This window comes from Camelus bactrianus, chromosome 2 (genome assembly GCF_048773025.1).
Source record: "Camelus bactrianus isolate YW-2024 breed Bactrian camel chromosome 2, ASM4877302v1, whole genome shotgun sequence".
NCBI lineage: Eukaryota > Metazoa > Chordata > Mammalia > Artiodactyla > Camelidae > Camelus > Camelus bactrianus.
The window spans coordinates 116,420,043-116,492,131 of NC_133540.1; positions in this window are offsets into that span (position 1 = coordinate 116,420,043).

Genomic DNA, 72,089 nt, shown 5'->3' on the forward strand with positions numbered 1-72,089 from the left:
GGCAGTGTAAGGAAAGAACTAGTACTCAAGAAAGCACAAAGTGGCAAGAGAGAGGAAGTGAGCCTTCTGGATAAACACACTAACTTTTCCTTTGGTCCCTGTCTTTGATGCTGCATTTCTCATAACTTTGATTATAAACCAATCCAAAAGTTCTTCCTTTAGTCCCCTTTCATTCAATGAAAAAAATTTAACATTCTTAGTCTTCTAACTACTTTGGTGTGCCTCCATCAGTATTTCCTTAAAACCTCTCACCAGTGTTCCCTGGGGCATACCGATAGGTACTGAAATTGGTAGGAGAGTCTGGTGTTTTTGTGCACGTGTATGATTTTGTGTATGCGGAGCAGAGGGAGAGGTGAGTGCGAATGTACACTAACGTAAGTCAGTAATTTGAAACCTGGCAAACTTAAAAACAGTCACTTCTCACAACTGTATCAACACAGACCCATAACCACTCCCTGCCACGATCTCATCTCCAAGATAAAATTACAGTATCAAAAAAGACTACCTTCAAATAAAAACATATTAAACTGTATGGATTTTGGAATAGTAGGCTCTCAATCTTTTTAACATATATATTGTTTTTCTCTATAAAATAATCAAAATTTTACAACCTTCTCTTTACAATGATTATGCTTTTACTTCCATTAATTTAGAAAATATCCACTGACCAAAAGCTCCATAAATAAATATGTTTTATTAAACACAATTTCATCTACCAACATTGGAAAAATATATTCTCATACATATACACACACACACACACACACACACATATATATGGTGGTGATTGTGTTAATCTGATAGTAACTAGAGTAACTAGAGTGAAGGGAGGAATCCCTTCACCATGTATATGTATATCAAATCACCTTGATATATGCTTTAGATATAATTTTATTTGTCAGTCATACCTCAATAAAGATGAAAAGTACATTACACATATGTAGATCACATAACTTTTCTTTTTAGTCTTTAGGCAATCCTCAGTGTGCGTATGGATTTAAAACTCCTAGGAATGAATTTTTGTTCCCAGGTGCCCCAGTGTACAGGGTGAGGACCACTGGTTTAAAATAGTGGTTTTAAAGCAAGTTTGAGGGGGGAGGGTATGGCTCAAGTGGTAGAGTGCAGGTCTAGCATGCATAATGTCCTGGGTTCAACTCCCAGTACCTCCACTGAAAAATCAAATAAATAAATAAATAAACCTAATTAAAAAAAAAAAAAAGAAATTGATTTCAGGTAAACTTCATAACAAACATTTAAAAAAAAAGCAATTATGGTACATAATTGTACATGGTACACACATAACATTTCTTCAAAGGAAATGCTCATTTGAGAGATCAACATACACAACAAGTGGAGCTAAGCTGCTCTGCCTGGATTTTTGGATTTCTGTCTAGTTCACCTGCCCCCCTCTTGCACACCACCCCTCCTGTCTCCTCCCCTGAGTTCCTCTTTGCACACTAAGGAAAGAGCATTGAATCAGCTTCAGTTATTTATAAGAGAATTTGTCCACGTAAGCATAGTCAGATCAAAGGACTCTTTTTAAAGCATAAATGTTTAAAGGACTAGATATGGAGGTACAACTTTAAACATAAAAGTTCAAAGAACTTGAATTTCTCTATTAAATCCCACTTGAATTATTTTTTTTCTTTTATTGAAGTATAAATGACCTATACTATGTGAGTTCCAGGTGCACAAACAGTGATTTGATATTTCTATATATCATTTCTATATATCATTCTATATATCATTACATGATCATCATGTAAGTCTAGTCACTATCTGTCACTATACAAAGTTATTACAATATTATTACCCATATTCCCCATGCTGTACATTTCATCCCAGTCCCTCATTTATTTTGCAACTGGAACTCTGTATCTCTTACTACTTAAAATTCTTAAACTAGAATTTTTCTTGACGTTATCCACAAGATTAGGAATTTATGGAAAAGAACTCGTGTATGTTTTGTTGAGCTACATTTCATGGTAGAACACACTGCAGTTGGTTATCTGACCTAGAATGGTGAAATCTGAGTTATTTTTAATTATTATTATTCCACTATTCATTTTTTTAACCAAGATGGATAATTAGATTTTCTAATAACACTGGCTCATTCACTTTTCTAAGTGTAAAATGTACGGAGTTACATGTTTGTTTTTCTTTAGGTTAAAAATTGGATTCAGGTAATTTATTTTTTTCATCCTGTTGAAGGCATAATTATGATTATTTATGAACATCATTGATTTATTGACCACTTTACTGCCAAGTTTTTTTCTGTTGAAGCAACTTAAAACTCTGTTCTGTGCTTTACATACATTATCTCATTTAGAACTTTCAATAATCCTGTATGTTAGATATTATTATTATAATGGAAATTTTTAGACGAGGAAACTAACATTCAGCAGGTAAAATAATTTACCCAAAGTCTTAGAGTGTTTGAAGTGAGAAGCCAGGTTCAAACTCATACCTCACATCAGAGCCCTGATTCTTACTCATTTATCAAAATGTCTAACAAAACATTTTTTAATCTGCATTTCTCCTAAGAGGGTAAAAGGTTGGATAACATTTAATGCACATTTTCCATAAAAGTATAATGAATACTTAGTGTAAAAATACAAAACAACAGAAAGAGAAATTACATCACCCACTTTAATAACGCCTACCTTAAACACTATTGCTTCTTCTCGGTTTCTTCCTAATCTCATACAGTATTTGTATAACTGTGAACATGGTATCTGCGAAATTTTATATGCTGCTTTCTTAATCTCACATATTGTAAGCATTTTTCATATTATTATACCATCTTTTAAAAATCATATTAAGACTTCATAATATTTTATTAAAACAGTAAGTATTCAAGGATAGCTAGGCCTTTAGGTTACTCTACATAGCCACCATTATAAATCTGTGTTGTTCATTTAGAACATGTTTTACTTTTCAAAATTGTAATTGTTTTCTTAAAAGACGTTTGTAACAGTGGACTTACCATTTCAAGTGGCTCTAAACACAGTGAGCTAAGTTTCTTTTTACATAATGCTAACAGCTTTCCAAAGGCTTCTACAAGTTAACCATTTCAACAGAAATGCATAAATGTGCACACTTTACTGCATGTCACAAGTCTGCATAACATTATACCAATTTGGAAGTGTCTACAGATGAAAGCTACATCTTATACCCACCCACCACTCCCCTTTTAAAGTATCAATGAAATACCTGACTCCTTGAGCTCGGACATCAGTCTTCTCCTGGACTCAGACTGGAAAGTACGCCACCGGCTCCCTTTGTTCGCAGGTCTTTGGACTCAGACTGGAACTATATGCCATCAGCTTTCCTGTTTGCCTCCAGTTGGTGTGATTCTTTAGTCTCTACCATCACATAGCCAACTTTCTATAATCTATAAAATGATCATCTCTCTCCCCCTCTCTCTTTCTCTTATGTACAGACAAGAATTGATCTATATCAGTACCTATATCTGTAACTGTAGTTATCCCTGCCATTGGTCTGTTTCTCTGGAGAACTTTTTTACTTATTCACAAACATCTGTGTTCATTTGTTTTCTCTTCTTACTGCCTGAATTTTGTTTTTATTATTTCTTCTCTATTAACTATTATTTTAATGGTCATCCTAAAGAACCCAACAGTATCCTTCACTTACCAAAAGTTTACCATAAATTAATCACTTGAATACTAAATATACATGTTGAAAATTATAAGAATTTTTCTCAGATTTATTTCATAATGTGTTTGATATGACCCAAAAGTGTCATTGACCACTGAGCAATGTGAATTTTTAATATTTATTTATTTTCACCCTTATGTTCTTATTTTGTTCATGATCAAGTCCTTGCAATACCGCTCCAAACCATTCGTGTAAAATCGAGAGTAAAACTTCAGGCACATAAGGTAATTTAAAATGATCCAATGAATTATTTTTAAATGATTTGCTGTGGACAAAAAACATTATCACAGAAATACAAAAGCCATGTGAAGATGTTCTGCCCTCAATAAGCATAAAATCTGACTGAGGTGGGCTAGGCATTCACAGGTGAAACAATGAATTGAACTGTTAAGTTTTATGGTTTGTATCCATAAATAGAGAAGGTGAAGATGTTCACCCTGATTTCCATGTGAAAAACTCTCTAACTAGATTTAACTAATTTGCATAAGAAAATAATGATGAATTTTTATTTCAGCAATGACAATGCCACTTTCACATTCATGTCAGTATTTTCTGTTACAAAATTTCCTTCCTAAATACAGATACCAGAAGTTAAACCAAATTTGTATTTGATTTGAAGCTTTAAAAAAAGTATGTAAGAACAATGTGTTGCCCTATACACCAAAGGCCCAGAGATATTACAGCAGAATTTTAAAAAAGAAAACTACAATTTGCTTATTAATGTTTAGATTTTTTTCTGTGATTTACATTAAACTTCCTTTATCCAAAGGAACATAAATGATCAATTATTGTCCACAGCAATGTGCATAATACTTAAAGCTCCCTTCTACATAAGTAAATTTGAACTTGAAGAAAAATTTACAAACAACTCATTCACCTAACACAATGTCAATTTCAGGCTGTCCTAATCTTTTTGCTTTCTAGAAAACATTAATTTATACACGCATAGGAAAAATCCTCTCGAAAATGAGTAAATTGAGTTGGAAGTGAGTAGAGTCCTTAGATGTATACCATGATTAGGAGAACACACACAAAAGGAAAGTGGCAGATAAAAACAAAAAACACATCAAATCTGTAAATTTGATATAAAAAATATATATTGAGACGATCCTTGTGAAACACTTTTCCAAGCTTATGCTTCCAAAACACCACGATGGAAAGCTAGTCAATTATATATTTAACTCAAAATATAGTTCAAAACACATTTTTTTCTAAAGATAGCCATTTTTGGTGGAAATGTGGCTCACTATTTACCAGAATCACTTAGGGAACTTAATAAATTTATTAAATAACACAGCCACTTTTTCAAGAGCTAATAATTGAAGTTTTTAAATATATGTTTGAACTAGATTCTATTTTATACAAGAGGAACTTGAGTCTCATCAGGGTTAAATAATTTTATAATCCATTTTCCATTACTGAAACACTTTCCCGTTTCTTATCTTTAAATTTTGAAGCAACTCAAGCTTGTTTCTATGACATTTCTTTACTTCTATCTCCACCACTACGATCTATGTGACCTCATCAGTACATACAGATTTTAATACCATGTACATGCTGGTCATTCTCAAATGTGGCCAAAAATCACACACAACTCTACAAATATCTCAATGGCCCCATTTTGATAAGAAATGGATAGGTTCTATAAACCAGCTACTATTCCTTTCTCAAAAATATACTACAAATTCAATCAATCATCTAAATAATAGGGAAGCCAAATCAAAAGATCTCTCAGTTACAAACCCTATCAAGTTTTCATAAAGATGATATATCCATAAGGTGGGTGTCTCTCCCACAATTTCAGGATCCATTCTGTCCACTGACATGGATTTTCTTTATTGAGTATCTTTATTTAAAACACCCTCCATCTTATCACTGTGGCATTAAGATTCCTTCTCTCAGAGACATTGCATAAGTGAATACATATTACCTTTGCTGGAGTATGTTTCCTTTACTTTGAAGAATCCTAAATCATCCCCAAGTATTCTCTTAAAAACAACCAAGTGCTTAAACTATTTCTGAACTGAATTCACTGTTCTCTGAATCCCATACAATTCTTTACCTCTTTGATAGTACTTAAATTGTTCTTCATGGTTCAGAAACGAATCCAAAATGCCAAGTGAATTTACTCTATTCTTTTGTATTTAAATCAAATCTACTCAAATCTTCTTGTTGGAATAATCATGCCTTTTCCACTTAGAACTACCACATACTTGATTTCACACACGCCTCAAATTCTACAGACGATCTTGTCTCTCCATTCAGTGCCATTTTAAAGGTGGGATATAGCCTACTTTCCCCTACTCAACAAAATTTTAAAAATAAAAGTGTGCAACCATGAAATTTGTGCACACAGAACTTAATTGCATCTTGAGGAAGTTGGAGGGAGGGCAAGTTTCTACCACAGCAAAAGAGTTTGAAATACAGTATTAGGAAATTTCCTGTTTATAAAGTCATTTGCTAATGGGAAATTTCTTTCTTGACCATGTTCTCCCACCACTCCAATCTCCAAAATCCAGTCATATTCTACAGTTCCAATTCTTCCAATCCAATTTACTTTCCTCCTTTCTCCATATCCTCCACCCTCAAATTCAAAGTCCTTAGGTCATCTTTGAATTTTACTATTACTTTCCAAATAATATCTCTGGATCTCAATGTCTAGATCCAACATGGGTTGGCAAGACATTTTACTTTAAAAAAGACTCTTATTTAAGAAAATTCTGATGCCAGGTGAGAAAGCAATATATTTTTTACCCTTTTAAGATTATTTGAGCTTCTCTCTTAAGTCCTTTATCAGGAATGACCAATGACTTCTTAATTGTAAGACTTGCTCTTTATATATCTCTTCAGTGAATAGCATACATTTATATAATATGAATGTACATATGTATATGAATATATGTGTGAACACACATAATTATATGGCAAGTTTCTTAACTGCCATCTTTTTAAAAACTCCCTAACTCAATGGGCTTTACTTTTTAGAATAAAAATTATTCTTAAAACACAGCCAACTGCCTTATTGCCAACATAGGTTATAATTTATAGATCACATTTGTTTCAATTCCAGGCAAGTGTCCAACTGCATTTGGAATTAACAATCTGTGCTTAGGGAGTGAAGTAAAAATAGAATAAATAAATGGAAAATTAAAGAGATGCTGGACAAAAATTATTGTGATTAGTTAATGAAATAATCTGAGAAATGGAAAGAAAATAAAACTATGGAAATAACAGTAAGTTAGAAATTTAAAATGATTTGAGGATGCTTTTGAGTTTCAAAACAGCAGTGGAAATGGAAATAAATCTATATTTTGGTACACAGAACTTGGATTTTAGTATCAGTCCCAATTTATGTAACCTTACATAAAAGATAATTACGCTACACACCAGAGATCGACACACTGTAACTAGCTACACTTCAATTTTTAAAAAAATATAATTTATATTACTTATTTGTATTTCTGACATGTAGAACAGATTTGTAACAATTTTATAGTGACAGTATGACCAATGAATAAGAGATAATTGAAAAATCAAGAACAGAGCTCATAAGAAAAAAATGAACGTGCTAAAAGTAAAGGTTAATCTTTCATCTGACTCTAAGCTTCCTGGAAACTAAGACCAAAACAGGAAAACTCTCTGTGATGTACTTCCAAGAGGGAACCTAATATGCTCGTTGCTTTCAAGAGACAAATCTGACAAATTCCCTAACACTAGACTCTGAACCTGTTTTCTCATTTACATGATGGACATAATAAAAATATTCTCCCACCACTTTCAAGACTCTTGGAAATTGTGAATGATACTGATTAAGCCAACTGGGTTGTGACCTGCTCATGGTAACTCTCCCAGTTGCGTCCTGTCTAGGAGAAAGAAATTTTCTTCTACCCTTCTGGGTTCTTCTGGCTGGTCTCAGAATTAAATTGACATTAACATATTAATAGGAGAAAATCAAACAAAGTTTAATAACATGGATACACAGGAGACCCAGGAAACTGAGTAACTTGCCAAAATGGCTGACACCTTCACTTTAAATATCATCTTCAGCTACAGACAAAAGAGAAAGTTAGGGGTAATGGTTTGGGACTTCAAAGGGGAGGAAGGTAATTCACATGAAGATGGAAAAGCAAATGTTTTGTAAATAAATGTTTGCTAGGTCACGCAGAGACCATGGGGACACAGGGTGGACCCTGATCTCGCCTGAGTTTCCCCCACCAACCTAGCACATATTCTTTGCAGATATCTCTGGTGATAGTTCTATTCCAGTAATAGGCACTTCTCTTGTAGGCAGTAAGGGAGAAGGTCAAAATTTCTTCCTGAGTCATTTGGGTCTTGATTGTTTTTCAGTTACCAAACAACCTGCTTACTAAAGAGACATTTCAGGGTGGCAAATTTTGCAGCTCTACAGTCCCCAACGACTAGGTGTGCATTACAATCCCAGTCCTGGGCATACATCCATACATACATTCAAAAAGATACATGCACCCCAGTGTTTATAGCAGCACTATTTACAATAGCCAAGACATGGGAACAACCTAAATGTCCATTGACAGATAACTGGATAAAGAAGTTGTGGTATATTTACACAATGGAATACTACTCAGTCACAAGACAAAATAAAATAATGCCATTTTTAACAACATGGATGGATCTGGAGAATGTCATTCTAAGTGAAGTAAACCAGAAAGAGAAAGAAAAATTCCACATGATATCACTTACAGATGGAATCTTAAAAAAAAAAAAGACAAACAAACTTATTAACAAAACAGACTCACAGACACAGAAGACACATGGTTACCTGAGGGGCAGGGTGTGGAAAGGCATAAATTGGGAGTTCAAGATTTGTAGATACTAACTACTATATATAAAATAGATAAACAACAAGTTTATATTGTATAGCACTAGGAACTATATTCAATATCTTGTAGTAGCCTAAGGTGAAAAAGAATATGAAAGCGAATTCCAGTGTTCAGCACTGGAATTTGACACAACATTGTAAAATGATTATAAATCAATAAAAAATGTTAAAAAAAAAAAAAGGCAGATGCTGAAGTGGAGCAATGCAAATCTACAGCAGGGAATGATGTTCAACAGGAAAATAAATTCATCTAACTTTGAAAAAAAAAAGAATATGAAAGCGAATATATCTATGTTACTATAAGATGAAGTATTACAATATACATCAGAAATTGACACATTATAAACTGATTATACTTTAATAAATAGATATATAAAATAAAATAAATTTTACCAAAGAGTAATTCAAGGCGTAAAAAAAAAATCTGTATTTGGATCACAACTAACTTAATTGAACACTTATTACTGGATATATGAAATTTAGACGGGGAAACAGCAAAAACTGGGAATCACTGGAACCAGTTGTATTAATGGCAGCTGCCTGAAGAGGTCAACAGACTTCTCCAAAATTGTTTGCTCAGCTCTTTCTTCACTTCCCTGAGTTACTCCAACTTTTTCTTACAAATTCAATTTGCTACTGAAGCCTAACTAATACAGAGATACCAATTAGACACAATGTAAGATTGGTGTGGAGGGGAAAATGATATAAATATGAGCCTTTCTTTTTCTTATTAGTGGATGATCAAGTAGGGTTCTCAATATTGTCAGCAAAGTGTTAGCTGATTCAATTTCCATATAATGTTTTTGAGATATCTCTTCTTTCAATGCACTTGAACATGCACTAGGAATTCTAAATAAATAGAGCTACTAGCAAAAATGCAATTAGCAGTGCAGAGCCAGAGCAGTTCCAAGGGCATAATAAGTTTGGTAGCCATGAGAGATAATCAGCATTAATGAACAGTAATCATGAAAATCTTATCAGCTGGAGCATTTAAAACAAAACAATTAAAAGGCTTTCATTTCATTAGGCGACCACAATTGCTCTTAATATCATTTTTGGGCTTTAAAGAAAAGAATTCTTTCTTTAACCTCAATTTAAATGAAAAGTTATAGATGACCTGAAAGCGTTAATAGTTTTAAAACGTTATTTCACTCATGAGAATCTATGCTAAGAAATTGAACTTAACTGGGAAAAAAAGATTTATGCTCCAAAATATGAATCACAGCCTGATTTATTGGCAGAAAAAAAAAAAAACTCTAATGTTAAAGACAGAAAGATGTAATAATGTAATACTTAGGTAAATGATGGTGACTGCATACAATGGACCACATGAAAATTTTAAAATTAGAGTGTCACAATATGGGGAAATACTAGTGATACAATGTTAAACAAAAAAGGCTCTTTATACATATTCATGTTCTATAATAGTTCTACTGTTTTAAAATTTAATTAGCATAGAAAAATTAAAGGGTTTTCTACCTAATGTCAGGGCCCCGGATGATCAGCAAACTACTGCTACTGGTATTAACAGAAGAGCTGCCCAAAGGTTCATTTCTTCTTTCTATCCTGTGAGTTACCTGGTCTTCCTCAAGGAATTGCTCCAACTCAAAATATTAAGTTAAAAAAACAAACTGCAGGAAATAAAAAATCAAAGCTTCATCCAATTTGAGTAAAAATTCTAAATCTATGAATGGATAGTATAGGCAAGACAATGAATAGAACAAGAAGTGGAAAAATTCACAGCAAGCCACAACCAACTAACATGGAGAATGAAGAGTATGAATAGGAGCTGAGAGCTTTCGTGTTTAACTTTGTACACATCATCTCTATAGCATGAGTATTTTGTAATGCAACTATGAAAATGCAAAGAACAAAAATTTTAAAAATAAGAAATTACAGCAAAATTTACAGTATGTCTATTTCCAAAAGGTGATAGATATTAATGTAATCTTAATTTCCCTTTTCTTCTGTGTATGTGTGTGTGTGTGTGTGTGTGTATTTTAAAGCTACAACGTACTTTGTTTCCTATAGGAACTATCAACTTTTATGTTATTATCAGTCTCAAAAGGCCAAAGGATGCTTGAAAATGCATTTGAATAGTTGAAATGTGCTGAGTGTTACAGTAGAATTTTTGGTTTAATTTATGTCTTAATAACACTCACTGGAGTTATCTGTCGAGCATCAAAATGTCATTGAAAAACTCTTCAATAAATTACTGCAGCAAGTAGCTTCTTAATGTTTTGACTGGCCTGCAATTCTTAGCAATTTCATCTGTATTTTTTGCAAGATACATGTGCGAGCTGAGATTTGAGATACTCTACGTTGTTTATTCAGGCCCTGGGAGGTAATCCCAGTTGGAATTTTATCAACAATATCCGTATGGCAATAATGATAATCCTTCAGCATCTAGATTAGTTCTCTGTTTTATTCCACTAATGAATACTCTGGAGGTATGGGTAATTTTACAGAACAAATTAACCCTAGAGCACAGCTACTTACAGTGTTCATTTTACTGGACACCTACGAAGCAGAATAAATTTAAATACAGTTTAATCGACCCTTCCAGTCCTGGTAGAGATCAAACAGCTAGGACATAAATATAATGGTAATTAACAAAAATTGATGCTAAGTTTGTTTTTTTTTTTTTACAGAAGTACTGATAAATATCACACTGGGGATCCTGATTTCAAGCAAATAGAGAGAATACAGGAATCAGCCAGCAGCATCGTCCTGTGTATCACTTGTGTCACAGCAGTTCAGAGGTGGCTTTTGCTGGCAGGGAAATCTGATTTTTAATTACTTTGTTGTTTCCAGCATATAATGGCTATGACTTGTTCAACACGAACACCGCCATGTGAGCTGCATTTTGTTTCCCTCCTGCCCTCCTTTCACCACAGAATTGACAAAATGTAATTCTCTGTCCTACTAATAGGACAGCATGAAAACTAATTGGTATTCTCCGTTTTCAAATATTTGTATCCTCAAGCCTCTCTGCCTCAAAAAGCCTGACGGAGTCTCTTCATTATCTCATTATGCTATAATTATTGCATACTCAATACGCCATAATTGCCAGGGCCTGAGAGTAATTCATTTACGCTGTGCATCAATATAAACTTGTGCCTCTGGACCTAGATTTAACCAACTTCAAAAAGTTCTAATTTAGGTTTCCAATGTTACTTGTCTCTTGGTGATTCAAGACATGAATAATCTTTTCTTTTTATAAAAGAAGAAAAATCTAAGTCAATATAGTAACTATTCTAGCTTTCAGACCGTTGTTGATACTTGTCCTTTTCTTACACTTTCTTACTCAAAACATTCTAATAGTTTTCCATCCTATGAGCATATAATTCTAACTCCATTTCCTGGCTTTTGAAGCCAGTATCCAGCACCGGCCTCCCTCTAAAGCTGTGTATCCCATCAGTTTCCTCTTTGCCCAGTGCACTGCAGCAATGCTGGCTTATTACCATTGTTTTAACATCCCCTCAATATTCCAACAACCTATTTAATTCTCAGAGTTGAATTTGTTTCTGGCTAATACCTTATTTATTTACTTAGTTATTTATTATCTTTGTTAACCTACTCAACTTAACCTTGCCTGGCACACTGTTGTCTCACAAAATGCCTAGAAAATTGCTAGGCAATCTATAAACAGTTGTTTAATGAAAATATGCATAGCTGATTGGTATACTACATTCTAACTGACAATACAGTAATAACTACAAGTACTTGATGATAAAAGGTTAAGACCAAGAATATTGGAAATACCGTCATTCATTTGTAACTAATGATATACAAATAGTTTATATTTAAGGACATTATAATATATGTTAGTCATTGTGTAAGTGCTAAATAATATATATTTGATGTAATCTTTAAAATCATCTAAGGATCAATGACTATTACAATGCCCATTTTTTGAAAGAGACTGAGCACACAGTGGAAAAGAGAATTTCCCAAAGTTCTGGAGTGAGAGCTGAGAATCTCACCCTTCAACTTGACGTCACAGCCCCTACATGTAACACTTTGCTTGATATCTTTGAATCTGAAAATCCTGAGAACCTGTAACGCGCATCACAAGCTATCGTACTGCCACTAATGTAATAACCAATCTGTTTCCTAACAGATTTGTAATGCCATCTTTATCACAAAGTCCTTACCTAAATATTGATACTTCCTGCTCTGTTCCATGCTCTGTCTCCATGTTTACAGCAGTACTACCATCACAGAACTTTTACCAATACGTTTTCAAAACTGATACAACAAATTAAATTTTAATTATCCTCTTTTTCAAAATATGCTTTGTCCATTTTATGCCTTTATTTTGTCAAATAAACATTTGTATTATTAAGTCAAATACCAAGCTAAAATCCTATTGAATTTTACATTTTAATTCCATTAATTATTTTTTTTAGTTTTGTATTTTACGTAACCTTTAGGATGTTGAGTATTTTCATTCATGAACTTAGGAAAAATTATTTTATGGAAGTCTAATTTGAAATTTTTAGTTGACTTTTCTGTATTTTTAAAAGGTTTCTGTACAGTTCTCTTTGATTTATTCTTAAATTTTGCCTTCTGTTTTTATGAAAGGAAACTGTTTTTCTATTGTATTATTGTATTTTCTATTTTGTCAAATATGTACATCATTCATATTTATAGTCTATATATTCCTGTGTGGAGTAACTGAGATGGCTTTAGCATTTCCTTCAATTCGACTAAACTTTAGACAGACTTTTTTCTGACTCTATAACCTGACCCGCCTTTTCTGAAAACATTTACTTTGGAAGACCTGTTAACTATTCTCCCTTCCCCTTTGAGATATTATGTTTTTAAAAACTTCTTGCCAGTGTTACAACCCAGGAATGTCTTTCTAAAGGACATGGGAACCATCTCTTTGAAATATAATCATCAAGCAAGATAGCCCACTGGCACCACCCGTATCTTCAAGTTTCCATGAGAAGGTAGGAGGCCAACTTCACCCACCATGTTAAGTTGTTCAACCTCCCACCAGAAAGATAAGAGAAAGTTTACTTTTCCTTTGGGTAAGGCCAATTCACAAACAAAGGTGGGCTATGAGTCCCCCACCCCAGCTCTTAAAAATTCTCCAGCCCTTTCTTTCGGCAAACTTGAGCACAGGCTGAATTCTGGCCTTTCTCCCCTTTTGCAGTAGTGAATAAAGTCTTCCTCGACTATTTTACTTTGTTCGGTGCAACTTTTCCTTTGACAGGGGTCAATAATGTTTTACTAAATGTTTGTGTTTTTCCAGATAAGTAAGAACTTTCAAAAAAATAATACTTCTGCTTTTTATTATGTAAGATAATAAAAAATGCTTTTTTATTATATGAGATAATAAAAAAGATTTAAAATAATTTAAAATAATTTAAAAGCTTTTGCTTTCCAATTGCCAAGAACTGCTTTTAAGTACAGTTGCCTCTTGAACAACATAGGTTTGAACTCCATGGGTCCACTTATGTGTGGATATTTTTTTCAATAAACACATACTAAAAAGCATACCATTCACTGTTGGTTGAAAGTGTAGATTTGGCCTGCGGATACAGAGGAGAACTGACTGTAAAGTTATATACAGATTTTCGATTGTATGGGGGGGGGGGCAGCACCCCTAACACCATGTTGTTCAGGGCTCAACTGTATTATTAATAACTTACAAAATAATCTTCAATATTAAATTCTCTCATACAGTATTAACTTTGGGGGTGATTAATAAATAGGGATTTTGTCATATTTCTGTATCAAAATCATGTTAGCTTTTATAAAGTGAACTTGGAAGATTTTCTTCCAAATAATTACTGTATATATATATATTGTATATATAATTATTGTAGCTATACCCCGTTTTATAGAATTTATCCACAAAATCTATTCAGTCCCCTACAGATTTTTACATCGAGGAATTTGGCTACCATAAAAATTAACTCACTGTTTCTTTTATTCTACCTGTTTCTTCTTATGTTACTTTATGTAAAATGTTTAAAATGTAATTATTTCTAAAAATACTTGAATTAATTAGTGCCACTTTATATCATTCTGTTGCATCTTTAAGTTATCTCATAATGAATATGCTTACCATACAGCATAACATTTGCCAATTTATGGTTGTATGTTTCTTTTTTCTTCTTGTTTTTGTCATATTTGGATCTACATCATTTCATAACACTGTCTTAGAAACATTAGTCAAAGTAATAATACATGATAAGAAAATTAAGCTATAACTTTTGAGAAAGGGGAGATAAGGTGTTAAGACTATATAGAAAATCTAATTGATTTAGGATTGGAAATTTATTAAGAAATATACAAAAGTTAAGTTTTCTTTTATTTCCCTTTAAAACCAGCTAGAAGATATGATGAATATTTCTAATGACAGGGACAAAACATAAAATGTATAAAATATGAATATGTCTATCTTTAAAATATCATGACATCTAAAAGTCTTATGGGCATAGTAATTTTAGTTATTACAATTGTATACATTTAATAAAATGCCTTCAAAATGTCAGTTACATGATCAACTTTTTTATAATAATTTGTTTAATCCTCTTTAAAATCATGTAATTGCGGCACTATTACTTGCCCCATTTGATGGATAAAAAGCTGAGATTGAAGAGATGAAGCTGCTTGCACAAAAAGATACAGCTGGTAAACGCCAGGGCTGAGACATGAACTTGCTTTGTCTAGTGGCGATGCAATACTGACCTCCACAGCAGACACTGTGACTTGCTAACTCAAGGTTCAGTCTTCTTTTTCCTTTATGAACAGAAATAGAATGCTGCTGGGGATGAGAAGGTATCTACTGGAAAAAATATATATACACTATGGGCAGACTCAGCTAATACATATATTTTCTCTTTAACTTTATCCTTCCAACTGCCCAAAACATAAATAGGATTTTAGAAGTGGAGCAGCTTTCCTGCAGCCATCAAACATGAGGATCAAAGCCAGCTGCAATGACAATATTCAATACTAGAGGCAAGGATATAGTGAGATAAGAATTCTCATAGACTTCATTCAGGAGGATAAGTCATTACAAACTTTATTGGAAAGCAATTTGAGAATGAATATACAATATTCAAAATATTTTGCTTACTACTAATGTCTTTCCAAAATTTCCAGTGATGTTATCCTTAATAAAATCACCATAATCCACACTATGGGATATTTTACCCATCATATTTTTGAAAACTAATAAGCTGCTTAGGAGAATATTTATGATATATTATCTAGTGAAAAAAATGCAAGACTATTAATTAAGATTTCAAATATGTGTGTTTATTATGTGAGCATTCTAATGTAATTATTTTAATGGTGAGGAGATAAATTTTTATCTTTATATTTCTGAATATTTCAAATGATTGCTAATAATCATACAGAACTTTTATAATAGGTAAATTTTTTTAAAAACCTAGCCTCTAAACTCATTAGATATTCAATCAAAACATCTTTTGAAAGTTGTTAGAGAAAATAAGTCTAATGTTAAAGCAGCCAGTTCACCATGCATCCGAGAAGGGAATAAAAAAGGATGCCATTAAAATTACCAGTTGTACAAGGGTGCAAGGTGGCACTTGGCAGAGTGTTCTAAGTGATTGGCAGATATTTTCCACTTGAGTGTGGGGCCCAGAATTAAGCATGTCTTATGGGACTGACATCTTGTGTTCTGAAGTCAAGAGCTATCAGAACCAGGGTGGATAGAGGTTGTTTTTTATCCACCTGGTTTAGACAGGATTGTTAATGCTATCTTCCATTAAACTCATGACAATATGGAGAAATTGTTATTCTTCTTATTCATGCAGATGCTTTTATATTGGAAAAAAAGATAAAGCTGAAGCTCAACAAAGTTCCATCAGTCTCAACAGCTGCTAACTCAGTGCATGAGAATTTCCAGAAAGCAAAGCTTTCAAAGAGTAAGTTAACTAAACAAGAAAGTCCTTAAACTGAGGAGTCTCTAATGCCATGGTGACCTGCTTAAGCGAACCAAAATATAAGCTTATAAATGCCTCAACGTTATGAAATTGAAACCTAAGGACAACCAACTACAAATAGCCAACTAGACGTTAAGCTATCGCCAATCAATAATTTCCTTTCTTTGCTTCTCCCTTTTCTCTATAGAGCTGTCTCCCCCAGCTCCTGTTGGTGGAGCACTCCTCACCACTTCTGGTTTGGCACTGGCCAAGTGGAATCAATTTCTGCTCAAATATATTCTCAAAAATTTCAGTATGCCTCAGTTTATCTCTTAGCAAATATATGAGTCAAAAATAAAATAAAAATTTACTTACTTCCAAAACAGTAAAAATAAAGGTAGAATGATACCCACACTGAAAAGACAAATATGGCAGCAGGGCATGGTGGAAATTCCTTCTGGAGCAGGAGGCCACCATTTGGGTCTGTGTCCCAGCTCTGCTATTAATAAGCTGGTTAATTTTTTTATAAGCAGCATATGTTTACTGAGCTTCATCTCCTCCCTTATAAAAAAAGAGAATGATATCTGCCTTATCTATATATTTCAGCCTTTATCATGAACACTAAATGAAACAACATACATAACAGAGTACTGTTATGGTGAGTAAATTATTTCATATACCATTTTTAATGTTATTTACCATAGTATGGCAGATCCTCTTTTCAAGTTCCTCCAACTCTCTACACTCATCCCAATGATTTACCATTTTATAGGAAAGGGTAAACTTATAACCATGTCCTAAAAGCCCTATTCAATCTGATTTACATCTCTGACCACGTCTCCTATTATGGAACCTCTAGCTCATTCCTCCCTGCTCACCTCCACCCCATGATGACCACTGCACTTACTCTGGACACTCTGTCTCAGAATTCTGATTTATCATTTCCTTTAACTACCTCAGAAATCCATCCAGAGAAAAATTTAATTCAAAAAGACACATGCATCCCAATATTCATGGTTGCCCTATTTACAACAGCCAAGACATGGAAACAACCCAAATGTCCACTGACAAATGACTGGATAAAGAAGTTGTGGTATATTTATACAATGGAATACTACTCAGCCATAAAAATGCCATTTGCAGCAACATTAATGGACTTGGAGATTGTCATTCTAAGTGAAGTAAGCCAGAAAGAGAAAGAAAAATGCCATATGGTATCACTTACATGTGGAATCTAAAAAAGGACACAAATGAACTTATCTACAGAACAGAAACAGATTCACAGACACACAGAACAAACATGGTTACCAGCGGGTAGAGGGAGTGAGAAAGGATACATTGGGAATTCGAAAATTGCACCTCTTGGGGAGTGATAGAAATGTTAGCTAGCTATCTTGATTGTGGTGGTGGTTTCACTGGTGTATATACATCTATCAAAATTCATCAAATTGTATATTTGAAATATGTGTAGTTTACTGTACAGGAACTATACAACAATAAAGGTGTAAAAAAAATATCCAAATGGTTTCATCTTTCAACACTTCCAACTCTCCATCCAAATGTTTTATTATTATTGAGGTCCACTCTCACCATAGTCTTTAAAATGGCACCCTTCCTCTTTGGCATCTCAATCCCATTTTAACTATTTTACTTGTTTGTTTAACAGTCTGCCTCACAGAACTACAATGTAAGCTTTCTTCACCTGGAATGAGAATGGGAAATGTGAAGGCTAAGGAGCCATCTTGTGATTTTAGGAATAAAAGTCACACACCAAGGATGTAGGGAAAGTAACATAAACAGAGTCAAATGTTTGATGATATCTCTGAATTCATAAAATTAAATTATGACCAATAATTATTAACCCTTTCAAACCCAACCTCATGGATGGATGTATTTTAATGGGAAAACACTCCCACTGTCAGGGATTGATATCCAGGGGTGGCTCTGGAAGCCTATGGATCCAGTCACAAAGGAAGATATTTTGAGGAAGAGTGGCACTGAAATCAGACTAAAGGATATAACCATGGATTCTCTTTCTTCAAATACATGGTCACTAATTTCAGGACCATGGAAAAGGGAGTTACCCAGTCTTTTGAACTGAGCAAAATACACCCCTATATCAGTGTCTTCTAAGGCAAGTGTTAGGAAGAGTCAGGATTTTGCAATAATCAGTCCTGTGGAAGATCAGAGATACAAGTAGAGATACTGATGATACTGCTTGTCAATAAAAAGAAGAAAACCTAACTTCCAACTTCCTTATGCATACGATACAACCAATGAACTAAAGTACGTATATTGAAGAATCTCTAAAAACTAAGGGTACAATATTTCTGTGCTCACCGAAGATAAATATTATTGTCCACAGTGTAGCCTAAGTATCCTTTTGAAAATAATACTGAAAACAACAGACAAATACTGAAAACAACAAACAACAACCATGATAAAAAGTATATAGGCAATGGAACTCTTAAATATTACATAAGAAAAGTAATATTCCAAAGTTAAACCACATCAAATGACAGTTGAAACTATTCCCTTCTCAATTCCCACCAGTCAACGCTGTTAATGAACTGAATTTCCCTTAGGATGGTACAGTGGAAAGAGCTTAGTCTTTGAAATCAAACGGACATAGTCCAAATCTCAGCGTCCTCTCACATCAATTGTGGTTTTAGACATGTTCCTCTGCGTGTCTCCGGTTTAGCAGTTAAAATCTAGGCCATTATCACATGCATCTTATTTATAGGGTAATGTGATTACTAAGTGATAACATGCATTTACATTTCTAAGAACATTGCTGTTCTCCTTTCTGAACTAGTTAATCAGGGGATAAGGTTCAAGGGAATCAGTCTATTGTTCTCTTTTGACTGTTTTCTACTCAGAAAAGTGGCCTAAAGCTCAGTGTGGTCCTAGGAGTCCTTGGGGGTCCTTTGGACTCTCTCAGGTTTCACATGGTTCTGCATTTTCCAATTGCATTATCTGCATGAAACCAGATTTTCTTCACATACTTCAACCAAAAGAGCACATACACTGCAGACTGAATGGAGGAGTACCTCTGAGAGTCCAGGTGACTTCTGTCAAGCCAGATACCCAAAAAGTTTGCAAAACTGTAGAGTGATGTCACTGTTCTCATTAATTTATTTTGTTTTGTGAAACACATTTTCCACAAAATACGTTCTAGGTATTAATATATAGGTTTATCATCATTTTAAAATAAATAAATATTTTTATTTTGTTCTCGGTTTTCATTTCTAACTCAAAAATATTAATATCTTTAACCTGCATAAACACAGACATTCTGGGGATGTTCAATAATTTTTAGGGCTATAAAGGGTAGAGACCAAAAAGCACTGCAGACTTAAACAGCTACTCCTTGGCATTTACCACAACCGTATAAAATAAGTTTAGGTTATCATCTCTTTTCTCAGGAAATAAAATTCAGGTTAGATATACACATCCAAAAGTATACATATTCAAAACTACATATTCAAAAAGACATTCATATTCAAAATATATTCAAAATCATACACATTCAACAACGTATTCTATGATAAATAAATCACTAATTTATTTGGAAAACAGTATTCCCTTAATTGCATTCTGTTTTTATGATCCAAAATTGGCTTTGCCATGGAATCCAAAGAAAAACTACGGCAATTTGGTCATCTTATAATACCATTAGAATTGTGCGAGATAACCATGAAAATATGTAGGTAGGCATTTGCTACCTGCTGCTCTATCTGTCCTGGACCTAAACATTGATAGTCCTGAGCCTCAATCCATATTGAAAATGTCTGCAGGCCTGAACAATAAAGAGCAATATTATACATAATTATAGCCTAAGCTTCTGTAATAAATACTACTGTGTTAAAAAGAAAAGACCAAGGAAGTGAACACACATCAGCAGAAGGGAAACATAAACACTCTAAGATGGTGGTATGCCAGGGTATTACGGAAAGTATGTTTAAAATCTTAATATGACTAGAAATACATTAAATACCATTTGCAAGGAGGTTTTGCTTATCAGGGAATAAAATTAATCCTGTGCTATTTTTTAGTCACCAAAGTTGTGCCGGACAAATTAAGTGTCATAAACATGTAGATACGTTTTCTTTCTATCCATGTTGATTGATTACACAAATTTTACTATAAGCAGAAAATTAACTGAATTCACTTAATATAAGATAAAGGCATCTTAAAGGCTGACTTACCTCCATTTCCCCATCAGATGCTTCCTCAAGGCTTCCTTCCACACCTTGTTCTGGGCTGCATGGGGCTGACTTACCTCCATTTCCCCATCAGATGCTTCCTCCAGGCTTCCTTCCACACCTTGCTCTGGGCTGCATGGGGCTGACTTACCTCCATTTCCCCATCAGATGCTTCCTCCAGGCTTCCTTCCACACCTTGCTCTGGGCTGCAGGGGGCTGACTTGCAGGGACTACATCATCTCAATATCCCAACTTCTCCATCCTCAGTTTTGGTTTGGGCCATAGAGGCAGCAGCAGAGAACTGGTGCACTGAAGAGACAGAGAGAGAGACAGAGAGAGAGAGTGAGAATTGAATCCTTCCTCTCTTTATTGCCTGCAGATTTTACAATGATTGCTTTCCTCTTCCTTGGGGATCAAACTCCCACAGCTGCCACTCTCACCAGGTGCTGGGTCCCACTCATTTTCCTCTATCATATTGTTCCTCTGGGCGAACAGTAGTAAAGGCATCCAGCATCTGCTGGCGCCAGGATGTTTCCCCTTTCCTTGTTGGATCTTTTCATCCTACCTCTGTCTCTGTAAGCAGCCTTTACGTTACACTTTTACTAGACCTTCCTGAATTGACATTTGGGATGCGTCCTGCTGATCGGTACAGCTGTTGTTTCAGAATCTTCCACAATCCAGAGTGATTTTCAGGTATCATGGGAAGATGCTGTCCATGTACTAGGATGCTGTTTGGTAGACCAAACTGTTACTGAAAGCTCATTGACTAACTTATTTCCACTATAAGGAATCAAGTTTAGTTTTTGTTGTACTAGCCAATAAAACCAACCAGACTATTTCATATAATTTTATCTACAATACGTAACAGGCAAAACTTTTGCTGAGTTTTAAGTTTCCCTGTATTTCAAGCAAATTAGATATGTGCAATGTTGAAACCACCATGAGCAAATTGATTACTAAAAAGTGAATGCCAACTCATTTAATATGTATTTTTACTAAATAGCAAGGTGAAATGACAAGATACATGGGTTCCTTGATGGTACCAGTGTCATATCTAAGAAATTGAAGAGGTATAGTGTCAAATTATAGGGTTTTTTTAAACTAACAACAATTATAATAATAGTCTAAGTACTTTACATGTATTGAATCATATTAACCTCCTAAAAACTCTATGAGGCAAGGGCTTGGTCACAGAGAGATTAATCACTTGCCCCAAATCGCACAGTAGATGGCTGAGGTGGAAATACAACAAAAGTGAAAAGTAATTAAATTGGCCTTTGAAGGTATCATTTTCTTTACTTCTTTTAATAAAAATAATAATAGAATTTCCAAAGAGATTAAGAAATTGACCTTTCCAGGTTAAACTAAAGTTTTATGACCCGTATCAGGAAACTCTATTTTACTTTTACTCAATTATATTTTAGTTGAAATAATTTTCACTTGAACATTGATTGCCTTAAAGCTTCTCTCTTATCACTTGGTTTTATTTTATGAGAAGAGAAAAATCATCTCAATGTAACTGTATCACAGAGATAAATGAAAGAACAAATGAAGGAATCACATGACACACAAGAAACAGCTCCATCCCTGGCATTCCTGGCTCACACTTTCTCCAGGTCTGCCTTTGGTGACTCATCAAATCTTCACAAAATGGCTGGGGTGTGTAGGTGGGACTGGCCCTGTGCTGGAAAATTCACCTTTATTTTACCTTAGGTCTCTGTGTCGTGATAGTGATGACAGATGTAATTATTTTGTTCATATTTATCCCCCTCATGATATGTCCATCATGAGGAGAGTTTGTATGTTTTCCAAATTAAGAAAATTAAGGAAGCATTTTTCTGAGTTGAACGTAGACCTGAAGGAAGAAGAGGTCTTGTCTAAACGGAGAAGGCTGTGGACAGAGGAAATATTCCAAGGAAGGGTTCAACTGGCAGAAAGTAAGTCCTGGACAGAAGGGATGTTTAGATTTTTCTGAGACGTAAGACTCAACATTGTGACTGGAATTCAGAATATTCTAGATACTGAGGTCTAGATCTTATGTTTTTAGAAAAAAATAGATTATTTTCTATATTCAGTTCAGGAGATAGAAATTTTAAGAAACTCTGCTTCAAGTTTCTAATATGAAGTCCATAGTTCCAGCCTGTGTAAAGTCACTGGCTCTCTTTTGTTTTCCATAGTCTCCCCTTCTGGAGGGAGAACACGACAAAGGGAACTGAGTGAAGAATGAAATGTCATGGGGGATTTACCTTGAAAACAGTCTATGAAGGAAGTGTCTCAATAATTGCTCTTAAGGGATTTTATCCATGGAAAAAACTTGAGTAACAAATGGAGAACAGGGTACATCATAACATGAAATTATAATAAAGTTATGAGAAGAACAATTTAATTAGTACCTATTAGGCATTTTGAATGTATTATATGTAATCCTTACAGATCCTTACAGTAGTGGTACATTTATCCACATTTTATAGAAAAGAAAACTGAGTCACACAACTTGCTCAAGTTTACATAGCAGTGCTGGAATTATAAGCATGGCTAATCTAACATCAAAGCCCTCGCTCTTTCTACTCTACCTCCCTTGAGAGGAAACACGGGTCTTCTCAAAACAAAGTTCAGTACTAACATGGGAAAGAACTAAGAAGGATGGGAGTTGTGGATTAAAGATTGAAAATATATAGAAATGTATCATTTTAAATGACTGAATTCTTCTTTCATTCACTGGACTTTTTTAAATGTAAGATTTATGGTTTTAAGAAAATGTTTTTCATAAAAATAGATGGATTTGTCTATAATGGGCTCATGGGGAGGATTCAGTGCAATGTAAGAGATGGGAGAAACAAGAATATATACCCACTGACTTTTAATCTCAGAGAATGCATGTTTCCTGGAAAGCTGACTCTACACAGCTTTGACCACTTGCTTTGTGAAAATATTTTTGACTCAATTTTGAATTCAACAAGTTGGACTCAATTTTATAGCTTGCACTATAGGTCAAGTAATTTTTAACTACCACATAATACACACATTATTCAATTTAATACTGTTGAAATCCTAGAAACAGGCATTGTAATCCACATTTTACGAATGGGGAATCTGAGACTTAGCGACATTATACAACTTTCACTTAAGACTCTATGAGGAATATTTGTTTGTGGTTACTGTATACCAGAGAGTGTGCTAAATAGCTTAAATTAGCTACCTCAATATAGCCAACACTACCAACAGGGATGATAATGATGACAGTGATGGTGATGATGAGGATAATCATGACGATGAAGACTATGATAATATCCATTTTAGAGGTGAGGAACTTGGGTCAACATCTCTACCCACTGTACCTTGCATACTGAACTTAACAAGTGAAATGTTTGAGGGCTCACTTTAAGACACAGAATTCCAGCATGAGAATATTTTTTTTGTTCCACTCTGGTGACCATTCATAGAATGTAAGGAATGTTAAATTTGTATTTAGAGTTTAAAAGCCAATTCTAAGTACCAGAGCCTTGAGACCTGATTATCATCCATCTGTGGCAATTAAACTAATGGCCTCCATTCTAAGAAGAACTATTGCTTTGGCATCTCATTTATTTCATTACTCAAGCTCCTTTTTCCAGCTGTGATCATATGCTGACTGGGATATGCATAAATGAAAATCAGAGAGTCCTAAATACCCTAATATAATGTATTGGCTTAAAATCCAACACCTTGGAGACTTCATGGGAAATTACTTCTTGTTTAGAAATATTTTAATAACCTTGGCTCTGAAATGCTCTTAGATGGCCAATTCAAGCAAGAGCTGATGGCATTAAATGAGAGAGCAAAAAATTAGTTGGTTTTGAGCATGAAGATGAGTAATTATAAATTTATAAATGGAATCTAAAGTGTTTGGGATGCTAAACCAAAATGTAATATAGAATGACAGTCCAGAAACCCTATTCTATTGCAACTTTTATGTGATCTGTATGTTTCATTTGATCTAATTGAACTGTATTTATCTCCTCCTCTCTCCTATTCTTTATGTCGCATGCACATAACATGGGCTCACTCTTCCACATGCCTGTCTACACTAGAAAACACTGTGGATAATACACTTGCTCCTCCTCATGCAGTCCACTGCTTTCACTTTACCACTCATTTAATATTATATTTGAAAACATGTAAAACGATGAAAGCAGTATAATTAAATTGATTGTACATACAGATAAACTGAATACACTGTTAAACTATATGATAAAAGTATGTACATATGTGTTAACAAATACTAACAGAATCAGCACCAAGAAAAAATTTTTATTCATTTCAGAAAAGAAATGAAAAATTTTTCCGTATTTGTCACTTCTAAATATTAAAAAAATATTATTTGAAATTCACAAATGTATCCAGGTCTGTAGATTAATTACTACATATATAGGAAGCTAGTTTAACTAAAATTTTTAAAGACAGTATCTTATAATTTATATAAAAACACAGTTAGCCCTGTATTTGAGGATGAATAAATGATTAAGTTAGGAAAATGTTAACTTTCTTCATATTTAACACATCAGAACAGCTATTCTCAATAAGGAACATGTACCCTGAAGGATTTATCAAAAACTTACGACGCATAAAGTAATCAAACAGCTCCCTGACCCTCCCCTATTGGAGACCACCGCTTCCACTGTCAGGAGTATGCCATGTATTCAGAAGACCATATTTGGAGAAGTGAGGGGATTAAGTATAGAACTGTTCGACCTAAGTCACATTTGAAAGAAACACTGTCAGCACCTCCCATAGGCTTTGGGGAATATTATTGGAGAAAATACTTTGAAACTGAAATGTACTGACGTACATAAGGAGCAGTAAAGATTCCGGCAGCATCCTCACTGCCACAGAGGGCCAGAGTAGCTAGTCTAATTACCATCCTAAAGGATGTATCTCTGTTTTGAGGGAAACAAAAAGGTTATAAACTTCATTGGGGAAAGGGGGTGCTGACCTCTATATGAACTTACGTTTAGTGTTTATGGGGATCCTGTTGTTCTACGGGTTATTTTTCCATTATTTAAATTATAATATAACAACTGCTGGTTGCAAAATATTCAAAAATAAAAAAGGTTATTCTAAATATTCCCTTTCTCCATATTATGTCCTAATTTTAGGGTAATTTTCTCTTTGTGTATATTCATACATAAAGGGATGAACAACACTGGACCACAAACATGTATGTGTCTATACATATATGTGCATACATGTGTATATGCTCATGAATTTTTAAAAATATCAGATATAGAACTTGTTCTCTGATTTTTTAAACTTAGTAATATGGCAGGGATGTCTCTTTGTATCTATTCACATAATGCCACCTTATTCTTTTTAATTTCAAAATAAATATTATCCTGTAACATTCATATACAATGGGAGGATTTGGGAGGACTGCAGTATGGTTCTCAAGAGTGCTAACTTGAGTACTTAATTGCTGATTCCAGAAGTAGGCTTTTTACATTCAAATTCAAGCTCAGTCACTTGCTAGCAGTATTAAACAGTTTTACACTCTTTGTGCCTAAGTTTTCTTACCTACAAAATGGTAATAATAATAATAATAATAATAATAATAATAATAATAATAATAATAATAATAATAATACATTGAAATCATAAGAATGTTTTAAGGATTGAATGGTTAATTCAGTCATTCAATTTATTCAACAAATATTTACTAAGCCCTTTCTAGAGGCCAGATAGATCAAGGCACTTTTGACTCTTCACTAAACAAAGCTGACACAGATTTTTTTCTCACGGAGCTTACATTCTAGCAAGGGGGATACAGAACACTTAGAAATGGAAATAAAATAAATACGTAAACTATACAGCATGTTGCAGTCAGTACAATGCACAACACGAAAAATAGAAAAAGGAGTGCAGTTGGCTAGAACACAGTGAGTGAGGGGTGAAGCAGCAGAAGATCAGTTTATAGAGACAAGGCGGACAGGGAGGACCAATAGGGTAAGTGTTTGTAGAACACTGAAAGAACTTGGGAACCATTGCAGGCCTCAGACTGGAGGAGTGGCATCAACATATTTATATTTGAAAAGATTCCTTTGGCTGCTAACTGGGTAAGAGTATGCAGGTGGGAAACAAGCATAGAAGCTACTGCAGTCAAACCTAGACATAACTGATGATGACTCAGGCCATGGTATCAGTAACTGAATTGGTTGGAAGCCACTGGATTGAGATAGAATTTAAAGGTTAAGGAAATAGGATATACTGATGAACAGAATTTGAGGCACTGGAGAAAGCAAGCATTCAGAGGTGGCTTCAAGCATTTTGCCCTTAATCCTGGAAGGATGGAACTGTCATCGAATGGAAATGGGGAAATTATGGAAGAAGGAGGCTGAGCAGAGAAAACCAGGAGGTACATTTTGGTTGTTAAGTCTGCAGTCTCCATAACGTCCCAATGGAGATATTGAGAAGCCAGTTGTTAAACTATGTAACTCACGCTTAGAAATGGCTCTCAGACATACTCTGATGAAAGCCAATTTTGTTGGATTATAACAAAAGGTTTCTTAAGGAGATGATTATGATGCCTCATGTACAATGAGTACTAGGTTAGTGGATGTAAAATTTGTTGCCACATTTCTAGCGTCTAGCAGTATGTGCATGGTTTAAACAATGGACAGACTACTGAGTGCTGGCTGTTGTAATGAGTCCCCACACAGAGGCCATACACAGTTAGAGCCACTAGATGCCTATAGTGTCAAAGTGCTGGGCCTAGTTCACCAGAAAAAGAAGAATTAGAAGGAATCACGCTCACCACTCAGTTTCTGGGAGAGCTCAGATGGTCTGATAGACTCCACACAGACCAAGAAAAAGGATCAGCTGGAGCCAGTAACAGCAAAGATGTCTCTCTGAGCTTAGTGACCTTGATGTGACAAAGCTGTAACACTGGAGTGTCTGTAAAAAGGTATTCAAGAAATGACAGGGGATTCTCAGACTGACCCCACCCTTCTGGGAAGAGTTTCATCCTCCCTACTCCAAGGTTACTGGAGATTTTGTGTTGCTTAATGGAAGGGTCGTGCCTTATCCTTCACCTTTCTTGATTTAACAGCATTATTTGGCGTAATTGGTATCATGCTAAGTATTTTTCTCATTTGGCATCTGGAACATCAGTCGCCCTTGGTTGCTGTTCCTTCTTAGTATCTTTTACTGATTCATCAGTCCCACCTCCGTTATTGCCAAATTGCTCTTCCCTCAATTTCCCCAAAAGCAGTTGAACTGTCTAAATGTCTCCATCCAAAGCACTTGCCACTTATTTCTCCCTTCTATGATGAAATCAATTCATAAACAAATCCTTGTATGAAAATACATTCAGAATCCAGTCCCTTCCCAATATTTCCACTCCTACCATGGCCAAGCAACTAGCAGCTTTTGCTTAAGTTTGCATAACAGATTTCTAAAGGTTTCCTCCCAGTGTCCTTACTTACCTTCCCAATAGTCATTCTTAACACAGCACCAGAATTCTCCCTCAAAAATGTAAGTCAGAAGATTTCTTTCTTTTCCTCAAAATCTGTCAGCAGGTTTTCATTTAATTCACGAAAGGTCCTACATACACTGACAGTATCTCCCATTGCTTTAAGATTTATACATTCAGCTTTACCCACACTGGTTTATTATTATTTCTGAAATATCCTAAAGTGTCAGCACATCTTAAGTGCCCCAGATCATTTGCACTGCTGCTGTCTCTCCTGCAATTCTCTTCTTGACAATGCTATGTGACTCGTGTCCCCTTTCCCCCAATTATCTGGTTGTCTGGTCTCTTTGTTACCTCAAGGAGGGGAAAATCCTCGGTCCTTGTCTTCCCCGAAAGAAAAGAATTCAGAAAGTAGTCTAAAGCATTGTGTAAATAAAGAGTCTTATTAGTAAAGCAAAAGTTAGCAAAGCAAAGTACACCTTCCAGAACTGAAGGCTGGCTGACCCAAGAGAGGACAATGGCCCCGCCCCTCCTTTGTTTCTCCTGTCTCATATCCTGGCTTAGGGGCTTCTCATGATGGCTCATGCCCCTTGAGTGCTTAGGTATGCCCATCTCCTTTGCCCATGTTCTTACCCACTATGCACACAGAAAAGCCCACGGAAGGGGGGTGCCTAAACTGTAATGCTAATTGATTATAATGAGCACTGTGTCCTGTCAGGTCAGGTCCTTCTCTCTACCATGCAGTCGTGGCATCCAGTTCTAACTGGCTTCTTTGTTGGCATTTACTTAGAGAAAGTAAAACTCTTTGACGTCTCCTATCCTGAGCGCAGGTGAACCATTAAATTCTGGATTGTACACTCCCCTTTCCTCTCCCCTTTGCCTAGTGCCCATTCCTATCTAACTGCCTAACATCTCAGTGATTCCTTCTTCAAGACCCAATAAAAGATGACAATCCCCATTTTTCTCAGTCCCACTTATCTCCTTGAGAAATACCATGTATGCAAAATTTCAGTAGTTTGTCATTTTCCTCCCACTAGAATGTACCTCCCATGAATGTAAGAACTTTGTTCCCAATAAATAATTATTAAACTAGTTAATAAAGTCTTCTTTGAAATGGTGCCTGTGTTTATTTTAATTACTCAACAGGGAAATACTCTCCCCTAATTTTCTCTTTAGAAAAATGTCCCTAGGCTTATTATTAGGTTGACCATCCAGATGGCCAGGTAAGCTATGTGATCTTTGCCCCCTCTGCCTATCTGCACAAGACCCAATGCAGTGTTATATCTACTTGAGGTGCCTTGAAGACTGTATTTTCTTCTCGGTTATTGAGGAGTTGAAAATTATATTTTAATGTGGAAAAAGTCTGATAGGGTTTTGAATTATTAGAAACCACCAGAGACCTGAACATTAAAGGTTATATAAAATATCTGTCATTGAATCACCCTCATCTTCTCCATCATCATTGTTTTTGCGGTCCTAGCTAATATTTACTAAAATTCACTACATGATATAAACTGTTCTCAATTCTCTGTGTGTACTGACCTGCTTAATCCTCTCAACTCTATATGGTAGGGATCACCTACCTATTTTATGGATTGCTTTCTCTACCTTACAGATGATGTAACTGAGACAAAGTAATTTGGCTCAGACTTTTTATAACATAAACATCCAAATTCAAAGTGGCTAAAGGAAATTCAAATAATGAGCAATAATGTGTACTACAAGTCTACAACTATTTAAAGGGGAGAGGTGGGTTCTGGCTCAAGATGATGAAACAGGAAGATTCTGAACTCACCACCATCTGTGGACACACAAAATCTAAAGCTACATATGAACAATTTCTTCTTGAAAAAAGACCTAAAAACCAGCAGGACAACTTCTTTACATCAGGCAAAGAAAAAAATAAACACATCCAAGCAAGTAGGGAAGGCTAAGATACAATCTTGCTATAAACCCCACCTCCCAACCCCAAACCCCTACATGGTGACCCACAAATGGGAGAGAACTGAAAACCTGGCCCTTCTGCCTGAGGAGTGAAAGGTTCACATCCCACATTGGGCACCCCAACTTTTAAGACCTACATCTAAAAGATGAGTGCCTAAAATATCTAGCTTTGAAAGCCAACTAAGATCATGCCCATGAGACCCATGGGGCTGTGGTGAACTGAGAATCACTTCTTAAAGGGCTCACAAGCAAACTCACCCCATGGCCCAGCACAGAAGCAACCTTTAAAATGTCCTCAGATTTCATGTGAACGAAGCCTATTTGCTAATTTTAAATCATCAGAATGAAGGGCAGGGACGTGCTAGGATATATTCAAGGGACAGAGTCTAGTGGGCACCATTTTTTTTTTAATCTAGGCTTTTAATTAATTAATTAACTAAACTTTAGACATTTTTTTTTACCTTGGTGGTTCATCTTTTTAAATTTTTTTCCTTTTTTTAAGTTTTTGTGGCCAATGCCATCTTTCCACTCCCCCTTTGCCTCACCCTGGAGTGCCAGTATCTCCCAGAGGGAAGCTTCTGCGTTCATCTGGTGCCCCAGCTTTTACATCTGGTGACCTAGTTTTTGTGGCTGCAGCCCAGGGGACACCCCTTCATCACCTGGCTCTGAAGGCTGGGGGACCTGCATTCCTGGGTTCCATGCAACTGTAACAACTGGAGAGACCAACCTTGGCAGACCATCACCTCCAGGGCACTTGCACAGACAGGGCTGAAACGCACGTCCAGTCTTTCTGAGAAAGAGGCCTGTTTGCACTTCTAGGAGCTTTGGCCTGAGGGGCCAGTTTCCAGTTTGGCACACTTCAAGGGGCCTAGGGATGTGTTCTCAGGGAACAAAGGCTGGTGGATACAGTCTTTGAATTCTCCCTCTGCTTTGCTCCAGCTTCCAGAAAGGGCGCTTCTACCCTTGTCTGACACCTTTATTTTGTGGCTGCTGCCAGGGGACAAACCTCCAAATTGCCCGACTCTGGAGGATAGCGAGGCTGATGCTTGTGGTCCCACAGGACTGTATTTATTTGAGTTCTTTAAAAGGTGCTGCCTGAGGCACTGGCTTCCAACAGATTGAATGGAGGTGCTGATTGAAATCCTTTCCTTTGAGACACTAGCAAGTTTTGGTATACTCTCAAATATTGGGAGTTACAAATTTAAAAAATGGCTTAGACACTCACAAAGGCTTGAGAGATAATCAAGAATTAGGGAAGGGCTGAAAAATAAGGTTCATTTCCTACACGGGCTGCAACTCCTTCAAGACTGGGAAAGGCGGCTGTTTTATCTAATGTATAGAAGCCAACACAAAGAGTCAAGCAAAATGAAGAATCACAGGGATATGTTCCAAATGGAAAAACAAGATTAAAAAATAAATAAATAAAATGGAGATAAGTCATTTATTTGATAAAACAGAGGAGGAGACCAACACAGCAAGAGAAGTACATGTCACTTGAATATTCACAACTGCTACTGCTGTGTTGTGTCTCAACAGTCTTATGACAGTCCCAGCCAAAAAAAAAAAAAAAAAAAAAAAACCCAAGTGTTAATCAACTACGTAATTCTGAACCTTAGCTCACCAACTACCTGCTTAGCCAGACCCACTGGGAAACAAACTAGTCATTTCAATCTTCTAAATACTGAACTGCCTTATCTAAGCACCCATTTTATCATCGAATGGTTATTGACCTGTAAATCAGTTCATCTGGGGACCAGGTGCCACCATCTAAAATACGCTACAATTTCATTTGCCTTATTTCACGCTGCTATGCTTTGCAAGACACACCGGTGCTAGGTCAGTACGAGCTACTGGAATGGCTAACAGGCAGCAGAACTAAGCAGCACCAAGTGATATTGAAGATACAATTTCAAAAGGTATGAAAAATGCGGTGAATCATCAGCATTCCACAAATAACACAAGGCTGAAGACTCTACTAGTAAAAACAACCCATATAATACACAAGGTTCAGTCTTGCAAGAGGAAAGAACAACTCCAATTTGCGGAAGAACAGAAGTGATCGTTAGGTCAGCAACCAGCATCACTCTTACAGATCCTCTTTTGACAAGTTAGTTACTGCCTAAGGGCAAAACCAAAGGGCACAGTAAGAAAAGCAACAGGAAGAAAAATGTATTCAAGATGTTAGCCTCATCTATCCACAGAATTATGATATTATTACAATTGAATATATCATCCTTTAGATAAAAATGTGAGATTTATAAAACTTGATGGTCTAAAGCTACTTTTAGTTTTATTTGGTACCTGTTTGGGTCTGTGCGACTCAAAAATAAGTGTAAAATACCTTGAAAATATTTTAAGCCTTCTCTTCTACTGCAGATTTCAACTTCCCCCAACCAAGAGCACTGTCACCAAAACTATATTTGTACTTTTAAGGGAGGAAGTTGGGGAATCTCCTACAAGCTTCAGTATACAGATGCTTTGAACTTAGGAAGTGTTTAACATTTTAATAATCAGAAGTTTTCCTTGCACTTGATTGATATTAAAGGATTTAAGGCATAAAAGTTCAAATCAGTGATGACAGTAGTTCTATTTCACCAAGGAGCCCCGAGGGGAAACGGCACACCTAGGGCAAGGGTACAGCCATGTTCAATCCCAGCAGCTGCCTCGTGATGTCAGCCTGTGTTGCCCATTCCCCTCATTCCTAACCATGCCTCACTGTTGCTTGTCCAATCACTGTGAAAGTTGTGTGCGCTTCCAGGAAGCCAGACATTCACAAACCGGCTTCTTTATAATCTGATATTCATCTCAATTATATGGCAACACGAAAAGTATAAATATGATTGTCAAAAGGAGAATTAGAGAGCAAGAATGTGACCTGGCATTTAAAACCTGGTCAGTACAATTTAATACCTTAACGTTTATGTAAAGTTGTTATTATAATTCAGTCTGACCTGTAAGTTCATAACTATGACAGAATTCCTGATTCCTCCCATAACCTTCTTGATTTTTAAGACCCTTTACTCTCTGGCTGTTCTCTTTCTGCTTCTCACTCTTAGCTGCCATCACTTCCTAGTAGGTTTATACAACCTACCTTTGATATTCCATGAAGACGTATCTGGAGGTCTTTGTATATTTGTCTGAGCTCCACATTCTCTTTCCAAGCTTATTTCTGCTGAGCAGCATATAAAATAACCATATTACACCTTAAGCCTTTTCAAATTTCACTAATATTTTCTAATTTGATGAGAAAATTTTGACCCAGCTGAGGCTTTGTCTTAAAATATCTTCAGTAATTACTGTTTCTGAATGTCACAGAATGAATGGAGATCTTGTTCCCTTACTAATATCTTAGCCTCCATGAAATTTGACTTTATTTTATTCTAAAAAGTATAAATTTTGCTCTAAAATCACTCACTTAGACACCTTTTAACTTTCATCTCCATTATTAAATTTTTATTTTTTGTTTTGTTCTTACTTGTTCTTACTTGAGAGTGCATTTATTTGGTTGGGCTTATTTTGCACAAGGATATCAATATTATCCTTTTCATTTTTTTAATCACATCACATTTAGTGAGAATTTAAATCACAAAGTAGTGAGAATTGGGACCAAAAATGCTTATCCTAAATGGCGGTGCTAAACTTTGCTTTTGCTAAAAGTTAATCACTTATAGGGATGTTGCCTATAGCTTAAAGTATACATGATGGCCCATCTCCAGGAACCTTGCCTCCCATGCCTGAGCATTAAGCTAAAATAACTCACAGGAAATATCCTGACCAGGACTGTGAAGGGCTGCTGGAAAAGAAAAAAATAACACATCCCCTCCAGAGTCTGGCCCAAATCAGGAAATATTTGCAACAACTTATCTTTTTTATTTTACCTCCTCATCTCCTCCTCTTTATTCTATAAAACAAATAGCATCCAAACCCAGGCAAGACGGTGCTTTGGGACACTAGTCCAACATCTTCTCAGTCTGCTGGCTTTCCAAATAGAGTTGCTATTCTTTGTCCCAACAACTCATCTCTCAATTTATTGGCCTGTCCTGCAGCAAGCAGTACAAACTTGGATTTGGTAACATGTATATATGTATACAAATTTATAAAACATATATACATGCATACAACTACATATTTCCAAATAGAAGGAAATCTAATGTAAGGAACTTTAGATATCTGATATATTTAAGGCTCAGTTTAATCAAGAGTTTCTTGATTACTTCACACTGCATCTTTCTAAGATTTCACAGTCCTTTTTATCTCATCTTCAAATTTCCCTATGCATTTATTTTATTTCCCTAACTTGATAATATGCTCCTTAAATACAAGAACCTACTAATTTAGCTTTAAATTCCTTCATGGTGCAGTAGGGAAGAACAAATCTGACTCCATTTTAGATCCGTTCCTTTTGCTCTAACCCTTTGGTCTGTTTCTGGCATTTGTCATGCTGGTTCTGCACCTTTTGTAAAGGAATGTTGCCTATACCCTGAAATATACAGGATAGTCAATTCTCAAGGCTCTGATCTTTAAGGATATAACACTTACCCATTCATATAAAGATAAAAAGTTGCAGAATAGAATGAAATGAAATGAAAACATTTGTCCTGTTAGAGCTTTACAAGGACACCAGGACCTGATTCAGGTGGACAGCTGCTGGAACAAAGGATTCCAACACCAAGAAGTTTACAACAACCAATCACACACTCTCCCCTTTTAGGATAAGTAGGGAGCCTGAATTCTGACTTGGGGAAGATGATTCTCCAGGACATTAGTCTGCCTTCTTCTCAGTGTGTCAGGTTTCTGAATAAAGTCATTATTCTTTGCCCCAATACCTCATCTCCCAATTTATAGGCCTGTCGTGTGGCGAGCAGAATGAGTTTGGACTTGGTAATAAAGATACACAGTATACTGTAAGTACTTAATAAAAATTTCGCTAGTGAGTATCTTTTACTTCATAGAAATAATAAACATATTAAAAATCCAAATATATAAAGGAATAATATTAGATTTTTTTATGTCTTCATATTAAGGTAAACTAATGCATTTTTTCTTTATGGCCATATTTGATGAAAGTTTTATTTACATTTGAATTTTCTGGCCCCTATGTGCATTCTGACCTGAGTTCAGCACAATACTTAGAATGTAAACATGTGAATAAAACATTTGTTAAATTTACTGCAGTGTATTAGCAATTCCTACCAGAGGCGAGGAAGAGCAGTGAGGAAGCTGTGGTCACCCCAGGGATGAAATGCTGCTAAGGCACTGCTGGCACAGAGCATGTGGAACTGGAAGACCTTCCTTGAAGGAAGAATATGCATGGATGATCATAGGGCTGTGGTGAAAATGGCAGAGAGAAGCATGTGCTTTAATTTTTCTTAGCTCTACCACCATTTTATCAAAGGTAGAAGCCACTGTGATTGTGCCTGCTGGAGGCTCAACTGGCAATTAAGGCCCTTGTGCTTATGTGACATAGATATTTGTTAAAATTACTTTGTTATAAAACCAGAACATGACTATATATTCTGGTAAAAAGTTAAATTACAATCTCTAAGGTCTGATTAAGTAACAATTTGGAATACTATTTCTACCCCTACTTTCTTCAAAAGTAATCATTTTATTAGTTTTATTACACACACACATGATTTTTATAGAAATATAGAGATATATATCTGAAATATAGAGATATACACACAGAGGTATAAATACATATCTGAAATATGAAGCATTATCTTGCATGTATATTCTAGATATCTGTGTTTTCATTTATGCTTTGACCATTTGAACCTTGTTCTGCTTTATAGCTTCTTTCTCTCTTCCTGGTATAGTTCTTGGTGATGACTACTGAGTGAATAGGTTCAATGAAAGTATGGTTAAAAAATTTTGGCTGGTTGATGATACTGTAGGCAGGTAAGCCAGCCCCTGTTCTGTTCCAGGAACCGTTTCAATCCCCTCTATTCCAGGCTGTACTCTCTGGGTATGAAAAGAGCCTCTTGCATCCATTTTGGCTGCAGAGAAGTAGATGGGGATAGCAGGTGCAGTGAAGGTTTTGCATCACTGCAGCCTCTGCATCTTTTAAGGAAGGAGCTATGAGTCTGTTATTAAGTTTAGAATCTTATTTTCAGAAATGAAAATCTTCCTGTAATAAGTAAGAGATTATTTTCCCTTTATTTCTCAATTTAAACAGATAAATAATCTTAGAAGTTCATTGGTGAGCCTTTGCTCATGGGATTTGACAAATTAAATTTTTCTGTTGAAATTTACAAGTGTCATAGTAGGGAAATAATTCACTTATGTAATAATGTGCAATATATTTAACATAAATATATAAGAACTGTTTTTCAAATAATTTAGTGATACAATTTAGTGATACATATATCTGTATATGTCATCTAGTAATGTGTTATAAAATGCCATCAAACTTCTGAAAACCCCTTATGAGCTATTTTATCTCCTAATAGCCTGAGTTTGCAAATAATAAAGATAAATCAATAATACAGTAATTAAAATTTTCCATACTAAAAGATTTCAGAAAATCAAGTTTATTACATGGAGACTTCAGTGATTTAATCCCATCATGACAATCTCGCCATGGCAGTATGGAGAAGAGAACATCTATCTCCACATTTTCCCACTATTTAACAACAGTATTTCCCATTGAATGAAGCTTTTCAGCATTATCCTCCTTTCAAAGAAATCTGAAATTTGCTTCCAACTAACCCTATCAGCTTCAATTACCTAACTTCACTTCAACCGCTCACTCCAAATCATACACCAGGCTCTATGCTTGTGACCATAATCTTTCTGCTCCGTAACAACATTATGCATTAATGAAATTATATATATAAATAAACAAAATAATAATATAATTCCATCAAAGTTCCTTCAACATAAAACAATTATTAGCTTTATAAATATTATGGTTTGCTACTTTAAAAATATATTTTCTAAAATGAAAATTTTTAAATAACAAAAATCAACTGTTTTAGTAAATGTAACTCATTTGAGACTTGTTTCATAAAGAAACATATTTCAGATGAATCTCTGGGATCTGCATTTATCATTTTTTCAAGTCTGACTAGCTTTCAATTTCATCAGTATAACATTTCAGTCCTGATGAAAAAAGGGACTCATTATCTTAAAGACAGTATGCTTGTCATTAATAAATTCATTAGACATTTTGAAATCAGATGAAAGTAGTAAGTGGAATGCTCATTATTGTTTAATCATCCTAATTACCTGAATATTCTTTTGGTGAAGCTCTGTCAATACAATTATTGAAAACCTCCATTTATTGTTCCTGTCACTCTATTTCTATGTGTTCATGTGAAAGTTCTTATTAAAACTAATTTGTTTTATGCACTGACAGTCATGTTTAAAAGTCAGCAGGAAATATAAATCATCCAATTATTCCTATTGAGGAAACAGCATGGAAGTGTTGATAGATTTAGAATGATAATTTGTACAGCTTTGCATCACTGTAGGTTGTGAGGGGGCTTTGACAATTTGAATCAGATTTGAATCTGCTGCTATTCCCTTTGTTCTGTAGAAGATTATTCCTACACACTCTGGAAGACATGGGATGACGGGTAGAAAATACAGGAGAAAAAATGAAGATAAAGTGTGGTGTGGGCCTTCTTGTAGAAAAGCATCTGTTGCTGAAACAGATGAGGTTTATCAATCTGGAGTAATTACCAATGCCTTTTAAAAATCAATGTGAACTAAGTCACTTTCTGTGTTAGAATTTACCCTAATCAGATTTATTAGAGATGGCAGAGTACACAAAATAATGATCATCTCCTTAATTGAAACAGCCGGAAACCAAAAAACATACCTCTTCACCCTCTGACACAGACATCAGGGGAAAAACTGCTCATTAAAAATCTGGGGAAGTGGAGAAAAAATGGTGTCATTCTCTGAAAAGTTGAAAACTCAATGTGGTATACAACTTAGAGACTGTTAATAAAGCACTGTCGAAGACGGCGCAGCTGTTGCTTTGAAATGCAACATTATTTTCTGTGTTGTCTTAATGATAGTCTTTGATAATGAATAAAGAAAACAGCCAATTTCAAACTCAGGGATGTCCTTCGAGAACAGAGAAAGCTGAATGACACACTGAGAGCAAATTAGAGAAAAGTAAATGTCACCATAACACTCCAGATGGTTTAGAGAACTTTCTCGATAGAGCTGTTCCATCCCCACTGGGAACAGTGGCTAAGCTGGCCCGAAATTCCACCTAAGAAGCTGGGCATCAACACATTTACTTAAAAAAACTATACTCTGTGCTCTAGTTTTATTCAAAGCTCTTGAATAGAGAAGAAGAAAGAGTCTATCTACTGGCTAAATTCTGTTCTTAAGAAAGCAGAGACAAACTCTGGTACAGGTCTTCTTTGAACATTAGCACACAGACTCAGGCTATCCACAGACTGAAGCAAGAAAATCTCCTTCTAAGGAGACTTCAGAGGAACCCCACTCTGGACCTATTCTAGCCATGACCCATGTGCACCACAGAATTAGCTGACCATGGATCCAAGAAGCCACACCTACTCAGAGCCTACATGCCTCCCTTTCTTGTCCTAGATACCTAGGACCTTGCACGCCCTGCCTACAAAGCATTAAGCCTTCTTCCAGTAATCCTGTGGGCATCTTCTCCAGCTCTATCCTCCCAAGAGCACATCACATAGCTGGTAGCCACACACCTGCAAGAGTGGCCAAAGGGTGGCTGTTTCTCTAGGGTTGTGGCAGAAGCCTGGGTGCATGGACTGGAGTATCAGTGTGGGCACGTGCAACGCCCTTCACAGTGCAGGAGTTGAGAACAGTAAGAGGAGAGAGGTGCAATCTTAAGCCATTTTCTGTATGGAAATCTACCTAAACTTGCACCTGGATTTTGAGATTGTTACTGACATGTATTTGTTGGGGTAAGAGGATGAAACATATGCTTTAATAGCTGCTTACCTTGATTTACAACTTTAAATAATTCAGACTTGCAGTTTATGGCCCCCATTTATAACTTTCTCAACAAATGTTAACACTGGACTTATTTAGGCTACTGAATTTCCCCCACCTCAATTTCAGAGACAATTCTCTTCCATGGTTAATGTGATCTTTTAAGATGAACCCTTATTTTTAAATATAAAAGGCTTTATTGTTTTTCTTATTCTCTGTTAACATTAACATTTTTGATGATGGATTTTGTTAGGAAATTTTTCAATTGGAGTCATCATTTTTTCCTCTCTCTGTGCTTTCTGTGTGTGTGTGTGTGTGTGTTTGTGTGAGATATCATTGTCTTAGGCGTAAGTTCTTCTCTCCCCATCAACCAAGAATAAACAGGAGTTATTAATTTGTCCTGGCCTACTCTACTGTAGTTCTGTCACAAAAATTAAAGGAGGAAGGAAGGGGGGAGGGGGAGGAGCAGGAGAAGAAGAAGAGTTACTTACACAATGTGGTGAATGACTGCCTCCATATCTAGCCTGAACTGCTAATATGAGCCATTATGTTAACAACCATACATTATGTCTCCAACAAAATATCTCCTCTTGAACATATCACTGTTCTTCAAATTCATATATATTTATTTGTGGAGCACTCACTACATTCTAGGCTGTATTCTTTGGAAGAGTTGACTTAAAAATAATATATGTTCTCAAAAATTTACACAGAATTGACTTCATCCACTTCTCTATTTAATGCCAGCTCTCATCATTAATTTTCCTGTTTTTGTTTTATGATCTCAATATTTGACTCTTTTCTCCCTTTATATCCAAAGAAATGCCAAAATTTAGTTCATCTTCCTTTCTTGCATATATTTTAGACATAAGTTCCTTTTTATCTAAAATATTATCTCTACATAATGTTATTGAGAACTCATCCTATTTCTTTTGTTTTTACATGTGAAAATATGATTATTAACATCTATTTAAATTTTTATTTTCAGACAGACTGGAGAAGCATTTACTGCTGCTTACTGCCCATTCATCTCTGACTCTAGATGCACTCTGTTCTCAGCTTAAACTCAGGCATGACCATCATAGGCAGACACATCAGTCAAGTTAACAAGTCAAGAAGCCAATTATCAATGGCTTATTTAGTTTTGACTGTTTCGTTTTTTGCCAGTCAGCATACTATTCTCTTTTTTAAGCTAAGTCCAATTTTTTTTCTATTTTTATCATACCAATTTCCTTATTATCAGGGAATAGATCAAACACATTAGGATCTTACTACCAGGAATATTTTAGAAATTATGGTCAGGTTTTAAGACCTTATTTGACTCCTGAGCACTTATGTGCTCACCATGCCTACCTGCTTCCTGCTATTCTATTGGCTTCTTCTGAATAAATGGAATTCTGGTTTGTCTAATTTCCTGATATCCTAATTGTTTGCTCACATTGTTTTACTGCCTAAAATACAGATCACTTGACTATAAAGTCATGATACACTTTGGCATAGTTTAGGTCCACTGGAAATAAGAGCTGAGAGAGGGTTTGAGTTACAAGATGATTATTAGGGATTAACACTTCTAAAAGGTTGGCAAAAAACAAGATTTGTGAGAAGAAATCAAACTTCTACATTAGACCTAACAAAGCCTCAATCAACCAAATGGGAAGCTCTGGTTGTGCATCAGAGTCGTCTTGCAGCAAAACAAAATAGCTACACCTGTGTACCTACACTTCACTCAATCACCTGATGTAGACTGCCCTGGGAGACACCACTCATTTTAATACAAATGGTGTGATCCTTGAAATAATCTTGAAAGATGAATAAGAAATCAGCAGATCAGAAAATATCTGTAGATTAAAGAAATAAGCTATGTAAACATGGCATAAAGAACTCTTGACATCAGTGGAAAATAGAACACTTTATGTTGGTGACATACAATGTACAATAACAAAATGTGACACAGAAGGACAGAAGCTAAACCTCATGGCATAGGATATTTACGGAACTCTTTCTATGCATTAGTTACAGTGTTGAGTGATTGACACATATTAATTCAGAATAGTACTACTATAGGGATAATGAGATAATAAATTATTCCTGGGCAAGGATGTCTCTAAAGTATAATATCTAGTACTTATTAAAAGTTTAGAGTGTCAGGCAGAAGAAGGACTAAGTAAAAGCAAAAATAGGAATACATACAGTACTGTAGTCTATCCTTATCACCATGAGTTCTGTAACTCATACTCCATGATTGAAACAAGTTTGAACACCAGCTGAACTAAAGAAAATGATATTTAAAATGGGGAAGGTAAAGGCACACAATGTAGTTTCCACACTTCCCTCAAAGTAGTAAAATGCTGATACCAGGAAATTGTCATGTCACATACACGTCCTGTATTGCTCAGAGCAACAAATTCAAAAAATGTCAAAGACGTATAGTCACAAATACTTTAAATAGGTCAAAATGGAATCTTTAAAGTACTCAAGTAAACTACGGGAAGGCACGGAAAAACAAACAGAAGAATAAGAACTAGAGGGATGAAACAGAAAACAAAATTGTAAACTGGCATACTTCAGGGCAAATATATCAACAATTATCTTAAATATATCAATCAAAAGAGAGACACTGTAAGACTAAATAACAAGAAGGAGGGCTATATGTTGCTTAAAAGACACTCATTTCAAATTCAATCATATAAATAGGTTGAAAGTAAAATATGGGAAAAAATACACTGGAAACATTAATGCAAGAATAGTACAAGTGCTATATTTAATGTCTGATGAAGCAGAATACACAGTAAAGAAAATGATTGCAGAAGAACAAAGGCATTACTTAATAAAAGATCAATCCATGCAGAAAATATAATGATCCTAGATGTTTATAAATCTAACAACAGAGCTTCAAAATAGAGGCAGTAAAATCTGAGAGAGGTTATGAAAAAAATAGACAAGTCCACAGTCATGGCTGGGTACCTCAACACCTTACTATAACTGACAGAACAGAAAATCAGCAAAAATACAGAAGAACTGCATAACACAATCAACACACAATCCAACTGACATGTAGGGAATCCTCCATTCAAAATAGCAGAATATACTCTTTTTTCTACAAGTACTCATGGAACACTCACTATAATAAACCATATCTTGGGCCATAAAACAAACTTCAACCAATTTAAAACAACTGAAATCATACAGAGTGTGTTCTCTGACCATAATGTGATCAAAATAAATGTAAGACAAAGAGAAAAGGAAAATTTTTAAACATGTGTAAATTAAACTTCTAAATAATCCATTGATAAAAAAGAAGACTCAAAGGGAATAAAGTAAAATAAATACATATAATTGAAATGAAAATGAAAACACATCAAAATACACAAAATGCAGCCAAATCAGTTATGAGAATGAAGAAATTCATACTATGAAATACTTAAACTGAAAGGAAAAAAAGACTCAAGTCAGTAACTTAAGTTACACTCAAAGAAACTAGAAAAAGAAGAGTAAAACAAAACCAAAGCAAGCAGAATAAAGGAAATACTAAAGATAGAGGCAGAAATCAATGTAATTAAAATAGTAAAACAACAGCAAAACCAATTCAAGAAACGTTGTTTCTTTAAAAAAAAACAATAAAATTGATAAAACTCTAGGAAGACTGAAAAAAAAAAACATTGAAAAACAAGGAAGACACTAATACACAATCCACCAGCATCAGAAATGATATAAGGGATATCACTACAGATATTAAAAGAATTAAAAGAATAATAAGGGAATACTATGAATACATGTATGCTCATAAATTCAACAATTTAGAAGAAACAAATTCCTTGAAAACTACAAACTTACCAATTTCAATCAAGATGAAATTAATAATCTGAATTCTTACAACCATTAAAATAACAGCACTTTTATTCTAAAAGTATAGAACTCTCCATACCATGGTGGATTTACTAGAGAACTCTACCTAATAACTAATAAAAAACATTAATACAATTCTACACAGTTTCTTCCACACAACAGAATGGAAAGGAAGTTCTCCCAATTCATTGTATGAGGTAAGGATTACACTGATATTAAAAAAAAAAAAAAAAACAGTCAAGTATAATAACAAACAAACAAAAACAAGTACAGATCAATACTTACTAATAACTTAAACAGGACAATTGTTATAGAAATATTAGTGAATATAAAATAAATAATAAATAAATTAAATAAATAAGTTAGCACTATATAAAATAAAATGTATGCCATGACTAACTGAAGTGTATGACCAGAAATATAAAGATGATTCAACATTTGAAAATCAATCAATTCATAATATCAACAAGCCTAAAGGACAAAAATTATATAATCTTATAAATTAATCCAGGAAGGGTACTAAACAAAATTTCATACCCATTATGACAAATCATCTAGGCATTATTTATAATACCTTCACAAGGAATTTTTTTTTTAACTTAACAGAAAGCATCTACAGATAACCTACAGCGAACACTATACTGAACGGTGAAAGACACTATGTGTTCCCAAGGATGTCTGCTCTTACCACTCTTATTCTCATAACAGTGGAAGTTCTAACAACTGCAATAAGACAGGAAGAGGAAATAGAAGACATGCCGATTAGAAAGGAGTAAATCATCTCTGTTTGCAAATAGCACAATTTAAATAAAAATCCTAAGAAATCCAAAACAGAACAAATAAACAAAAACTCCTAAAATAATGATGAGCACAGAAAGTTTGCAGGATACAATGTCAATGCACTAAAAGGTACTGCATTTCTACTTAGTAACAATAAATTTGTGGAAACTGAAATTAAAGCACAAAATCATTTCCAATCACTCTAGAAAATGAAATACATATGTATACAACATATATAGAATCTGTATGCTGGAAATTAGAATATGCCAGTGAAAGAAATCAAAGAATATCTAAATAAACAGAAATACATAGTGTGTCATGGTTGGGAAAACCCAATATAAAATTCTCTCAAACTGGTCTGTGCTGTAAAACAATTCCTATCAATATCCCAGATCATATTTTAGATATAGGAAAGCTTATTTTATTTAAATTTTATATGGAAAGGCACAAGCTTAGTAGACAATGTCAGTAATCAAGAGTATGGTATTGTAGAAGAATATATACACACACATCAATGGAAAAAGCAGAGAACACATTATGGACTCACAGCCGTTATCTCAGCTGATTTTTGAGAGATGTGCAAAAGCAATTCAAAGAAGGAGGGATAGAATTTTCATCACATGATGCTGGAGCAACTGGACCTTTATAGACAAAAATTAATGTTGACTTAGGTGTCACAGCTTACCCCAAAATCAACTCAAAGTGATTCACAGACTTAAATTGAAAACACAAAGCTATAAAACTTTATAAAAATAGGAGTCGGTCATTAGGATCTAGAAACAGCAAAAGATTGTTCAACTTGACGTGAAAAGCACAACCCACAAAAAAAGAAAAATTCATAAACTGGAACTCACCAAAATGAAAAATGTTTCACTGTAAAAGCCAAAGGGGATGAAAAGACAAGCTACAGACAGGGAGGAAATATTTGCAAATCACGTTTCTGTCACAAGACTATATCCAGAATAGATGGAGAACCATCACATCTTAATAGTAAATATATTAAACAATCAGAATTAAAAAATGAGCAAATGACATGAACAGTTTACTGAAAAAAAATACGGCTATCAAATAATCACATGAAAACATGTTCAACATTACTAAACATTAGGAAAATGCAAGTTAATAACACAATGAGATATCACTACACATCATCAGAATGGCAAAAAACTTTTTAAAAAGTCGAAATAAATTCTAGTGAGGATCAAGAGAAACTAGATCACCCATGTAGTGTTGGTGGGAGTGTAAAAATATACAGCCACTCTAAAAAATGCTGCACATTAATTTTTTTTAAAGGGAAGAAAAAAAATCTAGGAAGGAAGGAGAGAAGGAAGGAGCAATTCCATAAAACCCAGGAATTGCCATCCAGAGAAATGGAAATTTATGTTCATACAAAAAATCTATATGCAATTGTTCATACAAATTTTATTCGTAATAGCTCAAATCTGGAATCAGCCTGGATATCTTTCAACAGAGGAATGGTTAAAAACGCTGTGGTACATGCATACTATGGAATATTAGCCGTAAAAACGAACAAACTTTTTATACACAGCAATTGGATGAGTTTCCAGGAAGAGAGGTGGATTTGATTATGAAACAGCAAGAGGAAGGATACACATGATGGTGAAATTGACCAGTATTAGGACCACAGTATCTGGTATGTGAACCTACACATTTAATAAAAGTGTAGAGAACTAAAAACACACACCAATGAGTACAAGAAAAACTGAGGAAATTAGAATACATTGGTGGGTTGTACCAGTGACAATATCATGGTTGTGGTTTTATACAAGAGTTTTACCAAATGTGTGTCAGTAAAGTATATATGAGATTGTATTATTTCTTAATATTGCGTGTCAATCTACCATTATCTCTGTTTAAAAATCCAGTAATTGTAAGTTTTCAAGATGGTTTCTATGGGCATTTTCATGACTACATTTCTGATCATGAAGGGCTATGAAGTTCTGACTGTGTAGGAATATGAAGTTATGAGACCTAAATGTATTATTACTTAGCTTGTGGAAGACTAAACAAAGGGGTCAGCTTAAAGTGAGGGAAGTTGGTATAATTCATGAGATGAGCTAACAATCATACAAGACTTCTGTCTGTGAGGTTTGCAAGAGGAGCCCTGAGAATTCTCCCTCCTAGGTTAAATTAGTATTTCTTAACAGGTATAAAATGGAATACTAGTAATACAAGCTATAAATAGGTATGAACAGAAAAAACTTCCGCATTGCACATTTGGATGCTGAGTTACTAAAAGTTAAACATTTCTTTAATTTAGGCATTTACAGAGACTAATGTGTGTTCATTAATAAGTCCCTAAGAAGGAGAGAGAAAATATTAATCCTAAAATATTGTGCATGTGTGTGTGTGTATGTGTATACACAGCACTTTTTTAGGACTGGTATTGTTTGGAATATATTTTTGCAAAGGCTGGTTTAAATCAGAGCTGACCAGTTTAGTCTTTTACCATACATTATACTTCAGTTATCCAAGCAATTGCCTTTATTTCTTGCCAGATACATAAAGTTTTTATAGTTGTTCTTTTTTGTTTGTTTTATGAAGATTGACAGGGGAAAAAAATTCAAGTTTTCCTCATTTAAAAAAACAAGTACAAGAAATACTGTAAGCACATTTTAATTTACTTTTCTCTCAGTAAATAGTGTAGTTAGTTGGCTTTTTGATGTAATATGTGGGTCAATAAATTAAAATACAGTCTTATTTTTGACAAAAGAAACACAATACTCTAAGTGTGAGGTATGATTTTAACACTTCTGCATGGCATAACATTTTTATTTAAATTTGATAATTCTTGATATTAAAATGCCTTTGTGAGCTGGAGCAGTGCACTAAAACGTGATTCCTTGAGGTCATCCTCTTTCAAGCACATAGTTACTTATTCTCATTTCACTGCAGTGATTTGACTTAGCATAATGCTGATCCGACTCTATTTTTGACTCCGAATTTTATTGCGGGCATGTGTCAGCTAATTCCTGAAGTGGTTATCCATAAGCCTCTCTCGAATATTCACTGTCCTATTTTGTGGTCTCTTTTCAGGCAACGCTTCCATTGAGGGCAATGGCCCTGACTTAGCTCTTTAGGTGTCTCACCAATCAGCACGTAAGTTACATTGCTGGCGGAATGAACTACTCCAGCAAACACATTCCAATGAAGAGAGCAAAGCTGAAGGTTCATTAATATTCCAGCCTGCTGCAGACGAGAGGCTTCTCTTAAGTAAGCACATTAATCTTATCTTTTCCTGTGAGCATGCTTTACCAGTTACCCAAGCCAAGTGCCTTCATGTGGCTTTCTTTGTTATAGGGCTCAAAGTTGCAAAGCAGAGACAAAACGTTCTTTCCCACCCCCTAAATCAAGTGGAATTATTTCCATGCAAACTGATCTTTAGCTGCCACTTGATTATTTTCCTCCTTTATTTCTTTATCCTGAATGTCCAATCATCAAACATACACAAGTTAACATATTGATATGGCGCAGAATTTAGGGACAAGTGTGTAACTTGTATACAATGTTGAAGTTTACCTTTCTCCCCAAACAACTAATAAAGTTTTCATTAGGCTTACTAGGGATAGTCTCAAAAGTTCTTTTTCTGGAAGGTGTCATCTGTATCAGTTTATAAAGGAATATCAAGGAAAAAGCCTACTATTAAGCCACATTACTTATTTTTTCCTCCATCAATGCCTTTTTTTTTTTACAATTTAATATCTTTTCATCTTTCTTAATATTTGATTTTTAAATCACATCTTAAAATTTCCCCAAAAGTGTAGTTAAAATATGAACCTTGATTTTTTTTGGTAGAGTGACATTTTCCAAATTCAGAAGTCAAATGTTGGATAACTGAACTTTCAATAAATTTTCTTCTTAATAGTTTTTCTTCTTTAAAAATAATGATCAATATCAACAAATTAGAATAATTATTCCTACATCAGGCAAAAATGCCTCGCTAGACCACCATCCAATTTTCATGGTATGGTTGCAGTAATCTAAACTAACGTATATCCTTGCAGTATGTGCAAAATTCACTTCAGGATTTCTTGGACAACACCTTGAAGAGTAGGTGATAATGATCTAGACTGAAACTGAGCTACAGCGTGAGGCTGCCTGGCTTTGTATTGATGAAACAGGCCACGTATCAAGGTTATTGCAAAGAAAGTGTGGAATTAAATATGAATCCCAAATTGAAAGTCACAAGAGCACGTACAATAAATTTCAGGTATTGATTTGTCAATGAGCTGTGTTGCCCCCGCCCCAGGTGACTAACTTTATGTTGATTGTTCCAGAGTGAGTGCCAGTAAGGTTTTATGTTATCATTCTCTGAAACAAATCTACAGAATCCTTCATGCACCTATCATTTCTACTCGGTTCTTAATGTTTATGACACACTATCATAGTTTTGATTTTTTCAGCCTGCATAACAATCCATGAGCAAACTGGTATATGCATTATGACTCTCATTTTTAAAACGAAAAAAATTTAAATGTTCTATCACTGTCACATTCTCATTTAATCAGAGAGACAACCTAGCACCTTAGGCTGCATTTAATTTTTTGGTTGTTTGTTTTTCAATCTTGATTTAGGTATAAATTTAATAAAATTTTCCCTCTGTAAACTTGCTTTCCCCCCTTATCATTTAAATTAGAAGAGGGTGGGGTAATGGATTCTTCCAACAGTGTTTGAAAATTATAGGTCGGCAGAGGTTTCAAGATGGGAAAAGTGGAATTCAGTTACGTATAAAACTACTGATAAAATGGAGTGGCCCATTAGACATTGATTTGATGAGAAAGACCAGGAACTTCAATGTAAGGTAGAAAATTAGGAGAAAGGGAGGGATTTGAAGCAAACTGGAAAACTCCAGGAGGAACAGAGAAGCTTTTAATGCCAGAGAGAAACTAAGAAAACTAAATTATTACTGCAGTGTTGCTACCTATTGTCTTCCAGCTTCAAATTCACCTTTTAATTGCATTTGCCATTAACATGTGATTCTGTGGCTGGCACCAGGCAAACTGTGATTCTTTAGCTGCCACTTCATTATGTCCAGCCGATAGGAGGCACAGAGATTTAAAAGCAAGCAAAGGAAAGAAGGAACTTTCTTCTCTTATTTTGTATCCTGTTCCTGGCAGGGTCTCTTAGGAGCAGCAACACTTCATCCCAGCAGCAGCACTTTGCTAAGGCATCATCAGTTGTTTCCAGCCTCCAGCATCCTTTAGCACATCTAGAACTAGCCATGTGACGTCCCCTCAGAGGTACCAGCAGCAACAAGGTAACAACTCTGCATGAGAGTTCTGAGCCCCAGTTATGCGGGGCCTCTTCTCTGAGCTTCTGTGTTCTGTTAATTCCATTCTCATCCCTTTCTTCTCCATCACTAGAGAGGACAGCTTTTCATGCACTTTCAATTCATCTCTGACTTATTCAGTATTGTCTCTGTGTATTCAGGTCCCCTATACTTGTGTAACAAGTTCCCTACATTCAATTATCTCTGTTGAAGTAACAAAAATGGTTTTCACTCGCCATGAAGACCCTGACAAAAACAGGTTATTTCCAAAAAAGGCAATACAAATATAGAAATAAAATTCTGTAATACATAAACATTTTCCTCAATGGCAGGCCCCTATTTCTAGGCATCTGTGAGTCATGCTTTTCCTTATGTCAGATTAAGAATATTTCTTTTTTTTCTAAGTATGTCAGTAAGAAAATTGGAATTTATAAATTAGGCCAAGGCCACCTGTTTTGTTGTTGATCTTAATCTTCCATTTGGATGTATAGGAACAGTGCAATATTCCTAAAAAGAGAGACTTTGAATGTTTGGAAACAGGGCTCATTTGGGGCTGACAGCTAGCTGGCAAGCGTGTGCCTGTGTTTGTGTCTCCTTGTGTATCTAATGTTATTTTTGTAAAACCGTTTATAACCAGGTAGGTGTGCACTAGAAAAAAAATATATGCACAAAATTTGAAATATAAAAGTAAACCTTATAGTACAATGCAGTTTCTTTCAAAGTTGATAATATTAAAATCATTGCTATAATGATACTAAAATTGCACTACATGGTTCCAAAAAATTGAGTCAAATGCTCTTAGGTAATTAATTTTAGTCATATTCTGACACATCAGGATTTCAACAATTTTAAAACCATTTGTTTGCATGGAAACATGAACTTAATTAAAACTGAATTAAAGTAATTAACCTAAAACATATTGTACTCCTGAGTGTTTGCTTTTGAATATTTTGGAAGAAAAAGAACATTTTTCATAATCATTTTAGGTCTTTTATCTAATGTAAGTGTTTATGTTTTATCATGGACCTCTGCATGTGCTAATGTGTCAAATGACAGTTTTCATGGAGAAAGGACGGTTATGAAGAAGATTTCCATTAAATGAAATGCCAGTTTTCTTGTAGGAATTTAAAGAGTGGAACATTTTATGAATATTGCCTGTTGTCTGCTTAACCACAATATCCAGCAGATTTGAGGAAAATAACAACAGTGTTATCCTTTATTTCATCCTTTATATTTTATCCCAATGGACTAAGATTTCTGTCACATTAATGAGGGAGATTACACCATGAGGAACCACAAAAGTAAAACATGAGGTACAGTAGGAAAGCTAAAAAGTTTACTGTAATGATACAGTAATTTCTAGATTTTTAAGAAGCAGAGTTTTTGCAGCAGAGAAGCCTATATGTGCATAGATAATATTCACTGAAGAAATTTTAGATTTTCTAAAAGTTTTCAAATTGAAGGTTGGTTTTGTTGGCTTAATTGTTCACTTTATTTTTATTATTGTAAGCCATTTTATTTTTTTACATTTTTTGTTTTTTAACATTTGCCAAACTTGCTTTCGTTTTCCTTCCAAAGTATTTTTTTTGTTTTTGTTTTTTAGTTTTTTTAATTGAAGTACATTTGGTTTACAATGTTGTGTTAATTTCTGGTGTGCAGCATACTCATTCAGTTATACATATATACATTTCTTTTCATATTCTTTTTTCATTACAGGTTATTACAAGGTATTGAATATAGTTCCCTGTGCGATACAGTAGGACTATGCTGTTTATCTATTTAATATACAGTAGTTAGTATCTGCAAATCCTGAACTCCCAATTTTTCCCTCCACCCCTCTTTCCTGCCTCATGGTAACCACAAGTTTGTTTTCTATGCCTGTGAGTCTGTTTCTGCTTTGTAAATAAGTTCATTTGTCCCATTTTTTAGATTCCACATATAAGTGATATCATATGGTATTTTTCTTTCTCTTTCTGGATTACTTCACTTAGTATTGACAATCTCCAGGTCCATCCATGTTGCTGCAAATGGTATTATTTTTTATGGCCGAGTAGTATTCCATTGTGTGTATGTATGTGTGTGTATATATATGCACAACTTCTTTATCCAGCCATCTGTCAATGGGCATTTAGGTTGTTTCCATGTCTTGGCTATTGTATGTAGTGCTGCTATGAACACTGTGGTGCATTATCTTTTCGAATTAGAGTCTCCTCTGGATATATGCCTAGGAGGGGGATTGCTGGATCATATGGTAAGTCTGTTTTTTTTTTTTTTTAAGAATCTCCATACTGTTTTCCATAATGGCCACACCAAACTACATTCCCTCCAACAGTGCAGGAAGGTTCCCTTTTCTTCACACCCTCTCCAACATTGATCATTTGTGAACTTTTTAATAATGGCCATTCTGACTGGTGTGAGGTGGTATCTCACTGTAGTTTTGATTTGCATTTTTCTAATAGCGATATTGAGCATTTTTTCATGTGCCTACTGGCCATTTGTATGTCTTCATTGGAGAAATGTTTGTTTATGTCTTCTGCCCATTTTTGGTGGGGTTGTTTACTTTTTTTTTTGTTATTGAGTTATATGAACTGTTTGTATATTCTGGAGATTAAGCCTTTGTCAGTCGCATTGTTGGCAAATATTTGCTCCTATTCTGTAGGTTGTCTTTTTAGTTTTGTTTATGGTTTCCTTTGCTGTGCAAAAGCTCATTAGTTTAATTAGGTCTCATTTGTTTAGTTTTGCTTTTACTTCTATTGCCTGGGTACACTGCCCTAGGAGAATATTGCTAAGATTTATGTCAGAGAATGTTTGCCTATGTTTCCTTCTAGGAGGTTTATAGTGTCTTATGTTTAAGTCCTTAAGTTATTTTGAGTTTATTTTTGTATACAGTGTGAGATAATGTTGATTCATTGATTTACATGTGGCTGTCCGACTTTCCCAATACCACTTGCCAAAGAGGCTATCTTTTCTCCACTGCGTATTATTACATCTCTGGTTGAAGATTAACTGACCCTAAGTCTGTAGGATTATTTCTGGGATGTCTAGTCTGATCCATTGTTCTATATGTCTGTTTTTGTGCCAGTACCATGTTGTTTTGATTACTGCACCTCTGTGGTACTGTCTGAAGTCTGGGACGGTCATTTCTCCAGCTTTTTTCTTTTTCTTCAGCATTGCTTCAGTTGCAATTCTGGGTCTTTTGTGATTCTATATAAATTTTAGGATTATTTATTCTAGTTCTATGAAGAATGTCCTGGGTAATTTGATAGGGATCACATTAAATCTGTAAATTGCTTGGTGTAGTATGGCCATTTTAACAATACTAATTCTTCCAATCCAAAAGCATGGGATATCCTTCTATGTCTTTAAATCATCTTTAAAGTCCTTCATCAGTGCTTCATAGTTCTCCACATATAAATCTTTTACCTCCTTAGTCAGGTTTATTCCTAAGTATTTTTAATGTAATTTTAAAAGGGATTTTTTTTTAACTTTCCTTTACTGTATTTCATTGCTATTGTAAAGAAATGCAACAGATTTCTGTACTTTAATCTTGTATCCTACTACCTTGCTGAATTCTTTTATAACCTCTAGTAGTTTTTGTGTGGTATCTTTAGGGTTTTCTACATATAATATCATGTTGTCTGCATATAGTGACAATTTTAATAGAATAAGTAATACAAAAAAAAAAAAAAAACTTCCTGCAAACAAAAATCAAGACCAGACAGCTTCACTGGGGAATTCTATCAAACATACAAAGAAGAACTTGTATCAGTCCCTCTCAGAATCTTCCAAAGGACTGAAGAGAACACTCCCAAGCTCAGTCTATGAAGCAACCATCACCCTGATACCAAAACCAAAGACACTACCAAACAGTCAACTTAATACTTAATGTTGAAAATATAAAAGCATTTCTGCTAAAATGTTGACCAAGACAAGAATGCTCACTCTCAACACTGCTACTCAACACAGTACTGGAAGTCCAAGCCATAGCAATCAGACAATAAAATAAAATAAGAGGGATCCAAATTGGAAGAGAAGAAGTAAAATCAAGAAAGAGTGTTCATCCTGCAGTAGGCTCAACCTTGGACAATTTAAATAGATCCACTGGAGATATCTTGCTGTCACCACCACATCTGCATTGTCCATTCTTTCAGTAAGAATATAATCTTCTCTGAGTCTCATTCTTTGCTCTTTGCAGAGGCTGATTCCTACCCTAGCTCTAAAGCTGTGTGGAGGCTCTGTGATGTGTTTATTTCCTAGGATGAACTATATTTACCAGAATTCTCTTTATTGTATGTTTCTTCAAGTGGCCTCATGAAGATTGTTGGGAAATTTGGAAGGCAGAAAGGAAGCAGCAGCCATTCTGTAGTTCATACATATTGTTGTTGGTCTGCTGACTTACTTCTTTAGTTTGAGACAGCACTGGGTTTGCCAACTGCTCAAACTTCTGCTGGATTCTTCCACAGTTTCTCTGACTCCTGGGTTAGGGGTGTGTGTGTGTGTGTGTGTGTGTGTGTGTGTGTGTGTATCTTAGTGAGGAAAAACCCTGGCTTCCATAGTATAACCACACACCAAACAGTTTGGTTTATCTGCTTGGCATACAAGTGGGTGTACTATAGGAAGGCATTTCCGTCAGGTGCCCGTCCCATGACTGGACAGCAGAAGTCAATGATTGAAAAGACAGATATTTTGTGGGGATGGGTGGTTGTTTCTGTGCTTTCGCTTTCCTATGTATTAGAGGCTGGGCAGCACAGGGAGTTCTGTTCCTTTCATTGTCCACCACCACAACATCCTCCTCTTAGCTGTCCTCACTCTCCCAAGGATTCCACCCCCTGGCATCCCAATCAGGCTTTGTCACAAGTGTTCAGACCTTAATCTGCAGCAGCTTGCTCCCTCCTAGTTTTGCAAAATGATGCATTAAGGTCTTCAGTTTATTATCCTGTTCTCCCACCTTGTCTGCCAGCCCCAAAGTTGGCAGAGCAGTGAACACCTGTGTGTCCCTCTCTAACCTCAGCTCTTCTTCCAACTTTCTAACTGGAGCTTCAGCCTCTGGTTGGGCATCCTTCTCTAGCCAACCTGCCCACAGGAGAGACTGCCCAATGCAACAACCATTTGTTTCTCTTCTATGTCACAGAGCCTTGTACACAGTTCCTCAAACAAGTGCATCTAACCAGCCGGCAGTTTGGGGGCAACACTGTACTCACATGTCAATCCACAAGCATCTAACATATGAGCCACTGAGAAGTCAATGGCCAGCCCAGGATCTCCCCAGCAGATGTCTCTTTCCAAAGTCCCATTGCTTTGTTCTCCTGGTTGGCTCACCAACTGTTGGTTCAAAACTTCAGAGACTTCCCAGGTAAAATCTGAAACTCCTCTCTACACGGAGGACAAGGAAAGATTGGAGATTGAGGCAGACCGCTCTAGATTGGTAGGAGGCAGGTTTAAAAAGCAAGGGATCTCACATACGGGACTTTGCTTGGGTGGTGGCAAAAAAAAAAAAAAAGTAGATCTCTGCATGCAACTGTCTGTCTTAAAAGTTTATGGAGAGTCCTTAACCGGGTTGAGTCATGAGAACCATCCAGATGGCCTTGACAACACACTGCTCTCTCAAGGTTGTGTCTCTGAAAATGGCTCCAGCTGTGATAACTCTGGACAGAATGTACATTCCTAGGACGGGGTGGGGAGTGAGGAGCCTCCGATCGCCTGGGTCCAGCTTGCAAAGCAGTTGGCAATTATGTCTTCTCAGTAGATTCCTCTAACAAAACAGCCGGGGCAGGAAGGACTGACACAGGATTCGGTCTCTCTTCCTAGGCTTTTGGTTTGTGTTTGTGGGTTCCAGGTTGCTCTGTACACTCATCTTACCTTCCTCACTGCTTGCCCTCTGACTTCAAGCTCATCATCATTAGTTATGTAAACAGAAGGGAACAGCTTTGCAGAGGCTGCTTAACCCAACCCAACACTTGCACAAGGCCAAATCCCTAATACTTACATGTCATAACCTACTGAATATGTAATTATGCTTCCACGATTGAACCCTGAATGATAAAGAAGGACATGGCACCCAGGCCATAGCCAGTAAGCCCAGTCTGTTTCGCTAGCCACCTGGGCAGTTTGCTCAGGGACTGGTGCTTGACTCAGTTTGCTCAATTTCATTTCAATAATTCATGCATTAATTAACACTCTTTTACCTTCTCTACTGAGATCTTCTATTAACGCAACTGAAAGTTTTTAAATGATACAATAGCTTCAATCATATTTCCCAGAATTCATTGAGGACGTTGTTATTATGTTTATTTTACCCATGAGGCATGTAGGAACTGAGGCTTGGAAAACGTAAATAATTTATCCAAGCTCGCATAACCAGTTCCAGTAAGAGTTCTGTTTCAACACAAGGCCATTTAATTTCAAAGCCAGTTGTATTTTGCATGATTAATTAAAAGAAAGGCAAGTAAGGATCATAATGATCAACTGCTTTCAGGAAGCTCTTCTACAAATAAAATGGCAGTTATAATTTAAGCATACTTTGGGAAAGTGTTGGACACCTTTAAAAAAGTAACCGTATTCTAAAGAGTATTATCTCCCTCTAGATTGTATTAAGCAATTATTAGCTTAAAGACATAGATTCTGGCCAGGTTCTCTGATTTGAAGCTGGTCGTTTATTCCTCTCTGTACCATAGGCTAGTGATACTAGGAAATAGTTTATTTGAGTTTTCATCAAATTCTTGAATTGACCTGATGTTTCTGACATTGTAGAGAAAGCTTCACAGCTTCTTTCATCATCCGGGTCTAATTCACAGCATTTGATTTGTGTTCTTATTTCCATAATGTTACATGAACATTTAGCTTCGTATTAAAATACCATTTACACATAATTTCCTAAGACCAGAGAGTCTTTAAATTTGTATCAAATCTTATAATCAACGGAAAGTGCATCCCTCAGGACTTACGGGGAAGGAAGTGGAACGGTGCATCTATGTGTTTCACAATGGATTTAAGACAGGTGCTACGTTTTTAGAAAAAGGTAGTCACTAGTGTTATTTAATAAGCGCTGCATAATTGCAAAGACCATTCGCCTTTCTTTGATAAAAACCTATTCACAACTAGCATTTTTGGAAGGTGTTGCAGATGCAAGGAAAAGTAAGGCTCCACATTTGCTGTTCAGATGAAGAAAGAGAGAAAGAGAGGAAGGAAAGGAAGAGAGGAAGGAAAGGAATGAAGGAAAGGAAAGGAAAGGAGAGGAGAGGAGAGGAGAGGAGAGGAGAGGAGAGGAGAAAAGAAAATCAAGTCGATAAAACAAATAAAAACACAAATATCAGTGACCTGTTCTTAGACCACAGGGTCAGGTTGCTTAACTGGGCTTATGTTGTGTGGGGACTAATAGGGAAAATGTCACGTGTGCTGAGTCTTGAAGGCTAGACAGGAGTCGAGAAGGCAAAATCAGAGAGACGAGAGAAAAGAATTCTAAGTAGAAGAAACAATATATGAAAAAATCCAAAAGTGTAAGAATGACAGGTAGGAAATGGAGGGGCCTTCTATGATTGTAAAGATATTAAAAGAGAAAAAAGAAACCAAGTAATATAGTTGAGTGTCCTAACGCAGGAAATTTATTTATGCAGGAGAAGGTCATTGAGGCACTTTAAGGATGGGAGCGGCTATCAGGGAGATCACCTAAAGGAAAGTTAGAGGATGTATTCGGGAGAAAGAAAACAGGAAAACAGGAGGCCATTAGGAGACTGTGGCAATCATCCAGACCCAGCATGGTAAGAGACTGAAATAAGGCTGTGGTAGGTGTATACTTACATTTCAGGATTTTCCCACAGATTGGAAAAAAAATGTATTAAAATAAAAGAATTGTCACCTTGTAACTGATTACAGTTCAATTAAAAAAAAAAAGCAAGAAATTAATCCTATACTAAAAAAAAAAAAGAAAAAAAGAAATCTATTGGCAGAGCTTGGAAATACAGGTGTAAATAAAGCCCCCAATCGCAATTTGCAAATAAATAATAATAAATGTTTATAAAGTGCTTATTATAGGAACCAAGAGCTATTTTATGTATATCCTTGTATAACTCAAATAATTCTCAGAATAATTCTATAAGTTATAAACTATTATAATCTCAATTTTTACAGATAAGCATACGAGTTGCAGAGGTGAAGCCACTTGCGTCACCCAGCTCGCCTGATGAGGCTGCCATTCAAATCTAGATGGTTTGCTCTGGAGTCCACGCCCCCCACCCCTCGTGCTACGCCAACAGCTAAGGTTCCCTGAGCACTTTCCATGTGTCAGACGCTACAACAGGCACTTGCATGCTCACAACCGTCCTCTGAGCTCGCTGCTTTTATTTTCCCCATTTTTACATATGAAGCAATTGCAAATGAGTGTCTCAGCAAAATAACTAATAAAACTAATTTTAAAAAGGAATAAAATGATGAATCAATTGGCATCTGAGCAAATTAAGACAAGTGTAAAGTGAGGGAAACAGGATTCAGTGATATATTGGTCTCATTCCAAACGAGTGCCCTCCACCACGACACCATGGATGTGTATGTTTCTACCTCATGAAGCTGCTAGATGCCATGCACTCTGCCAGATGTCTGCTACACCGTGAGGACTATAAAACAGAGTGCTTGGCACCAGCTAGCTTATCATCCAGTGAAACAGCCAGAAGCATGAACACTGTAGTTCACTACGGTATGTGCTGTAATATTAGAAAATAAGAGCCTTCTTAGAAAGAAGATGATGTTTGAGTAAAGATCTGAAAGGGTACAGAGGTAAGGGAGCAAGCCATAACTGTATCTATAAGAACCCCCACGTACAAGAAATAGTAAGAGGAAAGACTCTGAAGCAGGAGTTAGCCTGGAATGTTCCAGGAATATCACGGAAACCAAACAGTCCTTGTTTACAGATGATGCGACTATCTATGTAGAACGTCTGAAAAAAATGTAAAAACTACCGGAACTTGTAAGCAATTATGGTAAGGTTGTAGGATATATGGTTAATATACAAAATTTAATTGTTTTTTCCTCTATATGAGCAATGGACAAGTCGAATTTGAAACTAAAACTGCAATATCATTTACATTAGCACCCAAAAAAAGTATAACACTTAGGTATAAACCTAATGAAATATGCAAAGAACTCTTTGAGGAAAATGATAAAACTCTGACACACAAAGGCAAAGAGAAGTAAATAAATGTAGAGAGGCTATGTTCTTAAAGAAGACTTAATATCGCCAATATGTCAGTTTTTCCCAACTTGATTCAGTGTAATCCCAAACAAAATTCCAGCAAGTTTTAATGTGGATACTGAAAAATCGAATCTAAAGTTATAAGGAAAGAGGAAAGATCCAGCACTGCCAGCACAACATTGAAGGAGAGGAACAAAGTTGCAGAACTGACACTACCCAACTTTAAGACTTACTATAAAGCTATAGAAATCAATATAGTGTGGTGTTGGTGAAAGAATAGACCAATACATCAACAGAATACCACAGGGAGCCCAGAAATAGAAATATATAGAGATACATTCGCAACTAATCTTTGATAAAGGAGCAAAGATAGTCTTTTCAACAAACAATTCTGGGACAACTGAACAACTGCATATTTAAAAAAAAATGACACAGACCTTACGGCTTTCACAAAATTGAACTCAAAATGGATCACAGACCCAAAGGTAAAATGCAAAACCATAAAATTGCTAAAAGATAACACAGTAGAAAAACTAGATGACATTAGGTATGATGACACAATTTTTTAGATAAAACATTAAAGGCAGGCTCAATAAAAGAAGTAATTGATAACTTGGATATCACTAAAATTAAAAGATTATGCTCCACAAAAGACAATGTCAAGAAAATAAGACAAACCAAATTGTCAGATGAAGCATTTGCAAAAGACACGACTTAATAAAAGACTATTATCCAAAATATACAAAGAACACTTAAAACTCAACAATAAAAAAATTAAAATGCAATTTAAAAAATGGGCCAAAGACCTTAATAGACACCTCAGTAAAGAAGATACAGATGTCAAATAAGCACGTGAAAAGATGCTTATATAACATGTCATTATGAAAATTCAAAATTAAAACAATTAAATATTACCACACACCTATTAGAATGACCAAAATCTAGAACACTGACAACACCAAATGCTGACAAGGACATGGAGCAACAGGAACTCTCATCCATTGTTGGTGGGAATGCAAAACGGTACGGCCACTTTGGAAGACAGTTGGGCAGTTTCTCACAAAGCTAAACATACTTTTACCATGTGATCCAGCAACTGATCTCCTTAGCATTTACCCAAAGGAGTTGAAAACTTAGGTCCACACAAATGCCTGCACACAGATTTTTACCGTAGCTTTTTATTTATAACTGCCAAAACTTGGAGGCAACCAAGACATCCTTCAGTAGGTGAATGGATAAATAAACAGTGGTACATCTGACAATGGAAGATTATTCAGCACTAAAAAGAAATGAATTATCAAGTTATAAAAAGACACGAAGAAATGTAAATGCATATTACTAACTGAAATAAGCAAATCTGAAAAGGCTACATACTACAAGATTCCAAATATACTATATTCTGGAAAAGGTAAAACTATGGAGACAGTTAAAAGATCAGAGTTACCAGGGGTTAAAAGGAACAGGTAGAACACAGGGGATTTTTCAGGCAGTGGAAATACTACGGATGATATCCTCATGATGGCGCCAACTAAAAACTAGCACTCACCATGAGTCTTTACAGGATTAAAATCACAAACTGCTGCAGCCACTCACCCTCAACACACCCTGAAAGGAGGTCAGGGTGGAGATCTGGAATGAAGAGCTCTGTGTTCTGGGAAAAACTGGCAGAACAGGCCTTCAGATAGATATTGTCAAAAGATTTTATGAGCCCAAATTCTTACATCTTCTCATATCTAGAAAAGCACTAAAATCATGACCAGAGACATCTGCTCCTTGCAAGCCTCTTCCAGAATGTGTGCTTGACTTCATGTACCCCGCCTTCACTAAAACCACACGTAACACTGACGCTCCCCTCACCTCTTCGGAGCAGTTCCTCAGAGCTGTCTGAGATGCCGTCTCCCAGGATCTAGTCCTCAATTTTCCCCAAATAAAACTCCACTCCCAACTCTCACGTTGTACATATTTTTCAGTCGACAACTGCTACATGTCATTATACAGCTGTTCAAACCCACAGAAGGTATGACAAGAGTGATCCCTAATGCAAACTGTGGGCTTTGGGTATTCGTGATGTATCAGTGTAGGTTCATCGTTTGTAACAAATGTGCCGCCCTGGTGGGAGACGTTAACAACAGGGAGGTTACACACATGTGGTGGCAGGGAATAGATGGGAAACCGTTGCACCTTTCCCTCAATGTGCTGTGAATCTTAACTTGCTTTAAAAAAACTGTCATACCAAAAAAAGTTTTTAAAAATGTGCAGCAATATGTGAGAGTGTTAGAGCAGGCAGTTAGCCAGACCTGAGCAGAGAGGGAGGGCATGGGTCAAGTGGCAGGAAACCATTCATCTTGAGACAACAGGGGTCTTAGGGGCAAACAAAGAAAAGCAGGAACCTCTGGGCTGACAGGAAACCATACATCTTGTGAGCTACAACAGGGGTCTTAGAGGCAAACAAAGAAAGGTGGGAACCTCCAGCACTCTGACTGCAACCTTTTGCTCATTATGCCCTCATTACAGTAACATCAGCCTTGCAAATAAGAAGTACCCATGAGGCACTGATGCCATGACACTTCTGAGCAAGACCAAATAAGGACAAAAACTCCCCACCCCTTCCAGAAGGTGGAGCTGGGATGAAAACCAGGGAAGTACCCCCGAAACCCCTCTCCCTCCTCGATGAATATTCAGCCCAGTCATTTTCACACCACATATAACCAACCTGCCAAAGGAACTCAGAGCAGCTGCTCCCCTGAGTCGGCCTGCTCACCCTCCTGGGACTGTACTGTCACTTAAGAAATCCCGGCTTTGCTTACTTGGCCTCCCTGTCTGTCTCTGAATTCTCTCTGTGATGAAACAAGGACCTATGCTTCAGTAACAAGTGAGCTGATTTTTGTTTCTTGGTTTTGGGGTTTTTTGCCAATTTAATATCAAGCTTGTTATTTCATCCCTAATGCGGCATGTAATAAATGGTGTGGCTGTGCCTAGCGGGGGGCCTGAGGGTCCCCAGTCAGCTCTGCTGTTACACTCTGCAGGAATATTCAAAACCATTCATGCAACCCTGTATCTCTGAGCATTTTCATATTGCTATGTGATTTGATTTGGAATAGAAATATCAATGACCTTTCAGAATCAAATAAAGGAAAATTTCAGTGGAATTGTCCCATGCTTGTAACTAAGAAATAAGCAGTGGTCTATGGTATTGGAAGCCTACTTTTAGATTATGTTGAGCATGCTTTTATCCAACACATCATGTTAAACAGATTAGTCTACTCAAATGATGGTGGTGGTGGTGGTGATGATGGTGGTGGAGGTTGGGGAGGAGCGTCTACCTAACTTCCACTGATTCTTTCTGGGGTCATTGGTAACTCACCCCAGCCACTTTGAGAAACAAGTCTTCATTATTCCAGAAAAGTAAAGAGGGCTGAAAGCAAGCTGTCTTCTGATTGCCTCACCCCACCTACACAGCCAGAGGAAATAGTTCCTTGATAGGAAATCTCCCACGAGAAACCGAGTTGTGCCCTTTCTCGTTTTATTGTACTGTAGCTTGCCACAATGGTTCCTTCTCATTCCGATTGCGGGGATCGGAAAATGTGAGTGCAGGCCACTCTCCTGTAAGAAGTCCCTCCAAAGTGAATGGGAATAAAGTTCAAAGCTAAAGAGAGAGAAAGGGAGATGGCGTTGAGAGAGAGAGCGAGCTGATGCTCAAGCCCCTAACATCCCCATTCCAGACTTCGCTCTCCATCCAACCCTCGGTACCTTCCCAAGAATCTTCAAGTAACATTTTCTCTCTTGCTCATACTCACTAATATCTGTCAGAACTGCATTTGAGTAAGATGTGACCAAGCAGCACTGCTTTAATACACCAGTCTATAATGGTGCTGAGTCTTTCCGCCTCTGCTAACGTCTGTGATGCAGGTGCTAGGAGACATTTTATTCCTTGTCATTTCCTTTATTAAATATATCAAATGAAACAGCCAAGCTCTGTATCTATGTATTTTATACATGTGAATAATAAATCTAATACTTTTCCACTACCGATTAATTCACATTTTAAGAAATTGATGTAAGAAATAGGAGAGGAGAATTCTAGCCGCAGCCCATGATGGATTTGGGTATATCACATTATCTCTCTTGTCTAAATTATCTTTAAGGTCTACTGCAACCACATCAATAGTTGCTTTTTTATCCGCAATGCAAAATCCACTGAAGTCTAATATACAAAGATTAATCGTCACCATGCTTTCTAAAACAGTCACAGCACACTGGTATTTACAGAGTGTGACAAACACAAATGTATTAGGATCTCAAGGAGGGTCATAAAAAGTTGTTCTGAGTATAACTGTATAACTGCTGGAGAAATTTTGATCACCTTATTTATAATTTCAGTTTTTTCTGAACATCTAGATAGACAGATAGGTAGACAGACAGACAGGCAGCCAGTGGATAGGAGAAAGCATGTTGTACATAAGCATTCTCTAGGTAAAGATTGGAGTATTTTGAGAGGCTATTCTTTCCCTCTTTTTTCATTTTTTTAAATCCATTTTCAATTTCAGGCCAAGTGCTAGTATGAAATCCTGGAAAATATAGAATTTCAGAGAAGAAGAAACGAGGAGAAAAAAAAAAAGCGGGGGGTGTTACGAGAGAAGACCATTTGTTCCTACACAGTAGACTTGCCTGTGAGGGAGGAGGAAAAGAACTTTGGATTTGATAGGTGATTCAAGTTTAAAGAATTGATTGAACTAAATTTTAAAGGCCAAAAGGAGCAGAGGAGTTGTGAAAACCATCTCAAGTACGAAGAGTCTCTGTGAGCTGGGACAGATGGGGGATTCAGTAGAGCTCAGTTGAAAGCAGCCAGACAACAAAAATCTTTACACACTTACATCCTAATAAACAGGGATTCTGCAACCAAACTGGTTATGTTGCCATTATTCTTGTCTTGTTCTTAGCCTTGTGAACAAAAAATTCTGCAAACCATATCAGTAAACAAAGAATGCTGAAACCAAGTCATCAGTGGTTGCTACCATCCCCCAGTGAACACAAGCCCGCAGCCCAGCCTCTGCAGCCACTCACAATGGTGCACCCTGAGGGGACTCAGAATAAGAAAGGACGGGATACTGGCCCTAGATAGCTAGGTGCTTGTCAAAAGAATGAATTCAATGAACTCAAATGTTTGCTTCCCCCCATACATAGAAAAATGTTAAATTCTTTAACTTGAGATGCCTGGTTTTCTTTAGATAACAAGTAATCTTTTATTGTTCCAACTACCTGGTCTTTATTGTAAAGCTCCTATATATCCTAGCTCCTCCCCTACCTTTTCGGAGCAGTCCCTCAGAGCGATCTGAGAGGCTGTCATCCCGGCTTGAGTCCTCCCGCCAAATAAAACATAACTCTCAGCTTTTAGGCTGAGCATTTATTTCAGTCAACAGTTTCATTTTCCTTTCGTTCATTCAAATCTAAGATGTTTTTTGAGGTTCTTTTACTACTCCCCAAATCTGACAATCAAATAGAATTTTCTACTTTTTTTTTAATTCTTAAGAAGATTAACTTATAAACGTCCTATTTTAAGTATTTAACTGTTAACTACAACAGAAAAAAATACATAGAATATTATTAAATAATAAACATGGGAAAATTAAGTTTAATGATTCTATTGCATTTTAATAACGAGACAAATATTTGTAGTTTTAGAATCCTTTGTTAGATGGTTGGAGCTGCAGAACCACAGTCCATAAGTGTGGAATATCCATAATCTCTGGTCATCTCTCCTTCCAGGCAAAATGAATAACCAGTTGTGCTGCTTGAAGTTCTGCCCACTGGGAAGAGTTCCCCGGAGCATCGTCTTTCAGGACCATCCTGAGCTGGTGCAGCAGCGCTTCAGCTGTCCACTTTTGGGTCATGTCTGCATATTGCATAGAACCGCTAGGGAACAAAGCTGAGATTTACTCCTCAATCACCTGTTCAGCTGTTGGTTCACAAACTGGTCCCCATTCACAGAGGCAAAGAGAGACCAAAGAAAGAGGTAAGCCACACCAACTTGGTAGGTGGCAGGTTTAATAAGCAAGGGAACTCACATATGCAGCTTGTCTTGGGTGACTGCTCCATAAGTAGGTCTCCACATCCACCCTCCAGAATCTTAAAAGTTTATCTAGAAGCCTTAATTGGGTTCAGGCACATATACCATCTGGATGGTCTCAACAACTCATTGCTCTCTCAAGACTGTGACCCTGGAGCAGGTTCTAGCTCAGGGAAGGCCAACAGAATGCACATTCTAAGGATGGGGAGTGGGTAAGAGCCTTCCACTCCTCAAGTCCAGCTCTCGGGTCAACTGATGGTCACTTCCTCTTGATGACCTTCTCCAACATCAACACATATGCCTAGACTGAGAAAGAGAAGTCAGTGCAGAAGCACAGGCAATGGAGCTTTGGGCCACTTTCTCTTGCATTTTATCTGTACCTTCAGGATGTGCTTGAAGCTAATCTCATATAAACCGCTTTCATCTTGAGGAATGGGGCTACACATGCCCAACTTTATGGATCGAAGAATCATGATGGGCAGCTTGGATCACATGTTAACTTGAAAGCCCATGGTAGAGCATTCAGCCTCTACTAAGGCCTGGGAACAATTCAAAAACTCTCCAAAGGAGAATGGTTATCTACAGAAGATAACATAGCTTTGCTCAAAAAATCCCAAGGGTCTGCATCTATAAGGCTCTGTCAAAGGCTCCACAAAGCCTCCCTACCTACCACAGATACCTCAAACAACATCAGATCTGCTAACTCATGTGGCCCAGCTGGCAGACCAGCCTGCACGGCAGCCTGGATCTGTTGCATATTCTTTTGTTCTTGAGATGATAAAATGGAAAGGTGATCAAGGTCCTTGTGGTCCAGGATATGACATAGGGCCAGAGAGTTGATATAATCCTAAAATGGGGCAAGGGAGCCTAAGAATGGCCCTGCCAGCTGAAATAAAGCTGCTTCTAACAATCTTTCCTAACAGAGATAGGGGAAATGCAGTTGTCAGCTCAATTCCCGCATACCAGGTGCCAAGAGATGTGCAGATTTGCTCAGGCAATTAAAGTACATCTGGAACAGTAGCTGTCGTTAGAGTCTCTGCTGATTAAATGCACAATAATCCATTCTCATTCTCCAAGATTAGGTGTCTGCGTCACAGGCCTAATAAGAGAACCGAATGGAGGAATCACCATGCTTCATCTTTCAAGTGTTCATGGCACTAATCTTTGCAGTTTCTCAGGGAACCTAGTATTGTTTTTGGCTTAGCATTTTTGTATGCAGTAATAGTTTGAGTGGCTTTCACATGCTTTTTCTACAATAACAGTTCCACTCTATGACTCAGAAAACTATAGCAATGCCACCTGCTGTAGAAGTTTATTTCCACTTTGCATTCCAGAACTCAGAAAATCATCACACGGTGGTGGCCTTGAGGACCCATTGGTCTCACTGTGAGATCAAAGCAAGCTAAAATTCTGTTGCTCCAACCTCCTAATCTGAATGGTGGGCCAACAATGGTGATGTGGGTCTCCGGTGATTAGTGTGAATTTTGTGCCAGTGTCCAGTAATTCCAAAAACAATGGATTATTTTCCCTCCCCATTCATATATATACATACATATATATACACATAAATATATATATATATATATATATATAGACATACATATATATTTTTTAATATGAATTTGACTTTAAACAATAAGGCTGTTGTCTTTGCATCTGATCACTTATGGTTCATAGGGCAGGCACTTAGAGGTAAAAAAGTGAATATAAACTTGAGGACAGCAGGTGTCAGGCCAAGTTGACAGATTCTGCCATTAAAAGCACAAAAACTTTTTAGGCTCAGAGATTTTATTACTCATATAGAAATTAAAAGCAAGAGTAGCCAGAGATGCTGGTTTTGTCCTACAGGATGGCATCCAAACCGAAAGACCATATGATAAAGCATCATGGCTATAGGACACCACATAGCTGAAAAGACCATGCCACGCTGTAGCTAAGCAGTTTTACATTCTGCAGCTGCACTTTAAGGATGGTGAGGCAGAAAGCCTCACACTTCATCAGGCTCTGAGTGTCGGAGAGAACCAGTAACTCCATGGCAGACAGGAGGTGGATATGCGACGATCTTTTACCTGTTCCTCACAAGACTCCCACGTTCTCATGTTCCAGGACTATCACAGAGTATTCTGCCAAGTTCAAAATTAGCAACAGCCCTTGCCTATAAGGTCTAGGTGGAAACAGTTTAACTTTCCAGAGCTGTTTTCCTTCAACAAAGACAAGCCGGGATCCACAAGCCTGGGCTGGTAACTACAAGCACGAGCTGGGACTCAGGACCTACTGGAACTCATGTCCTCTCTCACCGTCTCCAACCGTGATAAAATAGGTGGTATCTTTTGTCCCACACAACTGGTCCAAGAGTCAAAGAAGCTAAAGGAGGATCCAGGTAAAGGAGCAGTAGGTGCAGGCTTCCTACAGTGGCCAGGCCTGGGTACCAACGAGGTAAGCCAGCAGATAAAGGATAAAGTGTGCACATTACAAAATGGCCTGCCCTGAACTTCGGTGTTTTCAAGAACAAAATGCAGCTGCTTCACTTTCACCTTGAAAAGCTGGTACAGCAGTATCTATTGTGGTCCACCCATTTGAAGGCTATGGGGAAGATGATTCTGAGAACTATAGTTCAACTGAGTCAAACTGATGTTCTAGAAAGCCAGGTGTATTAGCTTCCCAGGGTTGCCATCATGAAGTACCACAGATTGGCTGGCCTACAGCAACAGAAATGCTTTATCTAACAGTTCTGAAGGCCAGAAGTGAAACACCAGGGTGTCAGCAGGGCCATCCTTCCTCAGAAACCTGTAGAGGATAATCCTTCCTTGCGTCTTCCTAGCTTCTGGTGGTGGCCATCAGTCCTTGGTGTTCCTTGGCTTGTAGCTGCATCCAGTTTTTATTTCTGGCATTACATGGCATTCTCCTTGTGTCTCTGTCTTCACACAGTGTTCACCTCTTTTAACAATATCAGTCATATTGAATTAGGTTCCACCATAATGACCTCATCTTAACTTGATTACCTCTCCAAAGACACTATTTCAAAGTAGTCACATCCACAAGTTCTGGGGGTTCAGCTTCAGTATATATTGTAGGAGGACATAATTCAACACATGGCACCACCAGAGGTCTTGAGCTTGAATAGGATCAGAGGGCACATGTAAGCTTCATGAACAAGTAGCCCAGTTCTCCATGTCGTCCATGTTGCTGCTGCTGATGGAGCCCTGATGTTGAATTCTATCTCAAAGAGACCAATCAGACATTTGGTGGCAAGTAGATTTTATGAAGTCTCTCCCATTTTAGAAAGGCCAATAGTTCATCCTCATAGTTATGTGAGTATTTAACATATGGATTTACCTTTTCTGCCCAAAGAACCTCAGCCAGTCTACCACCTAGAGTTTTACAATAGACCTGATTCACTAGCATAAAATTTCACACAATATAGTTTCTGGCCAGTAATGTTCTTCACAGTAGAAGGGGAATAGGAGTAGTTCACATTACCACATAAGCCACCAAACCCTTTGAAGGTGAAAACTGAAAATTTCAAATGTATGATGAAAAACAAAGAGGATGTGTTCCAAAGAACAATGGCAGTGGCAGGGACCATAGTTCATCTCATTAACTTCCCTCTCCTACATTCTCCTTTAGGGAGCCATGGAGTAGCTGCTCCAGAATGTGGATGGAGAAATGGATCTATGCAGAACAAGGGGTGAACTGTGGTGGCCGTGAAGGTGTGCCGTTCCGATCTCATCCAAGAAAACTCCTAGGGAAACGGAGTGGACTGACAGCTTCCATCAGCTTTTGCCCCTTGGAATCCACTATGGTGTTTATGGTAAAACCAGATGCTACTCGTTCCACTCCCATCAGTGACTGCGGGCAGTGCGGATACCAGAGCTGGCCTGATCCCACCTGATGCAGGACTTCTTCAACAGGTAAACTTTGCTCAGGAGCTCCTCGTATATATATGGCTGAAATTTTCTCAGAATTATCTGAGAAATACCTAATCCTTTCTCTTTCCCAATTTCCAACAGTGTCATATCTACATTGTGGTCTGAAGGCTTTCCTTACCTACCCTCATTCCCTCACCATGGATCCCTCACATGTTTTATTTTTGATAACTCTCTTCCATGGCTTATCCTGCTTAATGTCTGTTTCTTGGAGTACAGGATGGATATAGTGAGAATAAAAATTTAGGAACAACAATTACGTCAAAGAAAGAAAGGAACAAAGATAAAATAAAACCATAATTATGAGAAGTAAGATTCAAACAGGAGAGTGTTAAAGTTCTCAGGGAATTTGACTCTGCCCACTTTAGGTAATAAACTACAATTGATCAATTTGAAATGCCATTCAGTGTTTTAGCATTTAATCTAAGGATGGGTATGTGAACTAGTTCAAGCCAATGTGATAAAAGCAGAAGCTGCTGGAGTTCCCTGGGAATTGAGTGAAGACTTGGGGAAATAATTCTCTTGATAAAAAAAGACTCAAGAGGAATATACGTCTTTATTCCCTTCCTTCTGGTCTTTTGATGTTGTTCAGAAAGATGTGGGTTCTGGTTCTGCACTTGCCACTTTCTGAATATGAGGAAGGTCAAGAGAATTTCAGAAAATATGTAAAACATAAAATAACTGAGATGCCAAACATCGAACTAACCCTCCACTTTCTCAGGTGGTACACTACTTGCCAGAAGCATCCTAATTGATACAAGGGAAAGATAAAGGATGAGAAGTTAGGGTATAATGAGGACACATTTTTTTCTATCTATGTGGATGCTACTTACAAACTGAGATGTCAAAACATTAATAGAAACAAATTCACACAGCACTTATTACACATTCAGAATTATTAGTTTTGTTGTTGTTGTTGTTTGAGTAATAATATTAAAATACTAGTGGCAACTTGGAGCCTTGACGTCGGAGGGTTTGTGCTGGCTTCCTGTTTCCTATTTCATTTATTAATTCTTATGCAGACTACGTTCAGTGTTCAAAATGCCCAGTACTCCACAATGCTAGGAGGTGACCCCTACACGTTTGATACATGCCATTAAAAAAAATGTTTCCGCTCAATTTAACATTTCTTTTTGTCTGTTTGTTTCTAATTAAGCACAAATGTGAAAGCGTTCAGAGGTAAAATTGGTAACTATAGTCCCTATTTGGAGTTTAAACATCAAAATGGCACAAATGAACACATGGAAGATAGTATAAATACTCTTTCCGAAATCTAAATTAAAGAATGCATTACCATTAAAATTTAACTGTATTAAATGAGTTCTAGATCTCTCTCTACTATGTTTAGCACTCTAGACTCTTTTCAACTAATGCTTTCTGGGAGTAAAACATAGCCTTTTTTTTCTTGCATGTTCACTGAAGTTAAAAAGTCTAATGTCTTGTGACATATTCTATGCATGTCCCTCCTCCGTCCATGTAACTTGAGTGCGCACACACACACAAACACACACATCTGTATTAGAAGATGCTACTTAAAAATGTTTTTTTTAATTCTAAGATAACACTAGAATATCAAATAAACCAATTAGCTTATCAATTCTGTTATCAGGTAATGAAATATGGATATGATAAAGTGACAATTGTTGACCATCAGGATTAAGTCTGCCTATCCTGTTAACTTGCAATCAAGTTGGAACAAAAATTCTACTGTCTTTGCAACTTTGACCCTGGATTATAATAAGTTACCCAGGATGAATGTCTTAAAAAGCAGAAGCAACATAACTTCCAACAAAGATATGTGGCGACCCGGTATCTTTTGCTGAAATTCTGTAGTCTGGGAGCATTGTCAGATATACAGAAAACGAAGATTGAAAATTTATCTATGAACCCTGCCAAGTTTCTCAATAAATATATAAAGTAATTTAAAGTTGCAGAAGTAGTTATTTGTGTGCTAGCCTTATTGTGTGGTAAAAATCCAGAAAAACTTTAAAGCATTTCACTGAATTAAAGTTTACATTGGATTTAGAAGTGTATCTCTGAATTAGACATTTCCAAGCCACAGAAATAATCTATTTATCTCAGAATAGATAATGCACTCTCCTGATCTCTGCCTCAGAGAAAAAAATAGGAAAACATGTGTTTCAGAGGAGGTAAGCCCTAGAACTGAGAGTTGGAAAGTATTCACATATAAAGTGTTTATACTATAGATTATATATATATATATATATATATATATATATATATATATATATATACATTTTTTATTGAAGAAAAAAATACTATTTATTTTTTCTTAGACAAAGATGGCAAAAAAAGTTTTTTGTTTTTTTTTTTTTTTTTGGTAAGTATCCAAAGCTAAATAATAGAATTCATTATTCATTATTGGTCATTCAAAATCTTCCTCTCAAATGTCTTTTCTCTTCTAAACACTAAGTAAGGTGCTGGCAATAAATGATTGGCTTAATATGGTGAACGTTCTCCAAAGTAAACAACTATAATTTGGTAAAGTGAACAGTACAAGAGAGATGCATGCAATATGCATGGAAACTTACAGGACAGGCATACTGCCTGACCTAAAAGGTGGGAGAGGCTGGCTGAGATGACACGTGAAACAACCCATAAAAAGTTATTGCTCAACTTAAAAAAAGAGATTCACTCATGAAAAGCAGAAAATGAAACATATAAAAAGGCTACTGGAATTGAAAAAACAAAATTAACACAGTCATATATTTCCATATAGCGTCTGCTGGTATGGAGGAGTGGAGGTTGAATTGAGGATTTGAAGTGAAAAAAAAAAAAGGGAAAAAAAATCTAGAAAAGTTCCACTTACTATATACTATGTTATTTTTTAATTTTCAAAATTTATATGTAATTTATATTCACTAAAATTTACTCTTTTGACGTATAGTTCTATGGAATTTGACAAATGCACGGCATGGCCTCATAATCATTACCTCAAATGAGACACAGAACGGTTTGATCACCCTACAACATTTCCCCATGCTGCCTTCTTGTAACTAGTTCCTCCCTGGCAAACACTATAATTTTGTCTTTTCTCTAATGTCATTTAAATGGTATCAAAGAATATGTAGCTTTTGGGGTGTGGCATCTGTCATTCAACAAAATCAATTGAGATCCAGTTACGTTGTCTGTGCATCGACAGTTCAAGGCTTTTTGTGTTGACTAGTCTTCCATTGAATGGATGTACTATGGTTTATTGACTCACAAGTGAAGCATATCTGGATTATTTCCAGTGTAGTGCAATTATGAATAGACTTGCTATAAACATTTATGTGCAGGGTTTTGTGTGAACATATGTTTTCATTTCTCTTAGGTAAATACATAGGTGTGAGATTAATGAGTCATACAGTACTTATATGCTTATCTCTGTAAGAAACTTCCAAACTGTTTTCCAAAGAGCCCAGGCCATTTTACATTTCCACCAGTAATAAGTGAGAACTCCAGGCACTCTGCATCTTCACCATTACTTCGTATTTTCACATTTCTTTTTATTTTATTTTAGCCATTGAGTGGGTATATATTGGTATCTAATTATGATTTCAGTTTGTATTTCCCTGATGAGTAAGGAAGTTGAGCATCTTTTAATGTGCTTATTTTCCATTTGTATAGCTTCTTTGGGGGAGGAAACATTTGTTCAGATTCTTTGCCAGTTTTCAAAATTTGGGGTAAGTTTGTTTTCATACCATTAGCTCTTAAAGTTTTCTGAATAAAAGTCCTTTATCAGACATATGATATACTAATGCTTTCTCCTAGTCTATGCTTATTATTTCATTCTTGCAACTGTCTTTTGTAGAACAAAACTTTTCAGGTTTTTAAAAACTATTATTATGGTTAAAAAATAACATAAAATCTACCCTCTTAAGTACAAAGTACAGTATTTTTAACTCTATGCACATTATTGTACAACAGATCTCAAACATTTTTATCTTGTATGACTGAAACTCTATACACATTGAAGATTGAGTCCCCATTTTACCATCGCTCCAGCCCCTGGAAGCC